This window comes from Orbicella faveolata, unplaced genomic scaffold, assembly GCF_042242905.1.
Source record: "Orbicella faveolata isolate gen_17 unplaced genomic scaffold, um_ofav_v1 contig_46, whole genome shotgun sequence".
Classification (NCBI taxonomy): domain Eukaryota; kingdom Metazoa; phylum Cnidaria; class Anthozoa; order Scleractinia; family Merulinidae; genus Orbicella; species Orbicella faveolata.
In genome coordinates, this window is record NW_028301576.1 from 31,008,218 (window position 1) to 31,078,981 (window position 70,764).

A 70,764-nucleotide genomic window follows, 5' to 3' on the forward strand; every position below is an offset into this window, starting at 1 on the left:
GTGCACCGGTGGTAAGAGAAGTAAAGATCGCGTGACAGTCCTTGTGGCCTGCAACCAGGATGGCACAGAGAAGCTACCCCTACTTGTGATAGGGAAATATGCCAGACCCAGGTGTTTTAGGAACAGTAACATGAACTTGCTCCCCGTGACCTATGAGTCTCAAAGAAAAGCCTGGATGGACAGCGTTTTGTTTGAAACATGGGTCCGTCAAATTGACCGACGAATGAGAGTAGCAAACCGCCATATTCTGTTATTTTTAGATAACTGTACTTCACATGTTATTGTCAATGGCCTGACAAACACAAAGCTCATCTTCTTTCCACCTAACTGCACAAGCAAGCTTCAACCGGCAGACCAAGGCGTAATCCAGAACCTTAAGGTAAATTATCGCAAGACAATGATCAGGCGGATGTTACAGTGTTTAGATGACAATAAACCTGTCAAAGAAATCGACCTCAAGGATGCTGTCTTTATGATGGCCAAAGCCTGGGACAATGTAAGCACCACGACAATCAAAAACTGCTGGAAAAAAGCAGGATTCCCAGGTGAAGTAGCAGAGCCCTCACACGATCCTTTTGAGTCAGACGAGGAAGACGAAGATACCAATGAAACTGGTGTCGGTCTATGGAGAAACATTACCCACCATTTTCCCTCTCTTGCAGAGATATCATTCAGTCACTTTGTATCCCTTGATAACAATGTTGTAACCGAAAGCCAACCGACGGAGGAAGATGTAACACGGGAAGCCCTGAAGGCAGTCCAAAACGTGGAATCGATGAGTCATGAGGAAGAAGAAGATGAAGGAGATTCAGATGCAGACATCTCTATAGTGGAGCCAAAACCACTTAGTCTGGTCGAAGCTAGCGAGACTGTGACAGGGCTTCGCAATTTGAATTTGTCATTCGACAAGACAAGTGCAAAAGAAAAGGAATTTCTGCGCTCCCTTTCTTCTATGGAAGATACATTCCTACGAATGGCAACAAAACCACAGAGACAATCTTCACTAAAAGAATTTTTTGATTAAGAGTCCTAATTGGACTAGAACAGTGTTAAAATTGTTACCGTTTTGTTTAATACCATGTTCATTTTTCTTAAACGGAGGATGCATTTTTTACTGATGGCAAAAAACCTCCATTGGAAGTAATCTTTTATTAGCGTCTCAATATAGATGTGTATTTATGTTTTTTTTATATGTAGTTTTAAGCAGTTTTGTTTGCCTGTGCAATTTCTAAGTGCCGTAGCTATGTACATATCTGTACAGTACATAGCTACATAGACATTAAAGAAAGAGTGCTTATTAGTAATTGTTCAGATCCAGAAATACTGGGTAGTGCTACGTAACACCGATGAAAATTAATTATTAACTAACCTCGATATAACGAACATTTTGGTTGTTTTTCCGAAAATTCGTTAAATCGAGGTTTTCGATTTAACGAACCCTCGATATAACGAACAAATTTCCCCAGTCCCTTGGCACTTCGTTAAATCGAGGTTCCACTGTAGTTTCGCAGTTTGTAGGGACAAAATTTTCGCGGGAAAAATTGTAAATATGGCGGTCCTTCATGAATTGTCATAGTTTTAAAAACTTTTCATCAGAAATTCGCCTTTGGAGGTAGAAAACCCTATGTAAAAGTTAAGAAAATACACATACCTGCTTTCAAGTTGTTGGTCATGCAGAAAGAAATTCAAGAAATATGGAGAAAAGTGCAGAGTTTGACAAGGAAAATTGCATGAAGTGGTTGGCAGATATCGGAGCCTCTACATCTGGTTCAAAACAAGAACTAACAATGAGGATAAATCGATTATCGAGATATCCAGGACTAGTCCAGAAACTCAAGGCAAATCAGAAAAAGCTTAAGTATTTCCCTGTAGTCTTGATTCCCCGGATATTCCACCGGCCACAGCCAAGTGGAGGGCAGCCAACAATTTGCCTAAGATCAAAAATAAAATGTTTACTCAGTATGTTTCCATGAAAAAGGAAGGTAGTGCTGGTCAGCAGAAGAAAGCGTGACAAATGTTTACAAGTAGAAAAATTGTCAATGTCAAAACTCTTGTCAACAAGTGAGTAGTTTACGTGAAGGCTATGATAAAAAAGTCTTCCAGGTCCATGCAACACCCCACAGTTATGTTTGAAAATGTAATACTAACCAAAGCTCATTGTAGTTGTCCAGTAGGACTAAGTGGAATCTGTTACCATGTGTTAGCATTGCTTCTCTTCTTGAAACACTATCATGAAACTGGAGAGAAAATACAAGCCTTAACATGCACAGAACAACTTCAGAAATGGCATAGGTCCTCACACAAGAGTTCTATACCAATGGTACCACTGAGGGAGTTAAAAGTTAAATCTGCTGTAAGAGTTGAAGATTACTTACTTTTCGTTTGGCAGGCTTTGTTGCTTTTCTCTCTAGTTGAGCTTTTGCCTGTTTAAGCTTTTTTTCCAGTGTCACTAATTGAGAGGCTGGGGCAGGGATGTCAGGAAAATCAGCACTCGCGTTCTCTCTATATCCACGGCTCCAATGTATATGGCCAGAATGCCAGTGAAACTGCAATAAGCGTAAAAACTCTCTTGGCCTTTAATAAACAACTCCACAAATCAAAACGGCGTGGTACAAAGAGTGTGCATACAAGCGGCGTAGATGCAAATAGCGTGGATACAAACAGCGTGGGTTGAAACTAAAACAGTAAAAGAGCAAAAGTTACAAGTTGTGACTAAGCTAAATTTGAATAAAGAAATAACAAAACTGCAAAACGAGGACTGTGAATTACACTTACATTGTTTCGGCCAGAGAAAACTGTTGTGAAACAGACTGCGAATAACGCAAAGAGACTAGCACGAAAACTAAATAGAACTGCGCTAAGCGCGGACCAAAATGAACTGCCCCAAAACTGTACTGCAAAGCTATGATATGGAAAATACGCTAGGACATGCAGAAAATAAAACTATAGAAACTTAGAAAGGCACTAATGAAGATGAAACAGCAAAGAAACGCTAACGAGGGCGCGAAAACTGATAGAAGGGAATAAACACCTAAATTGACGCAAAAAACAAGACTAAACAAAAGGACGAAAAGAAGTATAAACTAATTTGCGTACGCAAAGGAAAAACAAATTATGCAAGAATGAATAATAGAAAAAATGTTACACTTGGATCTCACAGCCAGGTTACTTCCGTCGTTTGAAGAATCCTGGTATAGGCAGCTTGAACCTGAGGGTCACGGGGCAAACGATAAAACTTGTTGGTACAGAATGCTGAACAACAAAACCACTTCACTGTTCCTTCTTGTCACACTGCCGCCATATTTGTTGTTGTCCCTACAAACCACGAGACTAGTACCCAGGCTTCCCGGTATGAAAGTCCCTAATGTCACCTTCTTGCACATCACTTTTGCAGGTACAGTGTTTCACATCAGCATACAACTTTCCTTTCTTCTTGGCTTCACTGTCTCTATCACGTACTTCTTGGTCATCCACTGGGGATTCTTCAATCCCTGGTATACAAGTTTGCAGCTTTCTGTGGAATAGAAGTTCTGCAGGGCTTACTCCAGTTGTGCTGTGTGGAGTTGTTCTGTACATTATTAGGAAAAAACCAAGTTCTCCTTTCCAAGTTCTCTTTTCTTTTTTTGTGCAATCTTTATCCTCTTCAGTGGGGAGCGGTTCTCGCTTTCTATTTCTCTGTTTACCTGAGGCCAGAGCAGAGTCTTTCGTCTGTCTTCAATGTGTTCTTCTTCAACAAATTTACAGAATTCTTCACTTATGAAATGCGGTCCATTGTCAATAGTGATATTAACAGGCAGTTCATGGGTAAGGAATATCTTCCTCAGACTTGCAATGACCTTGTCAGCAGTTGTAGACCTCAAGACTTCTACTTCCATGTAGTGACTGTGGTAGTCAACAACTACAAGGAGATGGTCTCCTGATGGCCAAGATGGTGTCACAAGGTCTGCTGAAATGGGTTGCCATGGACCTGAGGGCAGTTCGGTCCTCTTGAGGGGTTCTGGTGGCTTAGGCATACTGACCATCTGGCAGGGACGACAGGTCTTATAAAACATTTCTTCATCCTTGTCACACCCCGACCACCACACTTTGGTACAGTCTGCACCTCATGGACACTATTCCTGGATGGCCCTTGTGTGCAAGATGCAGGACTTGATTGCATAAACTAGAAGGGATGATGATCCATGTTCTCTGCAATAGTAATTTTTGTACAATGGAAAGTTCATTCCTGATGAGCAGATATTGCTTGTTCTCAAGTTTGTGCCACTGTTCGGTTTGCATACATTTTATTATGAGTAGTATACGACGTTAATAGGGGCCGTAACCAATCAGAAGGCGATGCATATCATTAAAATGGGCTCTCGACCAATCAGATGGCAGTATTTTCGATTTGCATAAACAAGATGGCGACCATTTTTCGCACATACCCAAATAAGGGCAACATGTCCAAATAAGGAGAAATATGAAATCGAGGTTGTGACGTGCATGTCCAAATAAGGCGATAGCCAATCCATGAGATCGAGGCTGTCACGTGCATGAAATCGAGGTTCGCATGGGAATAAAAGGGTTTGCGTGAGTGTCGAGTGAGTATTGTTGTTTTGAGCTAGGCGACTAGAAGATGTCTTCAGAGGAGAGCGAGACGAAGGTGAATAGTGTTTCTGAAGAGGAGAAGATAGAAGAACTTGCCGCGAGGGTGATGGATGCTGTTCATGACGGTATTCTTGGAAAGATAATGAAATGCACCGTTTCTCACGCTATGGATGTCGTTCTGAGGAAAGAGGTGGTGAAGCTGGCGGATGAGGTGATGAGGTTCAGAAGAATGCTGTCTGAGAAGATGTTTGATGACCAGTCCATCTCGTTTAAAGACCCTGTGTGTTTGGAGAAGTTGTCGGATGGATTTGAGGACGGATGGGAAGCGTGGAAGAGCAGTTGGGAGGACCGAGACGAGTTGGCGTACCGAGCATTTATCAAACAAATTGTAAAAACACCAGAATCAGAGGAGTGAAAAAACATTTTTATTCATGCCTGTAACACTAATAAAGATCCTTTAACGAGAGAATGTACATGGTTTGTTGCGTGATTTTTTCGTCGGGGTGGGGTTTGTCCAAACGGATTTTACAGGCCAGGGGTCTCTAAAAAGAAAAAAGAAAAAATTTAATGCCCCGACCAGGAATCGAACCTGGGTCTTTGAGACCACAACTCAACGTCTTAACCATTAGACCATCGAAGCGCTTACCTCTTTAGGACTTGGTTTTGGGATTGTCATCGGGAGGCAGTCCGAAATTCACGGCTTTGCAATGAGGGCAGAGTCTTTCGGAGGGTTTCAACCGCTCAGTGTGGAGGGCTTTACAGGTTCCGTGAAAGAATTGGTCGCAACAGGGTGTCAGGAAGTAGTTTCTGATACTGTGTTTGAAAGTGTATCCTTGCACCATAGACATTGAGGGTTAGGAAATCGAGACATGGAGTCTGAAAATAGAACAAAAACAACTTTTTATTGGTCATTCCACTTATTACAGGGTGGGACGTGTGCACGGTCCTATTGACCGGCGCCCTCTTTTTCTTCGGGATATCAATCAATCAATAAACGATTATTATAGTACTTTCAACCATTGTGATCAAGTAACGATGCGAGCCATGATCGACGCGAACGATAGATTACCAAACGTGTAAAAAGAAATGTGAATTAAAAATGGGCGGGGCGAGGTTTCGATCCTCGGACCTCTGGGTTATGAGCCCAACGCGCTTCCACTGCGCCACCCTGCCTTTATTAGAAATAAAAAAAATCGGAGTGTTTTTTACAAAAAACTGTCTTTTTCTTAGTTTGGGGCCTGTCCATTAATCAGTATGGCTTCGGCGACTCCTCGTGGGTATTCATCGATCCATTGAAAGAACTTGCAGGTACGCTTGGGACACTTGAGATAGAGCCTGTCTGGGTTGGACTGGGAGTGGGAGGTGGCTAAGACCAGGGACTTGCTGCATAGACATCGGAAACGAGCCGGGTCGATGTTCCTGTAGCAGGGGTGGGTCTGTTCTTCGACGCGTCTCAGGTAAGTGCCCACCTCTTTGACGCCACAGGTCACATAACACTTGGTGTAGAATCTGGAAGAGGGGCATCGGTAATATTCCCAGGTACCACCGTCTGGGGTTCGCACGCTTCCGTATGTCAGGGGTACCATGCAACGTGGGCAGATGGAATCTTGGGGTTTCAGTTGGTTCAGGAACTGATCGGGGTCGAATTCCTCCAACACTTGGACTTCGGTGAATTCTCCTCGGTCATCCACTTCAGGTGATACTTCTACGAGGTCGTCTTTCTTGAATTTGTCGAGTCCCATGGCTTCCAGGACTTGCACGGTTCGAGGAGGTGAGTCTCTGATCACGGTCATGCATCCGCCTTGAATGGCAGGTAGCTTTGAGTCTGTGAAGATAGAGATTGAGTTAGTATCCCAACAAGGTGTTTTCACGTCGCATGGTTTCTAGGATGTGGGTGGTTTTTCGCACGTTCTTGGGGGTCGGTCTTTGCCTTCGCTTGTCATGGTTACTTTTCATTTGGCTTTTGACTTCTTGGCGTTGGATCGAAAAGGCGCTCCAGGGTCGCGAGAAGCCTTTGAGAGGGACGGTGGTCCAACTGACCGAGTCCGGGGTGATTTCTTTGAAGAGGACGCGTTCGTTGAAACGGAGTCTGGCACAAGGTTTTTTGAATAACCATCTATCTAAAGTGGATTGTAGTTGTTTACCTCCTACTTCTCCTTCCACTCTCTTGGGTAAGAGCAGTTCCAGTTTCTTTTTGGACGATTTTTTCTTTTTCCTGACGGGTTCGACGTGTGAATCCATGACAACTTCTGCTGAAAAGTGACTCGTGATGGAATGCGTGGTTCGACTTTATGGACGTTTTTGACGACCAATCAGTGATGTGTGGTGTGATGGGATCATGTGACGGTCTTCGTTCTGATTGGCGGGATCTGAAGTGGGCACGTGATCCGGGAAAGTACGGAGTGAAAGTGGATCCACGGCGCGGGTATAAAAGGAGCCCGTTGGACGCAGCGAATCATTCTCGACTTGCTGTTGACGCGGTGATGACCTGTAGGATTTTGGATGAGAGAGACGTGCAAGAGATCCTTGAAGATCTGAGACAGCAGTTGAATCGAGCTTCTGACGTTTTGGATACAATCGAAAAAGAAGGCGAAAGACCGTTACACGCGAGGATAATTGAATTGGAGTTACGTCTTGTCTCTCCTTTGTACTATAGGCTCCAGAGGCACTTGATTGACTGGGGTGTGCGTAGTTGCTATCCTCATTTGTCGGGCTTGGAGATCACGAAGCGAGCGGATCGAGAAGGAAAGAAGTTTAACGAGTTTGTCTGAGGGTGTCAAGATGACTTACTATAGCAACTCGAACCAGATTCGGGACCTCGTGGAACAGATCGTGGATCTGAAGGTACACACTTTAAGAGATCTCGACGCCATTCCGGATGCCAAGGTGGACCTGTACATTTTTGACAATCTCTTCGAACCGTCAGGTCGAGTACCCGATAGTCTGTGGTCTTTTCAGCTCTTGATGAGACGTCGTCCTGACTGGGGTGGTACGATTTTGGAGATGATGAAGAAGAACAAACACGTGTTTTTGTTTTTCGGTGAGTGGTGTCGCGTGATGTACCGAAGTGGTAGCGGTCAATTCAAATTCATTCATTGTAGTGATCCCACCCTGGACGCCGAGCGGGCCTGTTTGATCGCCACGGATAACCTCATGTACATGATGACTGATGCCATCCGTGATCTGTTTGAGCCCTTGCGTTTCTCTCGTGACCTATCACGACGGGTGTTGGAGGCAGACGAGAGTCCCATGGTGAAGTCGTTACTGACTTTCAGCAAGGGAGATTACAAGGAAACGTGTCTGAAGTTGGAAGAGTTGATCTACGATATCATGCATCAACGTGATCTGTGGAAGGATCGGTTTTTCTTTCGTGCCATGGACACTGATCGGGAGGACCTGTGTGGTGAGTGTAAAGAGAGTATGCGACAAGCATTCTATGCGAAGGGGGACGAGCAGGAAGCCCTGAAGTGGAGACCCGGTAAAGGGGAATGTTGTTGGAGAAATTGTAAATATTATGCCATGGATACCTACGAGGAAGACTGTGATGATGAGTATGGACGAGATCTTAAGAACATGGAACATGTTGATTACTTTACAGATTCGGACTAAGTCTTTTTTGCCTTCTTTTTTGTTTAGCCAATCAGAGGTGTTGTTTTTCGTAAGAACCAATCAGGCACGACGTTTTTGTACATATAAGAAAGTGTGAATAAAGAATTGGGTTCAAATCATTGTCTCATGCTTTGAGTTGGTTGATCTCGAGAATGTGTACGACCATAGCCGATCGATGGTGTTGGACGACCTTGTGTTCCAAGTGCACTAGTGTCTACGAGCGATACGGTCAGGGTGAACCCATCCCCGACCATTTCAGCGATTCGCCCTTGGAGGTGTTTGACTATACCGACGTCAAACCCAACGTGATGCGTTTTGTCGTTTATATCTTGTGGTTGAAACGGCAACCCGATTCATTTAAGAAGTATCTCGAGGTACGGGAGCAACGTTTCGAGTTGTGGAGACAGTGCGTGTACAAACTTTATCGACTATGAAGAAAGGTCAAAAGAAGAAGCAAAAGCCGCTTTCGACCGGAAGGTTACTGGGACGGTATCGGGATCCTTCCAGACCCGGTAGTCTGGGCGGTCTGACGCGATTCGCCCAGGCCAATAAGATCTCGGTACGACGCGCTCGCGAGGTCCTGCAACGGGATTTGGGGTACATGTTGCACAAACCCAGACGGCGTCGTTTTCCCACGGTCCCGGTGGTGGTGTTCGGCATCGACGAGCAGTGGACGGCCGACCTGATCGAGGTGATCAATATTTCGAGGTACAATCGAGGGTATCGTTATCTCTTGACGGTAGTGGACGTGTTTTCCAAACACACCTGGGTCCAGCCCTTGAAGAGCAAGACGGGTAAAGCGGTGACGGAAGCCATGGCAAAGATCCTGAAAGGAGGTAGAAAACCCATCAATCTCCAGATGGACGACGGGAAGGAATTCTACAACAAGACGTTTCAGGATTTGATGAAGCAGAAAGGCATTCATCATTTTTCGACGTGCGGGGATACGAAATCCAGTGTGGTGGAACGGTTCAATCGGACCCTGAAGGAACGTATGTACCGGTACTTCACCGTGAAGAATACGATGACGTATGTGCCCGTGTTACAAGATCTGGTCCAAGGGTACAATCGATCGTATCATCGCAGTATCAAGATGGCTCCCGATCAAGTGACTTTAGCCAATAGCGAGGACGTGTGGGAGACTCTTTACGGAAAAAAGAAAAAGGGAAAAACATCGAGACGACCTCCACTCAAAGTCGGGGATCGTGTGAGACTGAACAAGAAGTTCCGTCAGTTCAAGAAAGGGTATTTACCCGCTTGGACCGAAGAGGTGTTTGTGATACGCCGAGTGCGTCCTGGGAAGGTCACCACGTACAAGGTGGAAGAATGGGACGGCACGGCGGTCGAGGGCACGTTTTACGCGCAAGATTTGCAAAAGGTGGACGTGAAAGACGACGATCTGTTCCGCATCGACAAGATCGTCAAACGAAAAGGGGATAAAGTCTTGGTGCGATGGAAAGGTTGGCCAGTCAAGTACGACAGTTGGGTGGATAAAAAAGGCTTGTACGTGACCAAGAAGCCAAAGACGAAAAAATGAAAGACTTTTACGTGCAGTTGCTGAGCAATGCCAGCACGAGCGAGTTCACGGACAACAAGGCCAACAGTTTCAAGAACCGTCTGCCGTATCCGCTCCTGTTTGAATCCGACAAGGAATGGAAAGTGGGCTTGGCGAGCGTGTCTTACCCGATTCCTCCGTCACGACCGCATCAAGTACCGGTCCCTCAAGCGCACGACTTTGACGACGGCGATTATTTGTTCGGTATGGAGTGGACCATTGAAACGTTCAGGTTGCTAGACGACGGGATTACGTGGCGTCCATCTCGTTACCCCGTGACATTTGACGTCTACGGGAAGGAACTGAACAGTGTCCGACACAAGGTGACGAGTGGTAAATCTCTCATGCAATACCTCATCAATCGTTTTCACGAACGCCTGTATCATTACATGGATCATGCGGGTGAAAGTCTACGAGCGCCGGACGGGAAAAAATACTACCCCGTGTTCCGATGGGAGGGGAACGATTTGATTATCGACAACACCGACACGTTCCTCGACGAGTCCGGAGACAGACATCGTCCCAGAGTGTATTTTGGTTCTAAACTGGTCAAGAGGTTGGGTTTGATTCGCGAGGAATCGTATTACTCCGTTCACTTGGACGTGAATATGATCAAGATCTTTCCCAACGACACCGTCCCGTCTGATTTCAAGAAAGACTGGACCGACCATAGCGACAATCGATCTCGCGAATTTTGGAGTTTGCTCACCACCGGTACGTTACAGCTCAGTCCCTATTGCAACTGGCGCTTCAGTTACTTGGACGAGGAATACGCCAAGACCTACAATCGCGGAGTCGTCGTTCATCCGGACCTCCCCCCGCCTCGCAGTCCCATGTACCTGTATTCGAATGTGGGTCGTAGCACCATCACGGGGAATCGAGTCACGGACCTCTTGAGAGAAGTCCCCCACGACCCGCTCAAGACGACGTACGAACCGACTCAGATTCAATATAAACCCGTGCGCAGCATCTTGGATATAGTGGAGGTGCAATTGGCCGAGAACGACGGACGATTGGTGGACTTTACCTCGGGCGTGACGTCGGTGACATTACACTTCAAGTATGAATGAGTCTGTCGACGACTTTTACGTGCGACTGATGAGCAATGCTAGCACGAGCGAGTTCCCGGACAACAAGGCCCACAGTTTCAAGAACCGTCTGCCGAACCCGTTGCAGTTGAGAGAGTCGGGCTGGAAAGTGGGTATCAGCGACCTCTCGTTTCCGTCCGCGACGCGTAAGATGGACTTGAAAGATTCTCTTCTGTTTGAAATCTGGTGGATCGACATGGTGAACGCCTCCATAAACCTATACAGTCGGGTCTCTTCGGTGACGCGAGAGGGCGATTTGGAATTCACACCGCGGACCGGTACCGACTTAATGAACGCGATACGAGATCGATACCTGCGTAGGATGAGAGATTGAACGGATGCCGACGTGACGATGTACAAGAAAAAGAGCAAACCCGACGATCCCACCGAATTGCTGTACACGGTCATGCATCGGGCCGAGCATGGAGAATGCGTCCTGGACAATTCGAGAACGTGCCTCAGCCTCCTGATCAATGGTAAACGCATCTACCCGCAAATGAACATCGGCATTGAATTGGCCAAGAAGATGAAATGGGTCAAGATGGGAAGATTACAGAACGGACAACCGGGTTACGTCTTGGGACCCCACCTGAGGAAAGAATTTCCCAAGGAAGTCGTACCCACGGCCACGGACTTGATCATAGCTCAGAATGACGGGGACGAGACATTTTACAAGATCGACCCGGACACCTTACGTTTGAGTTGTTTCATCAATTGGGTGTTCACGGACCTGGATCGCAGTTACGAGGAAGCGTTCGGTCACGAGCGTCGTTCCTTGTTCGTGTATTCGAATGTGGGACAGAGTATGGTAACGGGGAATCAAGTCACGGACATGTTGAAACAAGTGCGTTACGATCCGGACGTGATCGACCTTCAACCGAGACACATCCTATATCTACCGGTGCGCACGACCTTTTTGGACATTGTCGAGACGCAGGTATCTGAGAACGACGGACGACTGGTGGACTTTGCGTCGGGCGTGACCACGATCACGTTGCATTTCAAGAAAGGATGAGTGATTTTTACGTCAGCTTACCCAGTCACAGCAGTAAGAACGAGTTCCCGGACAACAAGTCGAACCATTTCAAGATCAGGTTACCACACCCCTTACGCCTGAATGGAGACGGAGGATGGAGAGTGGGAATGAGTAGCATCTCTCTACCTGACGCGAGAGTGACGATCTCATCCCTGTCGAATGAAGAAGGTGAAGCTAAGGTTGTATTGGCTTTCACATTATGGCGACGAGTTGATCAACCTACTTCGAACATCTATACGGTGGGAAGAGCCTCATTCGACACTGAAGACCTCAAGGAGGTATTTTACAACGTGAGTGGTGTTGGATTCATGAAATCCATGATCGCTTATTTCGAGCGACAACGTATCTACGCGAATAATGGTCCTAAATTGGGATCCCAATACTTCAACAGTGATGGTAAAAGAACCTACGTCAAGTTCAAGTGGGAAGGCGAAGACCTTGTTACAGACAATAAGGACATCTTAAGACCCTACAGTGACCAGCCGGCCTTGTGGTTCAACGTCGCTTTGGCTGAGAAATTGGGATGGATCAAGAAGGATGGAGATAATTACAGTCTGGGACCTAACTTACAGATTGAATTTTTTGAAGATAAAATTCCTGATATTGGCGTCGTCTGACTTACATGACGATGATGGCTTTCCTGTGTTTTGGTCTGTCTCATTACCTATTAAGGGTCAAAAATATTTGAAACTCAGCATCTATTGCAATTGGCGTTTTCTGAACCTGAACAAGGCTTTCGAGGTCTTGGTGGGAAGCAGTTTGCGTTCCTTGTTCGTCTACTCGGACGTGGCTAGAAGTGGCGTGGTGGGAAATCAAGTCACGGATTTACTGAGAGAGGTCAACTTGATTCGAAGAGGTGCGGGTGTCCAGTATTTCGAGCCTTACCACATTCAATATATTCCCGTGCACAAAGACCTCATTGACATAATAGAGGTGCAAGTGGCTGAGACAACTGGAGAACTGACGACCTTTGGACCTGGCAATACGATCGTGACGTTACACTTTAAGAAAGAATGATCGGTGGAACGTTGGTACGATTTCATCCCGATAAAATGAGGCAATCCGGAGACGGATTCGGCATGGCTTGGAGAGGTGTCAAGAAACGAGGTCCCGGCATTCTCCGAGACTTTATCACCGAGGCGGCCACGGAAGGTCTGAAAGGTTTAAATTCGGGCAGCAAGGGAGGAAAGCCCAATTGGAGAGGTGGACTTGCCGGGGTCAAGAGAGGAGCGACACGGGCCGTGAAACGTAAAGCGACGCAAGAGATCAAACGGGCGTTGGCGAAAAAAGTGAGAAAAGACCTCTTTGGAGTATGAATCCCATTTACTCGAGGTGCGTGAGACTTATCCCGATACGACGAACGTATAAAGGCGGATCGATCTTCCCGTCCCGATCAAAACGCCCGAACTATCATTGGGTGCAGTCGGCCCTGAGAAGGAGACGAAGACGACGACGTAGACGATGACGGACCTCGTGGCTCATGCCCGTTCGGCGGGGGTTCGTAACCCTCGTCTGAACATGTTCAGTACCCCTCCCACGGATGTCAGCATGTCGTCTCGACGGTTGGTGAGAATCAACCCGTTCAATACGGGGATCAACCCCGTGACCTTCCAAGTCGATCTGCAAGAAGACTTTATCGACTTGAACGAGAGTTTCTTCGAAGTGGAATTGACCGTTAAGAAAAGTGACGCGACGAATCTGTTGACAGCGGATGTCATGGGACTCGCCAACAATCTGGCCCACACCCTCTTCAAACAGATCAATGTGAGATTGAATGGGACTCTCATCAGCCCCCAGACGGATACTTACCACCTCAAAGCCTACATCGAGACCCTGTTGAACCACGACCGAGACGATGGTGAATCGATCCTAACACCCAGCGGATGGTACAACTGTCTCGGTGTACCCGACGACGGAGATGGCGATGAATTGACAGCCAATGCGTTGGATTTTGGTACTCCTCACGCTGAATATACTGCTTTAACCCAAGATCTCAAGAATTTGGTCCAGGGACGATCCCAGTTTCTGGACGGAGAAGCCGTGACTTTGAGGTTCAAACCTTTCCTGGAAGTGTTTCATCTCAGCAAATTACTGTTACCTGGCGTGCAGATCCAGATCGACATGTACTTCAATACCCCAGCCCTGTGGACCATCCGATGGCATGGTGCTAGTACTCTGAGACTGACTGAAGCCGACGTGAAAGTGAGATTGTTCCTGTCTCAAGTGAGAGTGACTCCCTCGGTGTACCGAGAGATCATGACCAGCCTGAAAGGAGGAAGAGTGGCCACTTACCCCACGGTGAGAGGTGAAATTCGCACTTACTCGCATCCCAACGACAATCGTCATTTCGAGTGCAGCAATCCTTTCCACAGTAAACTACCTAATCGGTTAGTGGTGTTGTTGTTGAAACAAGCGGCCTTCAACGGAACCATCACCGAGAGTCCGTTCAATTTCGGAAAATTCAATCTGGCTTCCATCAAACAATTGGTGAGAGGTGAAGAGTACCCCTACGAGACCTTGGAGCTCGATCACGATGGGGACAGTAAAGATCAGAGAGGTTACTACAGATTCCTCCAAGCCTCAGGAGCGTTGTGCAGGGGAAAAGGAAACATGGTCCGAAAAGTGGACTGGGGGGACGGCAAGAGATGCAACATGTTTGTATTTGACAACACGGCCAATGGATGTTTGGACAGTCCAGTGTTGAACCCCAAGCAAGAAGGTGAACTGCGTCTGGTGATCGATTTTGGAGCCAATCCTGGAGAAAACCTGACTATCTTGTTGTACGGCGAATTCGAGAATTTGCTGGAGATCAACGAGAACCGAGTCGTCATCTACGACGTGTACCAATGAGAAGAAAAAATGGAGAAAGTAGCCTTGAATAATATACAATTGGATCATTTGGCCTGGACGAATCCGTCCCTACGCTGTGTCTTTTACGGCACGGTCCCTTGCGATCGGCTTCCCAGGACAGTCCCTCAAGAAGGACCGACCGCTTACATCATGAACACGGACCCTCACGACAAACCGGCGTGCATTGGATCGCTTTGTGGGCCGACAAGAACAAGTGCAAGATCCTGGACAGTTACGGTCTACCGTTGGACGCGTACGGAACCGCCGAACTGATCCAAGAATGGTTGGATCGTCATTTCAAGTACCAGATTCACAACGGCAAGAGTCTGCAGTCCCTGTTCAGCCAGAGTTGCGGCGGTTACGCCCTGATGTTCCTGATCGACCGAGCCAAAGGTCGGGACATGAACGAGTTCTTGAATCATTTTAAGAAAAACAAGTTTGTGGAGAACGATCGTAAAGTAGGACACATGGTAGAACGTCTGATCGTGGACGAGTTGGCCTGGCGCAAGATTTGTAAAACCCTGTGTCACCAGGACACGAGCAGTTCCTCCCGAGGAGTGCGTCATTTGTTATAAAGTAAGCTGTTCGAATAAAAAGTGTTCATTTTTGAGAAAAGGATGTTGCGTAGTGAAGGCAGATGGTTCCAGCGATTCCTAGAACTGTGTCGAAAAGAGAGTACGAAATTGTCCTCGGACAATCCTCTTCGACAGGTCATGGAACGCATTTTGGATTGCGACAGTTACCGTCGAGTCCGATTCATACTGTACCTGGAAAAAGATGATTGGCTTCGATACGTTCTGTTCCACTTGCGCATGAAAGCCAGACTTCAAACGAACGCTAGTCGAGATTACAAGTGTTACCCTTATTGGCACGTGCTTCGCTACGGCAATAAGGCCTTACGCCATCACTTTGCGAGTGCATAAAAAGGTGCGACGGAAAATGAAATGGTTCATTATGGATTTACTGACAAAACAAGACACATCATGGCTCTTCAGTTTCAAGGGCATAGACATTTGGACGACGTGATAGCCAGGTTAGAAAAACGCTATGGAAAAGCGGGCGGAAAGACGCCTCAACCCAGTGAGGCTCATTTCAAGAAAAACCAACCGCCAAAACGACAGCTCAATCTGAAAATACTTCAACCCGCCAAAAGACAAGTGTCTTTTCAACCGCCATCCGTCCTGGACACCGGTGCATTACCGGCGACGGTGACCACGCGTAGGAAACGCAAGAGAGCCGCCCCTGCCATGCCGAAGCTTTCCGAGAAGGAAGATAGGAAAAGAAGAATGAAAAAGAGGCATTGGTACGAGGGCAAGTTCGGAGATTTGAGAAAATTCGCCAAGAAAAAACCTCGAAAAAAGAGATCGGCGCCTGCCAAGAAAAAAGGACGTCCCAAGAGAGCCGCTGCCAAGAGGGCCATGGCCAAGATCAGGAGTAGGGCCAAGAAAAAACCCATCTGTTTCAATCGTAAGGTCACCCTATTGGGTCTGTTGAAACGCATCCCGGCCGTCAAGACCCCATTGGCCAAGTTGTTCAGATAAAAACGGAACGTCTCGAGACCCTGGACCATTTCATGATCATGGAACGACGCAAAGCGTTTCAATTTCACACGCCGTCGAGTTTGTTGATAGCGGGTCCGTCGGGGTGCGGCAAGACGGTGTTCACGACCAAACTGCTCTTGGAGAACGGCGACTTGTTCCAACAGACACCGAAGAGTATTCATTACTGCTACGGATCGTGGCAAGACGGTTTCCAAAAGCTCAAGAAGGGTGGAGTCAAGTTTTACGAAGGCATCCCCGACAGCGAACAGTTACCCCGATGGTTTCCCGGAGGGGGTGTGTTGGTCTTGGACGATCTGATGGACGAGGGTGGTAACGACAAGCGCGTGTGGATCTCTTCACCAAACATTCGCATCATCGGAACATCACGGTGATCTACCTGTGTCAGGATCTATTCCCCAACGGAAAATTCGCCAAGACCATTTCCAGAAACGCGCATTACATCGCAGCCTTCAAGAACCCTCGGGATCAGTTGGGGATACGAAATTTACTTCTGCAATCGTTTCCCACGCAATGGCAGGAGGTGTTGGACACGTTTCGCAAGGTCACCGATCGACCTTACGGTTACATGCTATTGGATCTTCATCCAGCCAGTCAGGACGATCAACGTGTCCTCAGCCATGTGTTAAAAGACGAAGGATTCGTCCGATGCCATCAGTTTGCAACCCCATCATGTTGAGGAGCGAGGTCGAGTGGTTTCCGCTATTCATTCACCTGTGTAAAAACAGGCTCAAATACATCATGAACCCCCACGAGCTGGACTACGAACCGATGAGACAGGTCACGGAATGCGAGAGTTACCGTCAAGTACGGTCCATCATCAACGCATATAACGGTGAAGGTTTCGATTATTTGGTTCATAAACAACGAGAACTCGCCGAGAAGAAGATAGAAAGAGAAAGGTACATGGATAAAAATGAGCTCTTATGGTAGTGACGATTTCAACTTCTCGGCTCTGGAAGATTATTCGCCTTGGGGGACACCGACTCGGACGAGTACTCCGATTCCGCCTGCCGCGGGTGTGGGTACGAGTCTGAACACTCCTCCTTCACCGCGATCGTCACTGGCAACACCGCCCCTGCCCAATGTCTCGCCCGTCGGAGTGGGCACCGCTGGCTCGGGTGCACCGCAGACCAACGTCACGGTGGGTGTCGGCAGTGCTGGATCGGTGTCGCGCGCCAATGTCACGGCAGGTGTCGGGGCACCACGAATAACAATGTCCACCCCTTTGGCACGAGCCGTTTGAGGAGGGAAACGACTGAGACGCGTCCCACGTCAAAACACACCAACGTCCTCCAGTGATTCCGGAAGCCGCAGACGAAGTAGCGCTAGTGGTAGCGGTGGTGGAAGAGGCAGAGGCAGAGGTGGAGGCGGAGGTGGAGGCGGAGGCGGAGGTGGAGGTGGAGGAGGCGGAAGTGACTCCACTCCGCCTTCGTCGATTCGATCGGGTCAAGGAGGAGGAAGAAGAAGGAGGCGAGGAGACCGTGTTCTCGACCAAGCCCAGATGCAACAACAATTGGAAGAGATTTTACGCCAACAACAACAGACGGCCGCAGGTCGTCGCATTGCGGGCATCACGACCACCTATAAAAACGGACAACGTCCTACCGTCACATGCAATTCGACCAGTGTACGTAACTGAGAACAACAACCATGAGAAGACGCCGTCGTCGACCGAAAAGGAGAAAGCAATGGGGCGGTGCTCTTGCGAATGCCCTGTCTGCGATGTTACCCATTGGTAAAGGGGCTGCCTTGGGATTGGCCAAAGCGTTGGGTGGCCGCGCCGTGAAAACAGGCATCCGAGCTGGAACGACCGCTGCCATTGGTGGTGTGGGAGTGGGCGTGGGTCGAGGGATCCGAAGACTCGTGAGACTTAAGAAAAGACGACCCCCTCGTCGATGAAAAACCATTCGAATCAAGATGTTGAGGAGTGAAGTCGAGTGGTTCCCCTACTTTTTGCATCTATGTCGATGCTCTCGCTCTTACTGGGATGCGACCAGCATGGATCACGAAGACATGAAACGGATCGCGGACGAGTGCGACAGTTACCGAGAGGTCCAGGACATCCTGAACCAATCCGTAGAAACCGCCTTCAAGGACGAGATCTGGGAATACAAGCAACAAGCTAAAAGGATCGAACGTCCCGACAGAAAGTCAGACTACGTTTGGCACTGGTTAGAGAAGAGTCATGAGTACTTCTGTCTGTTTATTGGATGAACCTTTCAACACCGTGGTGGATTTGGATTCCCTGAAACGTTTGGACGTCTTGTACGCTTTCTACCACAAGTATTGGTGGTGTCGAAGGCAGATGTTCGGTTACTACAAGTTGTGTAACGCCATTCTCAACGGACTGGCCTTACTGACGGTGGCCGTGAGTATCGTCTTGGGATCCGTGTGGAAAGATGGGTACACGGTGGTAGGAATGACGGCTTTCGCCACCTTACTGAAAGGATGGAACGATTTCAAGAAGTATTCGTTCAAGATGGACATGGCCCAATTCGCTTACACGACGTACGAAAAGACGCTGACAGAACTCAGGAACTACGCTCTGGGTGGCATGGAGGAATTGGATGGGTTTTTGACCAAGATGCAAACGTTGGACAACGTGGTGACAGATTTCACATCTCCCACGTACGACCGATACGTTCGAGACTATGCCAAACGATTTCGTCACGTGCCGCTATAAAAAATGACATCGCGGCCAACCTCTTCATTCAGAACCAACATACCCAAGAGGTCAAGGAGAAAGAAAGCGTCTTCGAGAAGGCGTAAAACCGCTAAAACCACTAAAAGAAGACGGTACCAAAGGGGAGAAGGGATCGGCACTGTGGTGGCGGGTTTACCCAAGGCGGCTTGGGGTATCACCAAAGGCATAGAAAGCCTGAGAGCCAAACAAGAACGGGCGCATACCAAAAGGATGCAGGAACGAATGAGACGAGGTGAAAAAATCCCACACAAGGGCAAAGAGTTCCGATGCTCCATCATGTGAAAATAAAAGGACGAGACTAGCCGTCGTACACCTCACTCGTCACCATGACAGCACGTAGGAGGAGGAGACGAAGAAGGAGACAGAAAGGGGGTGATTTGGCGAGTATGATGAGAGCAGCAGGTTTGGGTTCTTTGGCTGGACCCTTCGGTTTAATGGACAAACATATCCATAAGAACAGGGGAAAGATCGAAGGAGTCTTACGCAGGATACCATTTCAAACGGCCTTCAGGCATCGAGGAAAGCGATAAAAAGAGTACACCAATCCGCTCGTACGCATAAGTCCACGATGAAGCGGTTACGACGACAACGTCCTTTCCTGACGTGCGTCCTGAAAGAAGCCAATCGGAACAAACGTCAACGGATGTTACAAATTGCCGACAAAGATCAGATCAACGCCATCAGCGAGATGGTTCTCAATTTGCTGAAAAAGAGGATCCCCATCAACGCAATGACTTATGGGAAACTGAAAAGACATAAAAGGGTTCTGCGCGAAGTGGGTAGACGCAAAAACTCTCTCAAGCGTCGAAGAGAACATCTCACCCAAAACGGAGCGGGGTTCTGGAGCGGTTTGCACGGTTGTTTCAAAGCATGTTGTGTACGGTGAAAGGACGCAGTGAGGACGGTTACCCGCTGGAGGGGATCGACGTCATACCCAATTTCCCGCCGAGAGAAGACGAGTCCAACAATACCATTCCTAAACTCGTGCAGTTGTTGCAAGACGCCAATCGTCGCGAAGCCCGATGGAAAGACTCGTACGAGTTCTTGAACAAGAGGTACCACGACCTGTATCAAGAATACATGGCTTTAAAGTTCGGTGACTTCTGCCAAACCTGTCAAACGAAACAAGATACCACGCCGCCCGGTGGGTGCATCGAGTTGTGCAGGGAGTGCGGTAAAGGCAAGCGAACCGTTCGAAGTCTCGAACTCGAGTTGGAAAAGAAAGACGAATCCATACGGTACTGGCAAGACTGTTACGAGACGGCCTTGAGAGAATTGTCCGAGTTTCCTGACACAACCTTGAGTCAGAAGGTATGAACGAAGTCATGATGGTGCCCGTTCAAGAATTCAATCGTCTGCAAGATTATTACAAGGGGAAGATCAGCCAGAATGCCTTGTTGAACAAAGCCGGACGTCTGGCCGCCGAAGAACATCTCATCCTGAACGACAAACGCATCCCCGACAGCATGGCCGTCAAGATGACCAAACCCATCGCCTCCGAGGAAGGGAAACTGGTGAAACGTATACGGACGGGTAAAAGCGGTCCCATCTCGTACCAGGGAACGACAGAACCCGAAGGCATGGTCGATGCACCCGTCGAAACTCTGTTGAAACAGATCCTCAAGGGAGTCAACCAACCAGCCGCAGCCCCCGTGATCATCCCGCCACAACCCCTTTCTGCGACAGGACTGAAAAAGGAGCTGAAAACCCCCATACCCTCCACGTCAGGTTTTAAAAAGGAGAAGAAAACCCCCAAACCCTTCAGTCCATTCGAACAGGTCACGCTAGGTAAAACTCCCCTATCGTCCAAGAAAAAAGCACCCATCTCCGATAGAGCCAGACGTGTACTGAAATCACTCGGTATCGACTACGACGACGGTGGTTACAGTCCCAAAGGCAAGTCAAAGAAGTACAAGAAGGCCAAACCGTCAGCCGCAGAAAAGTTACAAGCAGGGTGGGAAGATTTCGAAGACCCCTGGAGAAGGGGACTGGACTATGACTCGGATTAAGAAGAGGAAAAAGGCACCTCCACCCCCGAGGAGAAGTACCCGACGTCGACGTCAACGAGGGTATGGGATCGACATCCAAAAATGGTTGGCCAAGACTGGGATCGAGTTTCATTGGCCCGGTTATCAGTACATGGGACCTGGTACCAAACTGAAGAAACGTCTGGCGCGTGGAGACCCCGGGATCAACCGTCTGGACCGACTGGCCAAACAACACGACATTGACTATTCCAGGGCCAAGAACTTACAGGACAAATGGGATGCCGACACCAAGATGATCCAGGCCATCGACAAATTACCCGGACGTAAAACCATGACAGAACGCATTGTTAAGAAAATCATGCAAACCAAGAAACGTTGGAAATTGTAAAACCTTTTATTGTTGTTGTAATTAAAGTTACACACGCTTTGTTGTTTTTCAAAAAAGAGTCTCTTTTTTCTTTAAGACGAAAATAAATAATGTTCCAATTGATCCATAAGTTCGACGGTGACTGGGAAATGGCAAGGGTTCTGTTCTACTGTATCCTCGCGTTCAAACTGCGCGAACGAGCGTCCCATGTCGTGAAGCATGGATGACATCTCGTCAAGCTCACTAGCTATTCCCACGATCATCTTTTCCATTTCTTGTTCTTTTCGTACTCGTTTCACTCGGTTTTCTTCTGCGACTCTCCTGTTTTTCCTGATTTCCGAAAGTCTCCGTTTTACAGGGTCTTCTGGTTCCGCTAACGCGCGTTCCTCCTCTGACTCTGACTCTGAGCCTGATGAAGGGTTGGAGGCAGAGGAGGAGGAGGAATAAGACAACCGCCTCCCACGGCGTTGCGGTGGAGGGTCTTCTGGTTCCGCTAACGCGCGTTCCAACTCTGCCACCAACCCTTCATCAGGCTCAGAGTCAGAGTCAGAGGAGGAGGAGGAATAAGACAACCGCCTCCCACGGCGTTGCGGTGGGGGTGATGCTGGTAGTGTTGCAGTAGTGGTGTTTGTGCTCTTATAGGCGGCGGTTGTGGTGTTGGTGGATGACGGTAGTGCTCTTTGTGGTGGTGGTGATCTTAGTGTTACTGCTCTTAGTGGAAATGGTGGTGGTAGTGATGCAGTAGTGGTGCTTGTGCTCTTATCGGCGGCGGTCGTGGTGGAGGCGTAGGTGATGGCGCTTTCATTAGAAGTGGCCGTGGTGATGGATGATGATGATGATGTTATCGAGCAACCCAGAAACAAACCTCTAAGAATTTCCTCCGGATCATACATATCCTCATTCCTCTCCTCACACCTCTTGGCTCTGCATCGGGCACGATACCTTGTTCTATGTTCTCGAACTTTCTCGGGGTTTTTCTTCCTCCACTCTCGGTTGTACTCTCTGTTGTACTCTCGGATTTTTGCGGGACGCCCGAAATCAGTTAACACAATACAGGCTCTAAACAGCTTCCGAAGAATTTTCTCTTGATTGTACTTAGCCCCATTCTTCCTTTCTAATGATTTTATAGCATCGTGCGCAATGTCATTGAACCGTACCTCGTCCTTGCGTCGAGCACGATATCGTCTCTTCTGCTCGCGAACTTTCTCGGGATTCTTCTTTTTCCACTCTCTTACAATCTCTCTTCTCCGTTCTAATGAGCGGGCAGGCATGGTCTTTCGTAATGGACGGTCAATACAAGTTCTAAAAATGGGCGTGGAAAAGGTCATAAGGTTATTCATTAATATCTCAGCAAATATTTACAGGAGAATAATCTACTATATCTCATTTAAGAGCATAAAAAATACTCTCTAGAAAAAAAGTTTTCCTTCATGGAAGCTAGTAGTAATTTTTAAACAATTTAAATAAATTAAACTTCACAAAAAAAAAAAAAATCAAAAAAAATCAAAAAAAATCAAAAAAAAAAAAATCTCGCATTTCCGTCACCATGGCAACAGCCAGTTGAATATTAACTCGAATCGAGTTACGCGTCTTTTCGAAAAGTGTGTTTACTCAACAAAACGAAGCTTTTTTCCAAAGTTCCTGAGCTCTACGATCCCAAAAACAATTCAAGACACATAATTCAAGAATTATTTGAGATTGCAAACGGAAAAACGGCGGTCCGAAGGGAATTTGAATTTGAATTTGAATTTGAGTAGCACATGGCGAAGGTCATGCAAGCTCACTTACCTAAAATTTTCGCTTCTAATTTCTTGCTAACCGTAAAATTACATTCGTATTTACTTCAAATACCTTTAGGAATGTTGTCCGCTTCCGAAAAATGAAAATCAATGAATGATACACATCGCTCGCTCGCTCAACAAAACGCCGCCAGTTTGACTTGAGTGATTTTGCAATGTCGTCATGTAAGCCACATTGAAGCATTCCACGTGAAGATCCACGTGAAGATCCACGTGAAGTCATGTGAAGATCGGGGACGGCGCGGATTCGCCTTATGAAGATCTGTCCAACCAATCACAGATCGAGACCAAGTCACGTGTTAACCAGACCCAGGGGATAGGGGGGTATACCCCCCTACTCGGTCGGAGACTGGGGGCGGGTCGAGTGGGGGTTACCCCCTATACCTCTCTCAGTCGGAGACTGGGGGCGGGTCGAGTGGGGGTTACCCCCTATACCTCTCTCAGTCGGAGACTGGGGGCAGGTCGAGTGGGGGTTACCCCTATACCTCTCTCAGTCGGAGACTGGGGGCGGGTCGAGGGGGGTTACCCCCTATCCCTCTCTCAGTCGGAGACTGGGGGCGGGTCGAGTGGGGGTTACCCCCTATCCCTCTCTCAGTCGGAGACTGGGGGCGGGTCGAGTGGGGGTTACCCCCCTATCCCTCTCTCAGTCGGAGACTGGACCCCGTTTCACCGTAGGTATAAAAAAGATCGGTTCGAACCGTTCAAGTCACTCTGAGTTTTTGACTTGTATCGAGCGCTGGAAAAAAATCATGGCACAAGAGCTGACCGACGAGGAGATGAACCAACAGATGGATCAACATGAATCAGTGACCGATGAAGAGATGAACCAACTTATGGATCAATATGAAGCAGTGAGTATGATGTGTACCCCATGTAAGAAAGTCATCTTTAGAACTTTAACCCTAATCTTTTTCATAGAGTTACTGGGATTGGTTACCGGAAGAACTAAAGCGTTACGTACTTGACTTAGCAACTTGGCAACACATACGCGATAGAAGGAAAAATTATCGACTGAGAAACCTTCACAGAGAAATCTCGAAATATGGCCACCTGAAAAGACAATGGTTTTACGGACACATAGAACTACGACCGTCTAAATGCCGCACAAACTTCTGTAATTGTTACGCGGATTCTGAAATATATGGATATTGGGACGCGGATTATGAAATACATGGACATTGTATGGCGGATTATGAAATATATGGACATTGTACCAACAAGCGTGGCGAGAAAAGGAGTTTCTATATGGGAAATAGTTTCAGGAACGCGTTAGACAACTTAGAAAAAACAACCCGCGAAGTTGCCCGCTACTTTTCGGAGACCCGACAATAAAAACTGACTAATTAAAAAACGTTGTGTTTGTTGTCTTTTACAGAACAGACGGACCTACGACGAAGCCTTCCCCTTCGACGACCGAGTGATGATCCAAACCGGAGGTGGTAGCAATACAAGACCCCTCCTAGACTTCGACTTAAGACCCGTAGGCGCTCGACGTCACTGGAGAAACGTCCTCAACAAACAACGGTACGAAGCCACGCTCAGACAACACAGAGACGTGACTCGCGAGGACAATCTAGGCCAAGAATTGACTCAGGCCCTTCAACGATCCATCGAGCAACAAATCGCTCAGGATCCTACCCTGACACCCAACTCCACGGTCCATTTCACCATGTATTCCCATGCCTTCACGCACGCCTTTCAGTCCACCACCTTCACCGTGCGCGAATTCGAAGAAGGGAGTGAAAGATTAAACACTTATCTCCAGTCTCTCGCAGCCAAACTCAACTCCAACGAAGAATTCACCCCCGACGACACGTTTACCATGGAAACCACTTTCATACGTACCCCAGGTCGTGGCAGCGGAAAAAAAACAATACAAACCGAGTTGCGCCGCCGTGCGGAACATCGTCAAACGGTCGCGCGTGACCATCCAAAACAAAGACAATCTCTGCTGCGCCCGAGCCATCGTCACCATGAAAGCCTGGGTAGACGCGAACGAGAATTCGCGTGACCAAGATTACCACAATCTCAAACAGGGACGACCCGTCCAAGAGCGATTGGCCCAAGACCTCCACCGTCGAGCCAACATTCCCGAAGGACCCTGCGGCATTCCCGAACTGCAAAAGTTTCAGGCCGTGTTACCTGGCTACCAGCTCAAAGTCATGTCCATCGACCCACCCCACATGATCATCTACGCGGGACCCGAACCCTCGACCAAGATCATTCGTCTCGTCAAAGAAGGCGATCACTACGACGGATGCAATTCGTTCAAGGGATTCCTCAGCAAATCCTACTTCTGCGACGAATGCAATCGAGGCTACGATCACGACGACTTCGAACATCATCCCTGCCTCGGTCAATGGTGTCCCGCCTGCAAACGAAAGGACTGTCCCGATTTCATCGAGAAAAAACGACCCCTAGCGCCAGGCAAGTTTCCCGAACCCACCGAGATCTGCCGATTGTGTCACAGACAATTCTTCGGTGACCAATGCTACAACGACCACTTGCAACGGCGGAGTCTCAGCATCCCCTCCATCTGCGACACTTACAAAAAGTGTGAGAAGTGTTGCCACGTCTACGAATGTAAACGCAGGACAGGACGAGGAGGTGGTCGTCGTTCCCCCGATCACAAGTGCGAATGGGGCGAATGCAGCATCTGCGAAAAACAAGTCCATCTGCCGACGCACCGTTGTTACATCCAACGCATCCCCGAAGACGAAGACGAGCCCAAAAAGAAACGCGTCCCCCGCGACAAAGTCAACGGTCAACCCTTCGAAGAATCCAGTCCAGACGATCCAGACACGATCGTCTTGGTAGACAGAGATCCCCCCCTTCAAGTGTACTGCGACTTCGAAGCCATCACCGACGCCGAAGGGAATCAGACACCCATTCTACTCTGCCTGGAGGACGACGAAAATGAGATATGCTACTCCTTCTACGGCCCTGACTGCACCGCCGACATGTTCGACCAACTCGAAGACCTCGCCGTCGACCAGGACAATGACGAACGGAACGTCATCGTCCTCTTTCACAATCTCAAAGGCTACGACGGGATGTTCATCCTGCAACACTGTTACGCCACCCATCGAGAAGTCACCGGCCAAATCACCGTCGGCACCAAGATACTGTCCCTAAAATCCGACAGACTGACTTTCAAAGATTCCCTCTGCTTTCTCCCGTTCCCGCTGGCCAACTTTCCCGCCACCTTCGGAATCCAGGAACTGCACAAAGGATTCTTCCCGCACAAATTCAACACCCTAGAAAACCAAGCGTACGAAGGTCCCATGCCACCGCGAGACATGTATGATCCCGACGGCATGTCCGCCAAAAAGAAAGCCGAGTTCGAACAGTGGTACCAAGAGAAAGTCGACAACGACTACCATTTCATCTTACGGGAAGAAATGGAAGCCTACTGCGAGTCGGACGTCAAACTCCTCAAAGCGGGCTGTCAAAAGTTCCGGCAAGAATTCAAACAAAAAGCCGACTTTGACCCCATGGAGAAATGCGTCACCATCGCCTCCGCCTGCAACCGATTCTGGCGCAAGAAACTCATCCCGATCAACACCATCGCCTCCAGACCCCCGCGAGGATGGCACGGTGCCCGATCCAATCAGTCCGTCGAAGCCCTGAAATGGCTAGCCTGGCAAGAACACTCGTTGCAACGCACGGGTCAAGGCGATCGTATCCTTACGGTGCGAAACGGGGGTGAAGTCCGACTAGCTGGTCATCTCGTGGACGGATACGATCCGACCACTCGAACCGTCTACGAATTCCACGGATGTCTATGGCACGGATGTCCTCGCTGTTTCCCGACCAATCGAGACCGATATCCCATCTGTCACGCCGATCGCACTATGCAGGAAGTCTACGAGGCCACACTCCGCAAACACGACCTTCTCAGTCGCCAAGGTTACCAGCTCTGCGTCAAGTGGGAATGCGACTGGAACCTAGAAGTCAAAACCGACCCTGATCTCAGCCAGTTTCTAGACACATTCGAAATCGTCAAACCGCTCGAACCCAGAGAAGCTTTCTTCGGAGGGCGCACGAACGCCGTCAAACTACATCACATGGCCGATGTGGCTCAAGGAGAGAAAATCAAGTACATCGACGTGACGTCGCTCTACCCCTGGGTCAACAAGGGAAGCGAATACCCCGTAGGACACCCACAAATCATCGTCAACCCCGACGATCAAGACATCCATCACTACTTCGGTATGGCCAAAGTGGACATACTACCACCTCACGAACTTTACCATCCCGTTCTACCTTTCAAGCACGAGAAAAAACTCACCTTCCCACTCTGCCGATCGTGCGTGGAAGACGAAATGAGCAAACCCCTCCTTGAGAAATCGCATCGTTGCCCTCACACGGCCGAGCAATGCACGCTACGAGGGACCTGGTGCACACCCGAAATCCAGAAAGCCGTTGCCATGGGATACACGCTCATCAAGATCTACGAAGTCTACCATTTCTCACCCAGACAACGCCGTACAGGACTCTTTGCCAATTACGTGAACACCTGGCTAAAAATCAAACAGGAATCTGCTGGCTACCCGAGCTGGTGTCACACCCCCCAAGACAAGACACGGTACGTGCAACAATACCGCCAGAAAGAAGGCATCGCTCTCAATCCGGCCATGATCCAGAAAAATCCCGGACGCAAAGCCACCGCCAAACTCATGCTCAACTCCTTCTGGGGCAAGTTCGGCGAAAACCTACACAAACCCACTACCGAAGTTGTCTACACCGCAGCGCAACTCTTCGCCCTCGTTTCCAATCACTTCAACGACATAAAACAAGTCAGAATCACCAACGACGAAGCCCTAGAGGTCGTCCACGCCGAACTCAAAGACAATCAACCCGACAACGGACGAATCAACATCTTCGTCGCCGTTTTCACCACCTGCTGGGCTCGGCTCAAATTATACAGCTACCTGGAACTGTTAAAGCAACAAGTTCTCTACTTTGACACCGATTCCGTCATCTACTCGCACAAACCAGGTCAAGCCGACGTTCCGCTAGGCGATTACCTCGGAGAGATGACCAACGAACTCGACGAGGGCGACTTCATCGTCGATTTCACTGCCGCTGGACCCAAAAATTACGGATACAGAACACACCAAGGCAAAGTCTGCTGCAAAGTAAGAGGCTTCTCACTCAATGTACAAGGATCCAGGCAACTCAACTATGACGTCATGCGACAAAATCTACTCGACGAACTCACACAACCTCTCGAGAATGAACGACGCAACATCAACGTCGTCAACCCCAACTTCTTCTGGAGAAACCCAGCCACCAAACATCTCAAGGTCATCACACGAACCAAACGCTACGGACTCGTCTTCGACAAACGCGTCGTAGACACGAACACTTTCAAATCGTTTCCATACGGATACACACCAATGTAATTTTTTACTTCCTGCAAAAATCAATAAAAATCAATTGTTAAAACTCACTTCCTGTCTATCGCCTTATTTGGACATGCGCGTCACAACCTCGATTTCATATTTCTCCTTATTTGGACATGTTGCCCTTATTTGGGTATGTGCGAAAAATGGTCACCATCTTGTTTATGCAAATCGAAAATACTGCCATCTGATTGGTCGAGAGCCCATTTTAATGATATGCATCGCCTTCTGATTGGTTACGGCCCCTATTAACGTCGTATACTACTATTATGTTTGACAGTTCTTCGTCTGAATCTGAGGCATGCTCAATCTCTTGAGTAGACAATGCTTGTGGAGTTGAGTTTTCTCCAACAAATATGACATACTCATCTGCCTCAGAACTGAGATCTGCACTTGCTTTGCTTCTTGTAAGTCGTGATGGGGAATCTGCAATGTTTTCTTTTCCAGGTATGTGTCTGACAGTGAAAGAATAGGGTTAGAGTGTTAACACCCAACAATTAACCCTTGCAAGCCAGGGGCTTGTGATCTGTTAAAATTCCGAAATCACTCCCATACAAGTACATGGGCAGCCTTTTACATGTCCTCATGATCCCCAGAGCCTCTTTCTTGGTCTGTGAATAACATTTCTCAACATCTGTTAAGCCCCAGCTGGCATAGCAAATCACTCGCTCGTCACCATTCTGTTCTTGTACTACGATAACACCAAGGCCAACTGGGCTGGTGTCAGTTATGAGACGGGTTTTTGCAGCACTGTCAAAGTAACCCAAGGTTTCTGTTTTGGGCAACTTCTTCTCTAGCTCTTTGAACACTATTTCTTGTTCTTTTCCCCAGGGGAAATGAACATCTTTTCTTGTGAGTTTTCCAAGAGGCTCTAATACTGTTGCGAGATCAGGGATAAACCTTGCACAGAAGTTCACTAGGCCTAATGAGCTACACACTTCTGCTGCTGACTCTGGTTGTCTCGCTTCTGTGACCATTTCAACTTTCACCTTGGTTGGTCCAATCCCTCGTGTGGAAAGCATGTGACTCACAAACTCAAGCTCAGACATTTGAAATTTACACTTCTCTAAGTTCAGCATTAGGCTTCTGTTCTGGATTCTCTCCATAGCCTTTATGAGTCTCCTGTTATGCTCATCTGTTGTTTAGCCATGAACAATAAGGTCAACATATATATTTCTTACACCACAGCCTTCTAAGAGTTGTTGAATTACTCTCTGATACATTTCAGGTGCACAGCTGACTCCAAACAATCTTTTGCACCCGAAAATTCCTTTGTGAGTCGCAAACATGGTAATCAGTGTGGAAGCCACACTCAATTTCACTTGATAAATGCCCACTTGCTGTTAAGTTTACAAAAAACAGTACTACCATTTACGTCATGAAGGACTTTATCGACTGTCAGAATTGGGTGTCGTTCCTGTACAATAGCACTATTTGCCTGTCTCGTGTCAACAAAGAGACGGATGTTCCCATTTCATATAGAAACAAAAACTACAAGTGAGATCCAGGGCGACAGACCCTCTGCTCTCTCGATTACATTGAGATCTACAAGCTCATTAAGTTTCCGTTCTAGCTTGTCCCTTAAACTGAATGGCACATGACGTGTAGGTTGGGCAACAGGCTTAATATTCTGATCTATGGGAATATCGAGCCAAAAATTCTTCAATTTTCCAAGGCCCTCAAAACATTATTTGTACTTGTCAAAGGTATGTTCCTGTTTCAAAACAATAACTCCAACTTCCTTACTAAGGCACAAGACAATTAGCTGTGTAGCTGTCTCTCCTCCTGGTAATGCTTGTCCTTTTTCCTTTTTCCAGACATTTCCTACAGTTACTGTTGCAACAACAACAACAAGCTTTATTACCAAGTAGAAAAAAGTTAAACTTTACAATATAATATATTAATACAAAAAAGGAGGTAATGTTTACTCAGGATAACTATAAAGCTAATCAAGCTGAGTAAAACTAAGTAATGTTTAAGTACAGGAGGTAGGTTGGCACTAAAGCTCGGTGAAAGCAATTAATTAGTCAATAAAAAAGAGATGAAAAGAAGAAATAAATAAATAGATAAATAAAAATAAATAAATAAAATAAAATAAATAAACAAATACCAGTTGAAAACTCATGAACAGTAAGACTGTAAGATGTTTAGCTTGACTTTGTTTTTAAACGTTTTAAGGGGGAGGTGCATAGATTTGTTTTAACAAGAAAATGTTTTGAGGTTACCTGACTGTGCTGCAAACTTTAGATTATGCTTTCACAAACTGTACAAAACCAAATACAATGTTGTAAAAGTCAAATCAAAATCTGATGCTTTAAAATATGCTAAGGGTAAGCAGCTTGCAAAGAAGTACATGTTTGATAGCCCAGGGCTAGTGAATTTTGCACTCAGGCTAGTGGATTTGATCTGTCACTTGCCGTACAATCAATGCAATCAAAAGTTTTCTGTTAAATTCTTTAAGAAAAAAAATCGTGCTTCTAAGGTTTTTTTGCTATTTGAAATGACTCTGGGCTAGTACAACTATGTCCTGACTACAGCTTGCCCAAAGTACTACCTGGAAAAATTCAATTTCTTTGCACCCTGCCAGTAGCAGTTTTGTTTATTCATACACTTGCTTTGTTATTACATTTGAAAACAGCTTCTGGTTGAGAAATTGATGAAGAATTAGGAGTTTGGTCCATTGCAGTGTAACTGCATGTCCTGAATATGAGCTTACAGTACTCTACCTTCCGCTTTTAAAATAACTTAGTGGTTTATTCTCAAAAAATGATGCATGTAGCTGTATTAATTAATAATTATTATTAATTGTAATTTGCAGTCTTTGAGTCCTTACAAAGCATCAATATTCTTCAAGTAGCACCAGGCTACTGTAGTTTATGACAAACAGGAACCTATTTTAAATCTTAACTATTTTTTAAATTTCCAAGAAACAGCAAATAACAATTACTACAAGATGTAATCAGCCATCTTACTTCATCTTACCGTCGAACAAATGTATGTTTGTTTAGCAAGTAAATGATCTAAAAGAACAGGGCTAGAAAAGAAATTATTGAAAAAAACGTGGTTTCTGTTGAAAAACGGACGGACCATATGCATCACAACATCATATCCCAGCCCGTGTCGCCTTCGAATCTCTCCTTTGCTTCCTAAATAAACAGAAAAATTTACAACGTAACTGTTTGAGGAATCAGCCGCCATCCACACTTTTATTCCGTATTTTGTCGGTTTAGCCAGTAAATATTGGCGAAATGATAGTCTTCCTTTAAACACTATCATTCCCTCGTCGACAGAAATGTTTTTTGTTGGCAAATAACAGCGCTGAACATTTCTCAAAACGGCAGTCAAAGCAGGGCGGCATTTGTAAAGCCTGTCAAAATTTGCTTCTCCAGGCGCGGGTTCCCAACTTGTATCATTTAGATGCAAAAATTGGCTAATTTCTTCGAATCTGTTCTTTGCCATGACTCGCTTTATTCCCTCGTTGCCCATAAAAATGTCTACCGACCAGTAATCAGCAACTTTGGGAAGAATATTCATCCCCATGATAACGCACATTCCAAAGTAAGCTTTCACTTCGGCTTCGGTTACGTCGCGCCATCGACCAAGACGTTGTTCGTTGTCGGCTAACATTTGGCGAGCATAGCGGTTTGTCTCCTCCACAATTTTGTTGAAAAGATCCTCACCAAACATGAATGTAAAAAAATCATCAGCCTTAGGGTCGCTTCCAACGTCTACAACAATTCCTGATCGTGCTGAAAATTCATCAACAGCGATGTTACTGAGGTCATCCGTCCATTCTTCTTCTTCTTTGTCACTCTCAGCGGCTTCTTCATCGCCATTTTCTTCATCGATTTCCTCGCCATCTTCATCGATGCCTTCGAAATCAATATCAGAACTATCTCCATCAATATCTCCAGTGTCTTCTTCATCGGAATCTCTGAAAATTGCCCTGTATTCATCGAAACTAACATCTAAAAGATCTACTCGCCTCGCCATTTTCCCACTTAGGTTGTTATCAATTTGGAGTTGATAGAGCGAATTCCTTCCACAGAGGAAGTGTCTTTGCTTTTATCAACTCCAGGTTGATAATAAACTATGTGGTTTTCGCACATGAACAACAATGTTCTCACATTTCTTTAACAGAAATTGTTTTTCACTGTCGCCATGTTTGCGCGCTTTGTTTGTCATGGAAGACAAAATTTGCATCCCTCTATCTCTTCCTAGGGAGGCCTTTGTTATGCGCAGTAACTGCAATATGATTGGTCAATATCTCAATAACAATAGAAAAATATTTGGTGAGCATATATTCTTTATTAGGGGAGGGGAGAGAAGCCGTAAACAATGACGCTTTTTTGGCCGGTTCAGGAATAGTAGCGTGTTTCCGGCCGGCCGGTTTTGGCCGGTTGAGGGGTGAAAGGTTTAAGATGCTTTTTTTTCTTGGCAACTTCGGCTTCTTGTTGCTCAATGCTTCGCTTCCGGCATTCTTTTGCTCTTTCAGCTCTTTCCCTGCAGCCTTCTGTTGTTGTTCTTTCCGTTCGGATTCCTTGTATTCTTTTTTACCGAGGTTTAAAGTGGGAACCCAGTCAATATTGTGCTTGTCCCAGGAAGGTGCAGGCTTCCCTGAAACAAAATGACGACCACAAACACACTCGCTTTCAAGGACATTCTTCGCTTCGGTGTCACCTCAACTCACCGCAGAAATCCATCGATTTCTTCTCTCCCTCGTTAATTCTTCCCATTCCTTGCCTTGATTTGTCACAATCTTTGGTATTTTGCTAAAATTTATCTTGTGCTTGCCACTTTTGCTCTCACAACCAACTACAATACAGTGGACCATCTCGAACTATCACATTCACGTCTCTTTGCTTCTTAGATTGTTTACACTCGAGGGACACAAAGATGGCGGATAGCAACCGTTGCTATGGCCAGTGTCACATGAGTGAAAACCAAGAATAAATTTTCCTTAGCAACGGCTCAAAAAGATCGGTTAATGGGCCCTTAAACTGAACTCTCGACTAAGTAAAACATATTACGGAATTTCGTTCCCCTGAGTAAGTTGCACTATAACAGTATTTAATTATTAAAATTACCTAAATCGATACAGCAGGGAATCACCCAGACCACAAGACTGAATAAAAACAATCTTGCTTTAGAACCTCTCAAAAGTTAAAGACGGCAAATAAATAGCATAATGGGTGCCCTGGATATGAATATTTCATGAGAGACTTATGGATGAATACATCGTTTGTGTAAACTTCTGACCTCTCTCCATCTTTTGCTTACTGCTTACTTGTACGTTCGGTTACTCTGCGAAAAACTTGTTTCATTCTTACTATTGAGCCTGTCAAGAGGTTCCTGTTTGGTGTTTTCTGGGAGATGGAACGATAAAACTAAAAAATCCGAACAAATTTATCTCTGGCCCACCCTGACTAACGTAAAGTTACTCGCACTAGAAACCTCTATGCACTCAACAACCGCCATATTTTAGACCGCAGTGCGACTCGCGCCAGTGTACAAGTGTTAAGATTGGCTAATACGCTCGATCCATTTGCCCTAGTGGGTACTTCTTGGCAAGTTTTTTCCATCAATGTTGACACTTCGTAAAACATAATTCCTATTTTTCTTCTCCTAAAATATGGAAAAATCTAATAATTCTTCCAGAGACGAGGAATATTATTCCTGTGAGCTACCAAATTTCGAGCTTAAGTTTTTTGCCGGGCCTCGAATTTAAGCGAGCAGGAGTTGAATCAGCTGGTTAAACAAAGGCACTCGGCACTCGGAAACGGACCCAAAAAACAACAAACTGGTCTGTATCAAAAATGAATGCGTTCCCAGAGAGACTGCATAGCAACGAAAAAGAGTTTCTCATGGAGTTACTACACCCCGACCAAATGGAACACGAACTGCGTGTTAACCACAAATTCCCATGCTTTTGAATAAATTTAAGGCCCATGTGAAGTTTCTGTGGGAAAATATTCATTGGCACTTGTATGTAGCCTATCTTGCCATCAAGGAGCAGAGATGTCCTTTGTAAACGTCTGCAGGGTAATGCTTAAGCACAAAAGAGGAGCTAAATGTCCACTTCTAGTTAAATTTTTGTCTTCTAGTGTGGAGCAAAACCCGGGTAACTTTGTGTCCACGGCCGAGATTTTCGAGGCCTACAAAAGCGTGGTTAGAGTGTGGACGGACAACGACAGTGTTAGCGGCCAAACAAAGTTTTTAATGAAGAGAAACAGTTTTAACGGAGTAAGTATTTTGCAGTGATCATTGCTTTAAAATTTGCTTCGTTGATAGGTCTGTGATTCTATGTTTCAAACAAGAGTGATGAGAATGAAATAGATATTTTTTTGAACGAATGAATGAATGAATCACGTCAAAGATCAGAGTATTTCGCTATAGAAAGAAACTAATTGGGGACACTATTTGCACATTTAACGTGTTTTTTTTACAGCAACTGAAACACGCCATTTCAACTCATAATCATCTTAAGGGATGGCAAGTGAGGACAGACATAAGCAACCACGTTCGCAGATACCGAGGACTTAAACTCCGCTGTGCTCGTCGAAGTCGCCCAGGATATGAATTTGGTGGGCGTGACACCCAACAACGGGTTCAAAATTACATAGCCGCAAATCCTCCACCATTACCCCCGATAGAGGTGAGTTTTATTTTACCAACCACACTAAAGTATTTTTCAAGGTTTTTTTTAACAGCGATAGCTATTTATTACATGTACCATACAAACCAAGGAGTCAATACCATGTATAATTTACTTGCGAATGATATGAGATCACTTTTCCAACATAATCCGAAGTATTCCGAAGATGAATAACAACCACTGGAAGGCTTCCGAATATCACGGGAGGCCATCCTATTTATTTCAACAAAGATTGGCCAAGTTTGCCTGAACTCAACCGAAAATTTAGAATATTTCCCAAGGTTACCGAGAAACATCCAAAGGATATAGAAAGTCATAAAAGCTATTCCGAAGATTTCTAAACGAAGCTAAGGCTGTATACGAAGTTTCCTGAGTCAAACAAGGTTTTTTTAATGTTTTTACTAACGTGTTTTGTAATCTTCCGAATATTTATCCATTCTTTCATTTTACAGATCCATGATGTTCCCAGTGACCCCAGAGGGGCAGGTCGCTGTGCATTTGCAAACCGCAACATCGAGAGGGGTGAAATAGTGGTAGAATATCAAGGGGAACATGTTTCCTTGGTAGAAGCGGCCATGCGTGAGGAGAAATATGCCAGGGAGGGCAAAATTTGCATCCTGATGGTCATTGAAAGCGGAGGCCGCCAAATTGTGTAAGTACCTTGTTTGACGTAAGATCTTCAAAAGGCGTTTCATTAACAGAGCTATCTCAACAACCATTGCAACCCTTAGTATAATTAATGGTAACTTGAAAAATGAAACGAGTTTGATCAATTTGTCTATATGAGTCAAGACTAATTAAACCTATAGCACGGCTGAGATACAAGTATACACGATTTAATAATGTGCATTATTTGTTTTATTTTTTGTTTTTAGGATCGATCCCTACCAAGGCAACGAAGAAACCGGGCCAACTTGGGGGGCACTGATCAACCACTCTCAAAACCATGCAAATTTCAGACCCTTCGTAGCGTTAAAAAATTCAGGAAGACCGAGAGCGTTTTTGGTTGCCTTGCATATTCCCGAAACTGTAGAGTTCCTATGGAACTACAACGATATGGATTAGGAATGTCATGCAGACAGTCAAACTATTCCCTCTCAAGCCCTTTAAGGCCTGGATCAAGAATTTAACGGGAAACAGCAGAACCTGAGTAGTCACGCGAGTTATGGTTATCCTGAATTGTTTTACTAAGCTGAAATGTATATTTTCTTCTGCTAGAAACTAAATTGGAGTCCTTTCTTACATGTCGGTGAAATCGAATTGGCATAGACTTCCACTCTTCTTGGTCAATAACGCAGGTTTTTTTTTAATTATCTACCTTTGCTACATTTAGAATGGAGTGTACTTGATTTCGTATTAAAGAGTGGTGTAGGTTTTTGGGGGAAATTAGTGACCTTCGACCATCTCAAAACGAGGCATACGCTTATTCCAAACGTTACAGGACCGAAATGGTTGACCTGCTTCTTTGTCAACCACCACCAATTCCTCAAATGTTGGGTACACTTGAAAATGTTGACGACATTAAGTAGACAGAACTGCTAAATTTTGTTCCACTGACATTTTCATGAATCAACTATTTGCTATGATCCAGACCTTAATGTGCTTGAACTCTAATTAACAATTACATTATGAGCTCGAGATTTCTACGAGTTGATAGTTAATGAGGCCGTAGGCCGAATCAAATATCGCCTCTTAGTATAAATCTACTAGCATTCTATCACGAATGCCGTTCTCTGATTGGCTACGCTTCTCACAACATACCACAATTTCCTATCGGGAAACAAAGAACTTGAATTTAGATGAGCTTCTACAATCACTAGAACGTATCCCTTGGGACACTGCATTCATATTTGAAGACATTGACAATATTTTGAATGCTCTTGAGAGTATGCTCAATGAGGTTCTCGATCAGCATTTGCCCTGGAAAAACAGGCGAGTAAAGAGGTAAAACCAGCCCCCTTGGATGAATGATGAAATTATGGAATTGATACGTGAAAGAGATAATCTGCTGAAAACAGCCCGTCATACAAACCTTTCGTTCGACTGGTCTTTGTACACTCATGCAAAATGCAAAACATCAAATTTGATAAAATATGCAAAACGATGTTTCTTCCAGGAAACAATAGATAAGAACAAAGGGAACCCCAAAGGAATCTGGAGGGCGCTAAAGGCTTTAAGCGGTGTTAAGAAAGACCCGATCTCTATCAGACAATTAATTACGGAGCATGGCGCCATAACAGATAAACAAGAAATTGCTGAAAATATGAATGACGCTTTTATCAACATTGCTTCGCAGATTACCCCTGATAGTCAGCACGTTGCAGATTTAGATTTTCATGATGTGGCTCTCTATGAATTTGTAAAGTCAAAGTCAGGAAACCAATCCTTTGAAATACCACCTATTACTGAGGCGCAGATGCTTGATCTCATTACCAAGATCCCTTCAAGTAAGGCGATTGGATGTGACGGCCTTAGTGCGAAGGTTCTTAAGTTAGCGGCTTCTGTTCTGGTCCACCCCCTTTGTCGCCTTATGAATCTTTCCATCTCTACTGGATGTTTTCCATCGACATGGAAAACCGCTCAAGTCACTCCCTTGTTTAAAAATGGCTCTCGTGAAGACACAAGCAACTATTGACCAATTTCTGTATTACCTGTTCTTTCGAAGATACTTGAACGACACGTTGCAACATCTCTCTGCAAACACCTACACAGCTGTGATTTGCTATACAACCTCCAGTCAGCTTTTCGACCAAATCATTCCACGGAAACGGCACTGATTAAATTAACTGACGAACTGCTCTTTAATATGGATAATGATATGGTTACTGGCTTAGCTTTTGTCGATTTTAGAAAGGCTTTCGATGTAATAAATCACAAGCTTTTACTTAAGAAGCTATCTATTTATGGGGCCAACGATTTATCATTAAAGTGGTTTGGGTCATATCTCACTGGAAGAAAACAATATGTGCGTATAAATGGCTGCTGTTCCACCAGTAAACAGTTGTTACAAGGAGTGCCTCAAGGATCAATCTTAGGACCCATTCTCTTCTTATTGTTTGTAAATGACATGCCTTTAAGTATACGTGATTCAACACTGGATGTTTATGCTGATGATACAACTCTATCAAAATGCTCTAGCTGGGAAAATGTTCCTCATCTGACACAGGCTCACAATCAAGATCTCAAACGTTTAGATGAGTGGTCGGCACGAAACAAAATGTTTATTAACTCTCAGAAAACGAAGTCCATGCTGGTAACAGGCAAACGTTTGCGGAACCTTGTCGCCTCTACCTCAGTAGATATTAACTTGAATGGAAGTAACATTGAACATGTTACTGATTTCAAACTTCTTGGGGTAAGATTAGATCAGGATCTTTCATTTAATCGCCAGATTGAGGAGTTATGCAAAAAGTTGGCGAAACGTATTGGACTCCTTCGTCACATAAGTCCTTATTTGAAACGCAATCAACGAGACATATACTACTCTACGATCATTAAACCTGAAATGCTTTACGGTAGCACGATTTGGACTTCTTGCAGTAAAGAAAATCTTATGAAAGTCCTGCGTCTTCAAAAACGTGCGGCTAGAATTATCCTTGATGCCGAAAGAACAGCACCTTCTGTCGGCTTATTTAACACCTTAAAGTGGGTTCCCTTTTATGCTGAATCATATATAAATCGATGCGCTCTAACCTACAAAAGACTGAATGGCAATACCCCAGAATATATAAATGATTTACTTATCAGAAACTCTGACACTCATAATAGATCAACCCGTTTTTGTCATATAAACTTAATGTGCCCGCGATTTAAGAGAATTACTGAAGGGGGTCGAGCGTTTGCTGTGCGAGCCATGAAAGAATGGAACAAATTAAGTGTGGACATCAAACAGAGTACCAGTGTAAAAAATTTTAAGCGCTCCCTTTTTAAAATAATTTTAGATAACCAAATTCTTAGCAAACTATTCCTGTAAATTTTTTTAAAATTTGTAAATCACATTTTATAAATATTTTACGATGTATGTAGGCTTAATTATTTTATTTTAATTATTTTTAATATTGTTACGATTGTACCATTTCTTTCTTTTTCTAAAATTGTAATTTTTGAGGGCCATTAGGTTATCAGTTTTAATACTGTCAAATGTTACCCTCGTAAAATAGTCTTACCTACCTACCTACTAGCTACTTTGTGATCGATAGATAATGAGTGGCGTAGTAGTGTGCCCTTGTTAACAAATTGACGGCCACTTCTTTCGAAGTGTCTGCGAGGAGGATTTCGATAAGAGATTTTTTGAAATCTCGAGCTCGTAATCTAATTGTTAAATAGAAATCGAGGGCGAGTAATCTAATTATGTTAGTAAAATTTTAACTGAAATTTCTTTCAAGTAACGGTTCTAATTATTTCTGGTCTTAGTGTTAAACTTCACACTTTAGGGATTTCGTGCGGACTGAATTAATTGTCAGTTTGACATTTGCAGTTGTGTACATGCGCTTATCAGTTTCTTCCAAACATTTCGACCTTTTTTAATTCAAGAAACTGCACGTAAATGCCCTCCATTTAGTCTTCTCAGGAATTTTGTTTATCCATTTGTTTCTGAATGCTCTTTGAAAACTTCGTAGAATCGAGGAAACGTTGCAATGTTGTCGACCACACCAAGCTACTGCACACTAATGCATGATAGTGTGTAGTGGCTCAGCCGATCAGATTACAGCATTTTCATTAGTATAGTAGTAGAATTCTACTAAAGAATCTTAGGGTATGACTTGAACCAGAGTATTGGACTAATTTGTGACCCTTATCTAGACCGTAATTTATAGGCCTGGTTCATGCCTTAATTTTCGTGAGTAAAAATTGTCCTTACCCCCTTCAAACAAAGTGTAACTTTATACACATTTATATGGAAACGTTTCATTGCATCTCACTAATTAGCAAGTGTACAAATGCATTTTCCAGATTCTGATGTAATGCCTCTCATCCTGAACTGCATCCCTTTCAATTTCTTACGAATTATTTAAATACTTAGCCACCTTCTAATAGCAAAAACGAAGTTACTGTTACATAGTTGTATACTGTTTTCTATACTGTTTCATATAGATAATGGTGAACAGAGCATTGTCAGGAAAAGAGTTAAACTAATTAGTAGATATTTTTTTTAAAATACACGTGATAATAAACCTTGCATTTGGCTTGACTGATTTTTTTCTGACTGATCATGGCCTACAGTGGGCCAGCTAAAACCACTAACCCAAAATGAGTTATTCGTGAGCAAGAGTTATGTTTCTCTTGTCTCAAAACTTTTGACACAGAGGCAATCTCGTTCCCAAGGTCTTCGTTCCCCTCGACCAGCAGTTGGAAAATGAGAGCTCTGGAAGCAACCATTTTGAAATAACCAAATTCTGCCCATCCCTTTTTACTGCGCAGTCTGCATCTATGGCACAGGCCTGAAATGGTTGCTCCCAGAGCTCTCATTTTCCAATCGCTGGTCAAGGGGATGACCAAGACTCTGGGAACGAGATTGACACAGAGGCTAAATACCTATCATTGTTACTTATTTCACCAGGTCCTATTTACTCGAAAGCGGAATCGAGTAGGTAAATTTCGCGAGTCTGAAAAATTATCCATTTGTTATAAAAAAAAGTCGTCAGTGTTTATAGCTAACTAGATATTTTTGAAAATTTCAACAAATGGCAATCTGTATTGGCAAACAGGTACTCAGAATTGTAGGCAATCGCGAAAACTGCTCAAATTTAACCCAGCGAAAGGAAGAAACAGTACTGAAGGTGTCGACATTATAGATAAATGATAAATCCTTCTAAAAAAAATGGAATTCAATTGGAAATCATCTTCAATAAGAAAGACCATCTTCAGCAGAAAGACCATCAACGAACTCAGAAAACAGGACGGAGTAGAGATAAGAGAAGAAAAGGAAATCTTGAAAGCCATCTGGGAATTTTATGAGGACCTGTACTCCTCTGAAATATCCATGTCACAAGAACAATTTGACCTCTTTATCAGAAATCTAATCTTTCCAAAACTCTCGGATGAAGACAGAGAAGAAATAGAAGGCCCCCTGACACTCGATGAATGCAAAAGAGTACTAGAATCATTTCAGGAAAACAAATTGCCAGGTGAGGATGGCTTCACTGTAGAATTTTATAAATACTTTTTCGATTCAGTAGGGAGTTATCTATTGGAAAGCCTAAATACGGCTTATGAAGTTGGGAAATTGTCTATCTCACAACGGCGTGGAGTAATTACTCTTATTCCCAAGGTTGATTCGGATCTGTTAGACCTTCAGAATTGGAGACCAATAACACTGTTAAATACAGATTATAAAATTGCATCGAAAGCCATAGCTAGACTGATTGAGACAATTCTTCCAAAACTTGTACACCCAGATCAGACAGGCTTCATGAAAGAGCGATATGTAGGTGAGAATTTAAGACTCATCAGCGATGTTCTCGAATACACTAAGAATGAGCATTTAATGGGTGTCTTGGTTTCTCTTGACTTCAGAAAAGCATTTGACACTTTGGAATGGCCATTCATAAAAAGTGTGTTAAATCTTTTTAATTTCGGAGAAAGCGTAAAGCAGTGGACTAGCATCTTTTACACTGATGTTGAAAGTGCAGTTCTTAACAACGGGTTTGCGACAAATTGGTTTAAGCCAACAAGGGGTGTCAGACAAGGCTGCCCCCTGTCACCATATCTTTTCATTTTGGGTGCAGAAATACTATCCAATAAAATCCGTGAGAATAAGCTGGTTAAAGGAATAAACATTTATGGCAATGAAGTTAAAGTGACCCAATTTGCAGATGATACTAACCTCTTTTGCAAAGATATTACCTCTGTTGACAATGCCCTCTGTTTAGTTAATGACTTTGCGCCTGTTTCTGGTTTAAAACTCAATGTCAAAAAGACCAAGGCACTTTGGTTGGGTAAATGGAGCAATAACAGAACGACACCGTTGCAACTGTCATGGCCACGCGATCCTGTTAAAATTCTGGGAATATACTTCTCTTACGACGACAAAAACAATGATCACTACAATTTCAACTTAAAAATTCAAAAACTCCAAACCCACCTCGATATGTGGAGCTCAAGGAGTCTCACCTTATTTGGGAAAGTTTTGATTATTAAATCTTTAGGATTATCACAAATTCTGTATTCAGCCTCTAACACCAATGTGCCAAAAGATACTATCACAAATGTTAAAAGGAAACTCTTTAGTTTCCTTTGGAACAAGAAAAAGGACAAAATTAAAAGAGAAGGCCTTTACCAAGATTACGATAAAGGTGGTATTTGTATGACTGATGTAGGTCTAATGTTAAAGGCCATGCGTTTGGCATGGATACCTCGTCTGCTGAAACATGCAAACTTCAATTGGAATTCAGTACCCGATTTTTTCCTGAGAAGGCTAGGTGGCTTAAACTTTCTACTGCGCTGTAATTATGATGTGACTTTCCTTAATTCGAAATTACCTACCTTTTATAAGGACATGGTCTCCTTTGATGATCTTAAAACTCTGTATAATTATAATCTGGGCCAAACAGTTTTATTTAATAACTGGGAAATACTAATAGACGGCAAGCCGTTTTTTATCCAAGAGTGGTTTTCAAAAGGAATTATTTTGATAAGTGACCTGTTAGATGAACAAGGTCAGCTACTTTCATACCAAGCCTTTAAAGCGAAATATAAATGTAAAACTAACTTCTTGAATTACTATCAAGTTAGAAGTGCTATTCCGGACAGCTTACTGGCCAAGACAAAGAACAATAACTTGGAACCGCTCTCCAAGAGCATCTTTCTACAAAACCACTCAATTTTCAATCTTGATAGTTCAACGAAGGTAAACTTTGAAACTGCGAAGGTAAAGGATTTCTACTGGTTATTGAACAAACAAGTCAATAATAGTCCACATACTGGACCAACTAAATGGAGTAAATCTATGCCGATATGTGCAAAACAATGGGAAAAATTTTTTATATCGATTAAACAGGTTTCCAGAGAAAATAGGCTGAGGGAATTTCACTTCAAATTTCTCCACCGAATCGTTGTAACTAAAAAAGAGCTCTGTAGATTTGGCATCAAAAACGACAGTGATTGCCCATATTGTGGAGAACAAGATTCGATAGATCATACCTTTTCAGACTGTCTTTTTACTAAAGATTTCTTGTCGAAAGTGGTGCAATGGTTCAACAACTGTAATAACTCTTCGTTCAAACCGTCAAATCAAGAATATTTATTTGGGATTTTTTCCAATCCTGCCAATAAAGAACTACTGAAAAAATTTAATTACACCATGCTTTTTGCTCGCTACTTTATCTATACTAATAAGTTACACAATAATTCTCTTCACATCACAGATTTTGTCAGCAAAATCTCCTCTAGGTACAGGCTAGAAGATTTAGATTAAAATTTACATGCAATGATGCTCCAGATTTGGTCTACTCTGGTTAAGTCATTATGATTATTATTAAATCTCTCTTTATTTTTATTTACTATAGCTTATAAATGTATTAATTTTGCAACTGTTAAAATTGTAGTTTATTGCATTGTACTGTATATAGGTTTATGTGTATCAATAAAGAATGTATTTTCACAAAAAAAGAAAATCTTCAATAACCAATAACCAAAAACGCAATTTTTTACCCGCCATTACCGTGAAAGCTTTTGTCACTTTAACTGAAGCCAGAGGACTTCACATTTGTGATGTGCAATCCAATTGTGTTTGGTTTTGCTGGTAGTGTGTTAAAAGTTTAATTTAAAACTCACAATTTGGAATGATACTACTTTTCTTTGGATCTGAATTTCTAAGTTAGCACCCTACGGACATTATATGACCAAGAAAATTACTTCATTGTGATTGGCTAAGAGCAGGCTAATTTGTCATTAATTCTTAATTTGCACTGCAGTACAAAACAATGCGCGGGAGTTCGCAGTTTTCTCAGTCATATAATAAATAAGTAATTGTATGAGAGCTTGAGCAATTAAGGACTTACACTACTCCTGATATTGGAAAATTCTTTCAAATCGCACTCGCCTAAAGGCTTGTGCAATTTTGAGAGAATTTTCAAATATAAGGAGTAGTGTAAATCGTATGAATGCACTCGCATTCATACGATTACCTATACTAACACTAACAACATTCTTCTGGGGTAAATGTTTCAGTCGTCATCGTCATCAATGTCTTGATCAGAGCCTGCTGGTAATGAGGCGTAGAAACGTTTTGCAGTTTCAGATAAATATTTCTGAGCTAGCTTTATACAGTCTTGCTTAACATCATCGCGAATGGGTTTCTTTTCTGGTCTCACTGGAACCAAATGTTCAGCCACATTCAATTCCACGCCTTGCTTTTTCTTCAGAAACGAGACAATTCTCGGCTTTTCTTTCGTATCCATTGTAAACCTTATAAATGGGGTTTCCAGGTGCCAGCTTAGTTGTAAGTTCTCCTCCTGATCGGTTATTTCTCCAGAACCAAAATTGATAAACGTGATCTTCCTTACTTCGAATTTCTCGCGTTCAATGTCCTCGCTTCTAGCAACGTACTTCATTCTTAGAAAGCTTTTATAGTTCATAATCCAATCCAAATTCACCCAGTAACTTTTAACGTTATTTAAGCAGCTGTTTCGTAGTGTCGTTTCCCACTCCTGTGGAGTTTCAATTTTTTCTTTGGTGTTAAAGAATTGCTGAATACAGCCAAACCACCTGTCACAAATTGAAAATGACTGTCCCTCCAGCAGGAATTTAAGGTCCACTCTTCGAAACTATCCTTTTCTAACAATATGATCTGGGTAAAAAAATAAGTAGGATTCTTTAAACTGAGCCGGTGAGTTATCTGCCCACAGTATAAGGTCATGGAATTTACCGTATTTTTCCTGAAGGCTTTTCAGAAGATAGTTCAGCAGAGATATTACCTCGTTTGGACCGCTTCCTCCAATAGATTCATCATAGAAGAAACAATGAATGGCACAATAGATCCGGAAAAGGTTAGTCCGTAGCTTCCTTGCGTAAAAGCCATCCTGAGAAGAAACTTTTGGTGTCCATAAGCACTTATGGTAATCCATTTGGAGAGTTAACACCCTCGGTAACATATTTCAGGCAGGATTTATTATTTATCTTGTTGATTTGTTCGGTTGGCCTTACACACGACAATTCGCGTGCTACGCAAAACGCATAACTGAAAGAGCCCGCACGCGATGTTGCGCACGTAATAACTTCGAGCATAAACTTTAGTAGCTTTTGTCGACGGTAAGTCCGCTCGGTCGGATATAGAGATTAGCTCAACCATATACCCAACTTGTATGCTTAGAGGACAAAGGGCAAAGCTATTTAGCAACGCTGGTTATGCCACAAAATTGCAGAAAAATGCTTTGAAATCTTACTTTCATGTACTTTTGCATCAGACCAAATAAAGGAAGTGAGCAACAAAATTTTCTTTTTTGATTTCTTTGGAGCAACTTTGAGAAACATTTATAGAAATTGCGGGAAGCTTTTTGGGAAATCTTGAGCAACTTGTGGAAAGCCCTAGCTACGCTATACAAAATGTATAACTGTAAGAGCGCGCGCAACAGTGTGTGTGTAATAACTTCGGGCGTAAACGCGACTTCAGTAGCTTTTGTCGACGTAAAGTCCATTCGGTCAGGTAGAGATCAGCTCAATCATATACCTGACTTGTGTGCTTAGACAGACCTTAGAGTGCCTATAGATTGATTTTTAACATGTTGCGTCGTACTCATCAAGTAAATGCAGAGCGCAGAGGTACAGATGATATTGATTTCCACCTACTAGTCTACAAATTTGATGCGGCAAAACCATGGCAACATTTTAAGGAAGGTCATCCCATTGCAAGTTCAGTGGAAAGAGGGAGAAGAAAATTGAACTCTAACAAGTTAAAGAGTCTACCTGCCAAAGAAAAAAGCGTGGACAAGACATAAAAATGGAGCTTTTAAAGACTTGTACCAGTTAGAATTCACATGCTGCGACAGTGGTTGTCTCCTAAAAGAAGGCTTATACAATATTAAAAGCATTGCACGACAGCAAAGAAACTTGCTATACCAGAAATGTTATAATGAACAGAACTACCTTTTGTCAAAGCTCATGGAATTGAAACTGACATTCAGTGGTGTACGGAAAATTTCCTATCATGTACCATCACTCGGAAAAGTTTGCAAGACTGCGTTCCGGAAAGTATACGGCGTTTCTAAAAGCAAAATTGAAGTTTTGCTTAAAAAGATTGACCGAGATGGGTTGTTCATAGAGCCAGACAAAAGGGGACAGAAGACTCCTCAGAAACTTCTACCCGAAGCGAGAGATGCTGTCATGGACTTCATATTATCTTACGAGGCTACAGAATCACACTAACGGAGAGCAAGAAGTCGGTGCAAGAAATATTTTGATTCTAACATTTCGATGCGCCAAATGTGGTCTGAATTCGTCCATGAACACCCTAATTTAACGACAACCAGCTTAAAAAACAAAAATAGTGGACCTGTAATTAGTTTTTCAACTTTTCGAAATATATTTAACAGGGAACTGAAAGACGTTGTAAGGTTTAGAAAGTTTAGGGTTGATACTTGTCAAGAGTGTGACAAATGTAAGAAGAGGCTTGACAACCTACGATCGTTGAACAATCGATCTAGCAAGCAAGACAACGAAATTCGTGACCTGATAAGTCGTCGGAGCCTACACCTTCGAGAAAGTGAGGTCAGATTTGCGTCCTTGAGATATGATGTCACAGTTCTAGCTGAAAAAGTGTATTGAATGTAGTGAGATAGCTCGGATGAGGAGTTTATCGGAGTTCACAAAATAAACAGGAACAAAAAAAATGTAGATTGTTGTATTGTTAAGTTTTTTCCCAAAAATAACCAGAAACTGAAAATGTTTGAAATTTATTACAAAACTGATCGGATCTCGGAGAAAAACGGGTAAGGGCTCTTTTTGACTGGATATGTCGTATACAAGCACACTGACAAGACTCAACATCTGAAGACGTCAGATGTGATACTGTCAAACAAACCGCAACTCTTTAAACAATGTGTGGCCATAAATTTACTTTGACTTTTATCCACAATGCCCGGGGGGTAATGGGGCAGACGTCCATAAATTACTTACAAGTAATTAGTCAACAAGAATTGCAAGCTTGGTTAAGAGGGGATTTATTACGCAACTGAAAATGTTCAGAAAAATGCCACGATCACAAACTGGGGAGACATTGCAAACTTCAAACGCGCAATTCTGACCGGAAGCCGACTAGTCGCATACTCGCGCCTGATGTTAAACAAAACAGAAGGGAAAGAGAGTTGGAAACAAAACAAAAGGAGTGTCTTGTGTGATCAAAGCAAGTTCTTTCAGAAACGCCATTAACACTAACAAAAATCTTTAACAGTAATCGTGTGGGATCATCCTGGACACTGCCCGGTCCAATACTTAAAGAATATTGTGCCAGCAATGAAGCAATCTGATTGGTTGATTTGACTTCCTAGCCCTCTAAATAAACTTGGGGGTGAAATATAAACTAGCCATATAACGCTTTCTCTTGGTATACATTGGAATATCCCACTTGTATTCACTTGGTTTATATACCAAGAAAATACAAGTGGCAATAGAGAAAGCACTGCATAAGCATTGCGTGGGAAAGGATACCCCTTATTCCCTCCCCATTTACACCTGGTATGCAGGATATGAATGAATGAATGAATGCTTTATTTAACGTGGATATACGCCTAGCTTGAGAGCTAGTTTACAGGTGTTCCACCTAATAACTAATGAGAACCTAACAACTAAACAACGATAATATCACAATTCATCAGCTGAAAATCACAAATTAAACACTGATTAAAACTATTCAAAACTATTATTACAATATTACCGCCGCAGTCAAAATACTATTAAAACTAATGTCACAAATTTACTAATCCCCGAAATTTAGCGATCTAATTGTGTTCACTATTTCATTGGTGCCTACTTTAATTCTAATGTCATTTGATAGTTCATTCCATTTCTTGGCTCCAAAATATCTCAATGACTTGAGTCCATATATGGTAGTGTTAACTTTAGGTAAAGATAAAACATATTTTTGGCACCTGAGATTGTACTTGAATGAGCGTAAATTAATAAGGTTCCTAATTGCCCGTGGTGCTTTGTTTGATATGCTATTATGTATTGTCAATGACGTCTTGAATTCTTCGAGATTCCATGGAGGGTAGTCTTATCCTGTCCAAGAGATGCTGATAGGATGCATGTTTATCATTATAGACATATCTCAACGCCCTTTCGTTGACTTTTTCAATTTTTGTAGTGTTCCTTTTCCCGCAATGGTGCCAAACTTGGTGGCAGTAATAAAAATTAGGTAGTATGAACGAACGATATAACGATTCCTTGGTTTTAAGTGGTAAAATGTTTTTCAGTCTATTAAGGGCATTTATTTGCGCACTCACTTAAGTAAGGCAAATACTCGATACAAGATCGTCAAATTTTAGCTTACTGTCAAGTACAACCCCCAAGAGGTTAGTCGTTTCTGTGGTCCTAATACCAATATTCCCGATTTAAGGAGTAGCTGTTCTTCTGTTCTATATATATGCATGGCTTATTGTTATAAGAATATTGAAAATACTAGTACAGCAGAAAAATAATGTTTTCAGTGACACTGCAGCAAAAGCAACAAAAAAGAAATACCACAATGTACAGAAAACAAAAATTAATTTTTATACCTAAAACATTCCAAAGCAAACAAAGTATGGTATTATTATCCAAAAAACTGGAAACACATCCATGTCTACAATAAGAAAAAGAATAGAAGCAATGTCAATAATAACGACTAATAAATGGCTTATAGCACTATCTAGCACAACGAAAAGGCCAAAAACAGCCCAATACTTCTCATAAACACTACTGTTAATCTACACTTAGCCAAGTCTTGCCATAATCTTAAATATTCCTCTTTTTTATTGAAAGGTCATATTTTACCATGTGAAACAGCCTTTCGGTAATCGATCGAGAGCTTATTACAAGCAATTTCTGCTCTAGCCACAGATACATTGACGATAATTATCTCTTGTGAAAATTCACCAACTCTTTTCAGTGTGAAAGTCATGCCTCTGCAACTTATTATCATTCTGGGTTTGCCTCTTTTTTCACTAAAAGGTCATATTTTGCCATGCAAACCAGCATCTTGGTAATCGATCGAGAGCTTATTACCAGCTGTTTCTGCTCTATCTTGTGGAAATTCACTGATTCTTTTCAGTGTAAACGTCATGCCTCTGCAACCTATCATCACTCTGGTTTTTCCTCATTCTTCATTAAAAGGTCATATTTTAGCATGCGAAACAGCCTCTTGGTAATCGATCAAGAGCTTAGTACAAGCAATTTCTGCTCTAGCCACTGATACATTGACGATATATACCTGATGTTTTGAAAACCAGGTCCGAACAGCCCAATAACAGCTGGTGCCTAATAGAGTCATGTAAGCAGTGCTTACCAAGTTCTGCACTCCACACTTCATCTAGTGCAAAAAGGAAATGACAATAGAATCTCTGGGCCACCTGTGGATGAATTCAGGCTTAGCTGTCATCATATCAGATAAAAGCTCTTTGCAAGCATAACCTAATGACAGCAAACTAAAGTGCCTTGAAATCTCCCCCTCCCCCCCGGGGGTCAGGTACCACTCCGCACATATCAGTACAAATTGATATATCAAAAAAATGTTCAAAAAAATATCGAGTGTTTAGAGTTCAAGAGTGATTGTCGTCACTGTAAATTTTTCTGGAATAACAGAGATGAGAAACTTTTATTAATTTACCTTGTTAAGGGCCCATTAACCGATTCATGCGCGCGCTTGCGTGCTTTGCTAAGGAGGTGAAATTTCACTTGCGGTTACTTATGTCAGCCTGAGCGCGGAAAATAACAACTCAAAAACTTGCAAATTCGCTTACATTTTAGAAGTTTTTGTTTGTGTTTCATAAAATACAAAGCAAAAAAAAGTACAAGCAAAGACAAAATAAGAGAAAGAGAGATAAACAAGAGCAACAGAAAGAGAAAAACTAACTCCGTGTGGCTTTGTTTGATCTTACCGAAGTGCACTGGTAGTGTAAATTGTGCATGCGCTGATAGGGTAACTTCCAATGTCTATTGGGTGCAATTCCGGTTTCTTTAAATGCTAAAGGAAACACAGTTTTTCATTAAATCCAGCCTTTTTCGACGAATTTCGATTAAAGCCAATGTTGGAAACATAGCTATGCATTCCTTTTTCGAAATCATGCTTTTTTCAGAGATTTACGAAATGCTTTCAAAATCTGACCTTTTTGAAATGAAACAAAAGCGATGCATAGCGTAATGAGGATTTAAATTAAAATATTAAATCAATGAAAAAAATCCCGATAAAGTAATTTGCCTGGGAGCCTTTGCATTTTTTCTGTATTAGTCACAGGACCATGGGCGTGACCTGATGACGTCATCACTAGTGTCACTGATCATGAACAAGTTAAAACACATGAAATAACTCTGAACTAACTAAAAATGATGAGGTTATATGAGAATTCTTGGTTTTCACGTGACGTCACAAGATTTTCCAAATATCGATGTTGGCCATATTTGTGCCCCTCCAGAGTGTGAAATTTATGATAATAGCAAGCCAGCACTGTATAGTTCTTGCGTTCTTTGGTCTCTTCTGTGAATTCAGCATGGATTCAGCCCTGAAAAGTGAGGAAAATGAAATCGAAAAGCTTAGTGGAAAGGTTCCTGCGCTTTCTGATTACGCTGCATCATTGGAAAGCCACGTAAAGCGCCGATACCTTCAGAAGATTTCCGTAGCTGGTGTCAACCCAGCGAATATTCCTTTCGATCAGTTTGGTCCTGAATGTTTGCGGCCCATCGAGCAGTCTGATTTATTCAGCTACCTAGTTCTACAGACAAGTTTCTACACGAATGATCAGTTTAAAAATTACAAAAGCCTGGAAGCATACAATCAAGTAGTGTCGGGGTTTGTGGCTTCGGTACAAGGAAAAGTGATTTCCGGCAAGTATGTGGTTGTTGCTAAAGTTCGTCATTCGCAGCGTATGAATGATCCTCTGGTAAATGTATGGATTATTGCTGATACCGATGGAACAATTCTCTCAGCTCACTGTTTAGGATGTAAAGCTGGGCACGTGTCAATGGGAAGATGGCATGCATGCAAGTGAAGTGTGCGTGGCTCTTGCCAACTTATGTGAGCAAAGTTTCCTACGAAAGGGTGAGGAATATTGATTTTAGCTCCGCTAAAAAGCTCAAGGAAAACCTTGACACTCAAATTGATTCACTAAATACAGTGATGAGTTGCCACGAAGGTCAACAGGGCAATGTTACAACAAGTACTGCCATTCCATCACATCCGATTTCTGAAGCGGAAATGGACAGCTTCTACGAAGAGCCAAACAAGTGTGAGACAAAGGCTTCAGTTCTTAGCTTAATAGATCTGTATGCCGAGCAGTTTGTAGCAAAAAGCCGAAACGTGCCTGTTATTTCAGATCTTTATGACCCCAGCAACTTAGATCTTGATTATGCAGAACTGCTGGAGAAGTGCAAGGAACCTAATATGATGAGAGCTTCTCTAGCTAGGCATATTGGTGCCAAGGTGACTAAAAGCTCCAAGACCGCTTTACAGGCTGATGGTCGTACTCCGTTAACCATTGTCGGTGAGACCCGCCTTCCTCTGATTTGTCACGGCAGATCTCTCACTCTGGGAGCTCTCGTTGGCAAGGACCTCAATGTTGGTACACTGGCTGGAACACCCTTCATGACTTCAAAAGACATCACAGTCTGCCCCACTAAATGTGAGATCATCATCACTGGATGCGAATGGTATCCTATGGTTGTTCCCAAAGTCCTCAGATGCACTACACTGTCAGAGCTTGCCACCTCCTTCGTGCCCTGAACATTAACACCACTGTTTGGCCTGGTGAGTTCCTTAAAACTGATGCTCCCGTGGAGCTGCCTCAAGATTCTTCACTTGCCATCAACCCATGTATGGATTTAGTCTCTTCTAGTCACCTCAAACCTACTCACATCTGGCCTCAACCTGACATCGTCCAATGCATTGGCGGTAAACTGAGACTTCTTAACAATACTGACAAGCCCTTGCTTGTCCATAAGAACGACCATTTATGCCATGCATGTCTAACTGTTCTGGAATCCCCCAGAGAGCCCTCCTCAATCCAAGCTGCCATGCCGTCTGGCTGGTTGCCTAGATTCCTGCTCCTCCCTATTCTCCTGTTGAGTCCATAGACGTGGACCCTCTTTTAAAGGTTTTGGTAGAATATTTGAATCCGTTCTTCCTAGTGAGGAAGAGGAATGGCGCCTTCCACTTGGTCATAGCCTTTACTGACATGGGCCGCTATAGCAAGCCTCAGCCCTCACTAATGCCGGATGTGGACTCCACCCTTCTGAAGATTGCTTGCTGGAAGTACATCATAGTCTCTTATTTGTCCCAGGCATTCTACCAAATCCCCCCTGCAAAGAATTCTATGAAGTATTGTGGCGTGGTTACACCCTTCAAATGTGTTTCTGTCTACACGCACTGTGCCATGAGAATCTCCAGTTCTGAGATGACCCTTGAGGAGCTAATGTGTGGTGTCCTGGATGATCTTATTCATGAGGGTTGTGTTGCTAAGATTGCTGATGACTTGTATTGCGGTGGTAACACTCATCAGGAGCTCCTTACAAACTGGTGAAAAGTGCTCTCGGCTCTGGATCGCTGCAACCTTTGCCTCTCACCTGCAAAAACCATAATCTGCCTGGCTTTGACCACCATTCTTGGTTGGATTTTGTCCCAAGGTTCAATGCATGCATCTCCCCACCATCTAGCTGCTCTGGCTTCTTGTGAGCCACCCAAGAACATCTGTGGTCTCTGTGCTTTTGTTGGTTTGTACAAGATGCTTGGCCGGGTCCTTAATGGAGCTGCTAAACTCCTCGTTCCTCTCAAGTCCCTTATGGCTGGTTCTCAATCTCAGAATACAATCTCCTGGACTGATGGGCTTGTGGTGTGTTTCTGCTCCTGTCAAGAAGCGCTCACATCTAACAGATCCATCACTCTTCCCAAGCCTGATGATCAGCTCTTGATCGCAACCGATGGCTGTGTTGAGATGAATGGCCTTGATGCCACTCTTTATGTACTTCGTGACCAGAAGCTGCACCTCACCGGCTATTTCAGTGTCAAGTTTAAAAAACATCAACCTTCCTGGTTGTCATGTGAAATAGAGGCATTATCTATTGCGGCCACTGTCAAGCATTACGCCCCTTGTATAATTCAATCAAAGTCTAAGACTTATGTACTGACTGACAGCAAGTTGTGTGTCCAGTTGTCTTCCAGTCCTTGAGTTACTTCATTCCTATCATCTGTTACCTGTTACAGTGTCACACTGCTCCATCTGACCAGTTCCATAAACCTGCTTTCTGATTTCACTAGCCGTAATGCACCAGCTTGCGACAACCCTTGCTGCCAAGTCTGTTCATTTGTATCCAAAGCTGAAGACCTGGCTGTACGTCCCATATCTGTTCATGATGTGTTATCGGGGAGGAAGTCCCTCCCTTTCACAAGCTGTTCCGCCTGGCTCCAATCGCAGCTAGAGTGCCCGGACTTGAGGACTCCCATCTTAAGCAGGGCACTTGCCTGTCAAAGATGCTGAGAAACATTAAAGATGTCAAGCGTTACCTGTGATGGGCTGCTCGTTGTAAAATGTGACAAACCTTTCGCTGCATCCCGCAAATGTATAGTCATCCCGCACTCTGTCATTGGTGGCTTCATTGCTCCCTGCTCGTGAGGCTGGACCACCATTCCCATCACCAAATGAAACTGGTTTTGCAGCGTTACTTCTTTGCCTTAGATCTGTACAAAGCCCTGGATCAGTGCTCGCAGTGTTGCCACCTGTGCTCTTCTCTGAAGAAAGTTCCGTCCAGTCTTGTTGAACAGTCAACTTCTGATCCTCCTGATCTGACGGCTTTGGTATTTCCTTCACTGCAGACATCATAAAGTGCAACCGTAAGCTAGTACTTGTCGTCTGTTAGACTTCCATGTCCTTCACTGCTTCCTGCTTGCTGGATGACAAATGTCGTGAATCCATTTGCTTCAGTCTCCTCCAATTGTGCCTTGAGCTGTGCCCTCTGTCTGGCCCCCTTTCCATCATAAGGGTAGACCCCGCTCCTGGCTTCGCTTCTCTGTGCAATGATGAAATCCTTTGGCAGTATGGCTTTGCTGTGGAAGTCGGTTGAGTCAAAAACCCAAACAAGAATCCTGTGGCAGAGAGGGTGGTACAATCACTCCTCTCACCTTGGCTCTGGCAACAGCCAATCTCAACACCTGTATCCGTAACAGAGGATTGTCTGCCTGCGAGATGTGGCTTCAATGTGGCCAATTTACCAATGCACAGATCCCTTTTTCTGACCTCCAAGTTGTTCAACAACAGCACTCCTTGTGGCTCTGTAACCATCCCACTAGTGAGAGATCCAAAGTCCCTGACCACTGTCCTTGTCCTGCCATGCCCATTCAGGTCGGTGATTTGGTTTACATCACTTCTGATGGCTCCAAGACACATGCCCACAATCGGTATCTTGTAGTCTCCATAGACGGTCTGTGGTGCAATGTATGTAGGTTCACTGGTTCACAGTTGTTCTTAACCTCCTATCGCGTCAAACTGTCTGAATGTTATGGCATTCCTGACCTAACAGAGGTCATATCTAACCTTTCTTGCCGTTACAGCACTGATTCCTACCCTAAATATATCGACAAAGAGCCTCTTCTGGGTACGTTGACAAGGAAGCCGCTCGCGTTCCTACCCTTCAGAGCACTCTGAATCATACCCCTGCTTTAGTCCCTTGCGAACTCGCTACTCCACCAGATCCTCAGACTGACAATCCTCCTGTGCCTGAGTCTTCTCCTCCCCCAGACGGAAGCGTGTCTGACGACATTGATGCCCCAATCTTGGAGTCTGCCTCCTCATCTGGTCCATGCTGGTCTAGCCATCCAACTCACCGCCTGGCTTACCTCAAGGACTGTTACTTAGCTGTTGCCGTGAACACTGTGAATGACTCTCCACTGGTACTCATCTATGTTGTAATACTTAATTTATGCATTGACCTCTAACTCTTTGTAACTGCATGTTTACTACCAATCTGCAGCCTAGCTTTGCTTTATGTTTATTGTTCATCTACTAAGGCGAGCGGAAGAAAGAAGTCACGCCATATTTTGCATTGTTGTTTAGTTCCCGCCATTAGCTAGCATAGCACGACACATATTGCATGCAGTCGTTTAGTTTGCTCCATTGTTTCACTTAGGATGCACACTGTTGTTTAGTTTGCCTCATTGTCTCACGGTTCGTGCATAATTAGCTTGGTACCTGTTACCGCTTTTGCCTGCTTCGTTTGTATTCTATTTGCCTCTAGTCTTCAGTTAATAAATGTGTTCTCTCTTGCTCGGAGTCTCGGCTCAACTCAGTAGTGTTGGCCTCTTGATTAAACCATTCTGTGAGGCCCTAATGGCAATATACAGTGGGGAATCTGACCAAAGTTTTCACGAAAGTCAAATGCTGAGGAAATAACTGTGCATAGATTTGATTGATACATTGATGTGTGATGTGTATTTTATTCATCAGGTAGCTCTTTTCTCTCACCTTATAAGCTTATGATTTCCATCAGTGTGCCATAGAGCTGGGGGTCCAAGAACCCAGTACTTATGGCAGCGAATCGAATCTCTCCACCTTTGATGTACGCCTGTAGGGTCAGTCCTAAGAAGTGACTGACACACTCTTTCCCACTGTATTCTTAAAGCGTTACTTCTCAGATATCTCTTCAGCATCCTTATACCAATTCCTGGGTGTTCTCTTTTGGCCTTCTGGTAATTCTGTTTAAATCATTATCACTGATGTCACGTATGGACCTCATTTAATAAACACAATAGATATTGATGAGCATGTTAACCTGAAGTCTAAATCCTAGTTGGAGCAGGTAAAAGCATAATATATTTATGTGATATCAATGTTTTAATGACCTAACAGTTTGGAGTGAGTATTTGAAAAGTTTGTCATAGTCCTCACAATGTCTATGACACTGGACACTTAATTGGATTACAAATTCTGATATGTAAGGTTTCCATGTTTCTGGTTGACAGTTTAACTTTTTGGACAGTTCACACTGAGTAGTGAGGTGTCAGGCATTAGTTACTGTTGTTTGTTGACCTTCATGTATACACAGTCTTATGACTGTATTATAGCAATACAATTTCAGGGTTTACCTCAGTGTAAAAGCCTGTGAACTTTTTCTTTGTTTTGTAGCTTTTGTTTGGGTTATGGTCTATGATGTTGACTTCTTTGTTTTCTTTGTTTTACTTCACTGGTGGATAACAGCAAAGCGTACATCTATGGGAGGCTTCTGACCGAAGTATGCTGAGATGGATCAGCAATTAGCCGACTGGTTCAGCGATCAGCGAAGTCAAGGTAAGCATTGTTGAGTTTATTTTTCCATTTTCAGTAATCTGGAGTAATGTGCTTGTCACTGATGATCCATAAATCTGTTTATGTTCATTGTATTTGATCAAGGAACTGACATTTTATTTTAATTGTTGTTGCAGGTCTGTCAGTTAGCGGCATGATGCTTTGAATCAAGGCAAAAGAACTCAGCACCGACCCTGAATTTAAAGTATCCGATGGCTGGTACACAGACTGGAAACGTCGCCACTCCATCTCCACGAGAGCGAAGACTACTCTTGCTCAACAACTCCCAGCCGACATGGAAGACAAGGTCATGCAATTTCATTGATTCGTCCTGAGATCTGACCAGCGTTGGGGGTATGATTTAAGTTGTATCCTTGATATGGACAAAACGCCAATGCGGTTTGAGCTGCCAGCCACCAGAACCTTGGAATTCACCAGGAATAGAACAGTTCCAGTGTTGTCATGCGGTGCCGACAAGCAGAGTTTCACACTTGCACTAACGGTGAAAGCGAACGGCGAGAAACTTCCCCCGAAGGTCATATTCAAAGGAGTTTGACAGCTGAAAATCAACGTGCCACCAAGGATGTAGGTCTCCATTCACAAGAAAGGCTGGATGAATGGAGAAGGTAAGCTAAAACACTGTTTATTCTGAGTAGCATCTTTTCGACAAGTGAGTGAGAAGAGTAAACTTCTTGTTTCTCAGAAACGAGATTCGAATTTCATTGTTGATGTATCGTGTTACCTAGCATGTGCTGTTTCGCACATACGTGCATATGCAAATTTCAGTGTGTTAGCTTTTCTCGTGCAGTTGTTTAACACAATGTGGCCTTGATAATAAAGCTTTCTAGCATTCTAAGACTATTTCTTATAAATTTCTAGGAGTAATGGAGTGGATTCGACGCAATCTTCGGTACACCCCAGACCAAAGAGCTCTCCTCGTGTGGGATTCGTTGCGTGGGCATTTGAAAAACGCCGTGAAAGATCTTCTGGCGAGGCGAAACGTAGAAGTCGCACTTATTCCTGGTGGATTTGCGCCCGTGTTGCAGCCCCTGGACAAGTGTATCAAGAAACCTTTTAAGACCAAGGTGTGATCCCAATACCAGACTTGGATGGTGAACGTTCTGTTTACTTACACTCTGTTGGGAAAGAAGCGTGCGCCGAGCAAAGAACTGGTTTTGTAGTGGATCCAAAAGGCATGGCAAGAGATACCCGCTGATTTGATCGCAAACTCATTCAAGTGCTGTGGAATATCAAATGCTCTGGACAGCACCGAGGACGAAGCTGTGTGGGACAAAGAAGAAGCTGGAGAGGAGGAAGCAGATGATGAACTGGAGAATGAGTTTGACGCAGACAGTGAGGAGGAAGACTAGACATCAAAAAATTTCAGAACAATAACAACGGCTCTTTTCAGAGCCACCCGGTTCTTTTCAGAACCACCAAATCTTAAAAAAGTCAATGACCAATGTTTAGTGTCTTTTATATGTCTAGTTTTAACTGTAAGTTCCGGTAAAATTACTGTTGTTAGATTTTTTGCGCAAACATATTCAGCTATAAGGTGCACCCCAATTTTGGCAAAAACTTCCCAAGAAAAAACAGATTTTCCTCGAAAAAACCGTGCACCTTATAACCGAGAAACTACGGTACTGTATGGCACAAACAATCAATTGCGAGTCCACTTCACAGAGATGGCGGCTGGTCTCCCTCAAAAGTTGAACAATCTCATCTGTCAGTGTACAGTTGCCATCAAGGTTCACTAATATGCGAGTTAGGTAGTCTATTCTTAGATGTAATCTCTGAATTGTCTAGCATTTCAATCATCTGCTGGGCGATGTCATATGCTCACCTGAAAGCCACCATCTTGACAGCACCAGTCAAAGGACCCTGGGAACGAGTGTGATAGTGGTTGTCCAGCAACCCACCATCCCAAGGTCAAGTCACTCAAGCGTGAAGTTTAATGTCCAAAGAAGATCGCGTAGCAGGCATATTGCACGCTGCACCGCAACATACACACTGGGTATCAACATTGCATTGAAAGACATGAATGTCGGGTGTTAAACAGAGAAATTTGAAAGCAAAATATGGATATTGATTGGGAATGCAGAAAACAAGGATGTTAGATTGCATTGCAAGCATATCGCATTTTATACTGTACAAACACATTGAACATTGAATAAGATTGTCACATGTTCTAACCACGTTGCATTTGAAATATGGACATTGAATTGTGAATGGGCAATGTTGAATTGTAGATGTTGAATATTCGAATGTGAAAACGAGCAATAATTCAAAGCAACAATGTTCCTTATCTGATCGCTTTTCACCATCAATTGTTATGCATGTGCTTCTTCTTGCAGATGACAAGGCAACTGACCGAGCAGAAAAACATCAGCACTTGTCACAAAGTTTTGCGGCTAACCCAGCAAGCACGGGAAAACCACTCGCCGCCATATTGTTTTGAGCCCGCAAGAGTACAGTGGGCTTCTGTTGAAAAAAATCATTCCTGCATGTTGGAAGTTAAAATGTGAATCTCACATAAAATCAACAACCTCGCACAACATAAGCAAAATCGCATAAAATGAACAACCTCACATGAAAGGAACAAGTTCGCATAATATGAACAACCTCTTACGAAATGAACTAGTTCACATGTTGGATTATAGGCATTGAAATGAAAATGTGAAAACGAGATTGTCGTGTGGAAAAAAATTGTCACACAGGGCAGATTTCAAAGTCGCATTGTAGAACTTTAATGTTGCATCTTGAACCTTGAATGTCACATTGTAAAACTCCAGTGTTGCATCGTGAAACATCAAGGTTGCACTGCGAAGCTATAATGTCGAACTGCCGAAAACTAAAATAAAATGTGAAGTTAGCATTGAAAGCAAAAGTCGAAGTTTGGCAGGGATATAACACCATACCAAGCAAATAAACAGAAGATTTGGTATGAAAGACAGAGTTACCGACTTTCTTGTAGATCCTCGTCTAGCAGTTACTATTCAAATATGGGACGATTTCATTCCACAAGGACAAGACGGTGGCACATACACATTCAAGAACTCAAGAGTACACAAGAACTGGGAAAATGGAACACTCTTTGTTGCAATACCTAATGGCTGCCAGTGTACCACTTGCATGGATGACGCAAAGGTGAGCCTGCTTGCAGGCTATATCCACTGAGCTATAAGAACTCATGGAGGGCAAGGCCATTTCATGTATGACAAGTGTCCTGCATACTGCTAGGATCAACACTGCTGATCCTAGCAGTGGCAAAAGAGAGACTGGTCACAGGCTAGGCTGAGGAGGTCTTCTCCCATCTTTAAATTAATAATTAATTGGAGGATAACAACCCATTTTCTGGAGCATAATACTATCCAAAAATTCTCAAGCTTTGATCAAATGACCTTGAAAGTGCACGACTTGAAACTCTTAGTACAGTATGGTTGTCAACACTGGCGCATTCTCTTTGACTCCAATGTACGCTCATCTAGTTTAAAAGTGTTCAAATTTTATCCCCATACTTTTATTTTATTCCCATATTTTTATTCCCCAGATTTTTGTGAGAACAGAGTCTCTCTCCCTTTCATCTGTCATCTCTCGTGATCTCCCATGAGCACTTACTCCCATCATCAAGATTAGACGTGTTCAAAACCATAACAAGAGCTAGTTGGAAGTACACTTGCAATGAAGACCTGATTAGCTGATTGGGCTCTGCTTTTGGGAACTGGACACAAAACCACGTAGGTTAGGCTGGCTCTGCTCGCCAATTTTGTTTCCCCTCTTCTCCACAACAGACAGGCCTGTTTCTCGAAAGTCCTGGTAAGTCAACGGACCCAAAGCTGTATTTCAAAGTCAAATTTCAAGAATAGTGGAGCACTTTCTAGCACCATATTCAGTTGATATTAATTCTACAACTCATATTTAACTGATTTTTTTATTGTACAATTTTCAAAACTATTAAAAACTCAAAGAAAATAAACAATATAAGCAGCAGAAAACAGCTCTCGAGACCAGCTAATTTCCAGGACTTTGAGAATTAGTAAACAAAATGGTGGCCATTTTTGTGTGAAAATCCATATTCTGTAATGAACACCTCCTCTGCCACCCTTGCCCCCATATTCTGTTTATGTTATATACAACTGTTTGTTTTATGGGCAAGTGAGGTATACTGCGATCAGCCGTAATATTTTTTCACAAAGATAGCCTAGTGAGTGTGATACAAGGACGGGGCAATTCTTCAGGATGTTCACCACTAGTAAGAGAAAAAGATAAGAACAGAAAGAGACTTGAGGGTGGGGACAAATGCAAAGCAAATGAGGTGAAATTGCCATTCAACATATAAGCAATGAAAGCAACACAGTCATTCTCTTCCTTCCCCCTGCCTAACTCTTCGTCCTTGGTGGAAGGCAAGTCCTCACCACTGTGCTATCTTTGTCCTCAAAGAAATTGTTATCAGACAAGTCACTAAACCAATCACAATTAAAGATCCCATTTAATCAACATGGCAAAAACGACAAGTAAAACTCCTTAACTGGAATTTTTGCAAAGTGGAGGATTCTCCAAATTTGTTGTCTTTCAACAATTACTGTTAAAGACGTGTTAACTTTGCTTTCCCTTCGGCAGATAACGACGATGTCATGATTATTTTTCAAATACGAGACCAGCTCCTATTGCCACTCATCAGCTTGACATTTTTCCTAATTATCCTATACATTTTTTTCTGTAATGCGGTTAATAAGGCAAAAACATAACTTTTTGGAGAGCAAACTCTCTGCCATGTTCCTTTTAGCTGTAGCATGTTCTAGCATGCTAGCTCACACACTAAGCGTGTTACAGTTAGCACGCTAATCAAAACAAAAGGTTTAGCAGGTTAACATTTTTGAAATAAATCGTTGTGTGTCCTTCATTGTGCTATGAATTAAATGTGCTTATAAAGCGTGTCTTAGGACACACTAATTGTGTTGTGTTAGCATGTTGTGAGCGTGCTATCACTTTTATCTCTGTTTTCCCGTGGAGGGTCACATTTTAGAAAAAGCTGACTTGGAGAACATTAAATTCATTTGAATATATACACTGTATTCACCAAGAGTGAGTAAGAATATTTCATTCTTCTATCATGAGACATGTTCATGTGGTACAGTAAAACCCTGAGGCCAAAGTAAAGAGCTATATATGCACCCGTGCAGCACTGCAATTTTTATCTGTGCTTTTCGTCTGTGCAAACTGAAGCGACTTACTACATGTGTCTCGTTTGTATTATTGTTACACATATGTTCACACAGCTATATCTGTACATGTATATGTAACAGGGCTTCTGATAGGTTGTGGAAAACAGTCAAATTTTGTGGAATTTCCAGAGACAAATTCACGAAAAAAACAGCCAATTTCGCGGACATTTGTGGGCATTTTGGGGCAAATTTTGCTGAAAAACGATCAGTAAAAAATGACCAATTTCGTGGGAGTTTTCTGGGGAAATTTTGCTGGAGAGCAATTGGTTTTGCACTGATTTGACAAACGTTTGTAGCTAAAAAAAAGACAGCAATTTTGCCATTTTTTTCAGAAAATGATGAGCTTTAGCCTATGCAATAACAACAGCAACAGAAACACATACCACGTATAAGTTTTGCTTTTGTAAAACCGGCGATTTTCCAGGAAAATTTGAGCGACTCGTTTGGACTATAGTACATGTTTGTATTTGTTTGACGAGAGGTTCTTTTTAACAGAAATCATCATTTGCTCTTTTAACAACGTTGCGCTCAAGAAATGCACCAATGGTAAAGCTTTTTACATCGTGGCCACAGTGAGTGCCCGGTAGTTTTTGGATGTTGTTTACTTGTTGCAGTGACGAAGTTTCACTATAAATTTGCAAGTTTACGGCAACTAAACAGCCCCAACAGCCAATATAAGTTTCAAATATGTTGCAACCATGTGTGTTTGGTACGATTTTCAGTGAATTTGTGGTATTTTGCGTGTTTTAGTGAATTTCGTGGGATTTTGCAGATTTACTTGAAATTTGCGGCTCTGTGACTGCGCGAAATATCAGAAGCCCTGATGTAAAAATGTTTGTTTTGTTCAATTCCTGTGATATGTAATGGAAAGTATAAAAGCTGAAGCATTTTTTTTTACCATCAATCAAACACGCACGCATTAAGAAAAAAATTGTTTTCCATGTTTACTGGTTTGTTGTTCATGTTTTCCAGTGTTTATAGAACAACCCTCTTCAGAGACCGTTTCCACTTTTGGAAAATTTCTGTTTTACACTTGTGGAGTAGGAAAACACTTAAATATCTTGCCTATTTTCCGGTCAAAAATGTGAAAGTTGAAACCACATGGTGCGACCTCCAAACTTTTGAGCATTTCGTCTCAGTTTACGTTGGCATGGCTTGTTGGCATATACATTTGAATAAGGTAAACCTCCTTCGAGAAATTTTTGATTTCCCTTAGTTTTAACTTATTTGATAGAAGCTTAACTTCTGTACAATAATAATCTTAACTTTTTAGATCCAAGTAGACCAAGTGCACATGTTCTTGCCCATATTTTATTTCTTGCTTGTACTTACCTGACCTAAGGTCGATGTAGGCTTACTAAAAGTAAAAATGTACACCTTTTAAGCTTTTATTCTGTTTTATAGCTTGTGTCTACGAGATTGAGCTTTTTGAAACGCTTTTTTAAAAAATATATTACTTTTTGTTTTTCTCTACTAGTTCATAAGTTGAACTAGTGTTTGCTTGCCTCCTGTTACAGAGAAAGCATTCTGAAGTGTCAAATTATGAATTGCGAGTTGCATAATACAAAAGTGGGAGTGCATTTTCCTCTGAAGATTTTCAAACAGTTTTCATGATTTTGTTTCCTGGGAGCAATTCTAGGTGTTCCAGATGTGATCTACCCTGCAAGTTTTGCTGAGCTCTTTCACTGGAAACTTGTGATTTGAAAAAGATGTACCCTGTATGTTTGCACATCACACTTTTATGTACATTTCTTTGTTTTTGCCTAAGCTATGAACACACAGGTTGTTTGCTTAAGTTTGTTGATAATCTACACTGTGTCATTCATGTTAATTTCTCTATATTGAAATTGGAAATCAAAAAGTAATAGTGATAGGAGCTTACATACACACAACTTATGACAGTTTTTTATATTCTCTTTTTGTTATAAACATCACTGTGTGCCATGCAAGCATGTCTTGTTCTCAGTTGATAGTGACAAGTTATGGGGAATGATGAGGCTTTGTTGAACAATAATTTGTTTGCACGTGGTTTGCATTTAATTACTCGTTAAGCTGACTCTGGAGAATCACTCAAGGGTGTACAACATCTTTCAGTAAAAAACTGTTTCTTCAAGTGACATGAAATAGCTGTATACTATATTTTCCTGCCATTCCTTTGTTAACAAGCTTCAAACCTACATCAAACAAGGTAATCTGTTAATAGTTTTTGAAAAGAATCCTCTTTTCCATTCCATCTTTGTGTGGTCTCGCTGTTCAACAAAGGAGAAATAAGTTTTTATAACAAAATCATTGAGTATGTTACTTGGACATATATTTGTAAGGTGGTATTGCTCTCTTAATTTGTGAAATGTAATGGTGGTGGGAATATTTTATAAGTTGTATGCAATGTACATTAGCTACTAACTCTTGGTCATCATACCTTCATTCCTTTTTATAACTGACATTATTTTTATATTTTGCTTCCATTTTCTTTTTTATACAGTGCTGTTTTCAGTCTAGCGACAAGCTAACTGTTTTAACAAACTTATTGATCTGAGAAATAAAAACTATATTAAGTGGTCAAGAAAGATGACCATTTGATTTCTCTTGGCAACTGCTGCTGGTCTAGGCACTGGAAAGTGGAATTCAGATTGGTCATCATCACCATCACCATTATCACCCAGATCAAGGAATTCTTCAATGCTTTCTTCATCGGCAATCAGGCAAAAATTGTGTAAAACACATGCCACAGAAATGACTGATGGGACCTCCTGGACATTTTCCATCTCGATGTACTTGAGCCTTTGTCACCTGCCCTTCAGTAACCCAAATGCTCTTTCAATCAGTTGGCATGTTCTGGTGTGCTTTTCTTTGTAACAAATCTGTGCCCTTGTTCAATGACCATTATCTCAGAATGGTAACAGCAACCACCTGTCAGAAAAAATTAATGATACTGTGATATAGCAATCATGGTTTGTGAGCTAAATTGCAAGTATTGTTTTTGAGTTGTGTATATTGTAACATAGCACCATATCTGTGTTAAAAGGAAAATGCCTTGTTATTCATTATTACCTATTGTAAATACAATAGCAATAAATATGCAATAAGGAATACTTTTATCAACAAAGACAACTAACACAAAATCCACTGGAATTATGTACTGGTAGATAAATGTGCACCTTTGAAGTGGATATGCTGAATCCCCAAGAAGACGGGTGTCACCTTGAAATAATTCATGCTCAGCTGACTGATACAGTGGCAAATTTCTGAACACCCTAGCATCGTGCACTGACCCAGGCCACCCCACACATATCTGTGAAACAGAGGGTGTGATCCCATGTCCCCTAAAATTAAGAGGTTATCGGTTTTAATACAGTACAGAAAACTGTCTATGTTAAGGACACTATCACTCAAGTCTATGATGATGCTTTGAAGAAACAAATGCACGAAACCTTTTTTATGTGATTCAACTTAGTGGTGTGTAGAAAAATTGAGACAACTCATGCTGATTTAACTGCTACTGTAAGCCATATTGACAGCTGATTAAATAGATGTTGGCTGTTAGAACAGTTGCAAAGTAGCCTGGAAAAATTGTGGGCATTAATATCATTCATGACCACTGCACCCAGATGGTTGTTAGTACTCCCTTATGCAAGCTATGAAGGTATGTGCAGCATCAATGGATTTCTGAAATGTTTTGGTCTGAAATAGCAAAATGATTTGGACCACTTTCTTCTGAACTAGGGTATGGTTTGTGCACTCTGGTCACCAACAATTTTCATGATGTAAAATGTTTGAAAGAACTTTTTGTTGTGATTATTATTATTATTTATCATAGCCATACCTTTGGACTTTGGCGGGCAGTGATCTTCTTGCCTGAAAAATTTATGCGATGCCTGAATACAAGAGTGTTGAAATTGGGATGCAAACGCACTCAAACTGCATGAAAAACAAAAATGTTCACAATTACCACATCTAATGAAACTGCTATAATTCCAAAACTAGTTATATTCAAAGGTCACATAATCAATCAATCATACTCTATCAACAGTCTTGATCAAAGTAAACTCTAAAACTTATTAAAAGAAAAAATTTAGCTTGTATGCCCATGCTATTTATCCCTTGACAAGAGCAATTTAGGATTTTGGGAGTCAATTATCTGAAACCCTTGTCTACCTGGTCAAATGATCACACAGAATTATCTAAAGCAGTTCCTGGGCACAATCTGGTATGAATTTGGGTACAGATCATGGCATCAGATTAGTAGCAAATTATAAAAAGAGAAATCAAAATATTCCACCTTCTGTGAAACAACAGCCTCCAATTTTAGAATATCAACCAATGAACAAATTAGAGCAAAAATGATAAATACCTTATTAGAGTTTTTAATGTATTTAGCTGTTATATTGAGTGAAGTCATCCACACAGCACAAAAACAGACATTTCTGGTAGCCATGAAATTAACTTGATACTACTATCCATGATAAATTTTTCATTGTAGTACTATAACTTTCATTATTCTATTAATTTACCTGAAGGATAATTGACAGGGTTCGTACGCTTTTTTGGACTAAAAATTCAAGGACTTTTCAAGGACTTTCAAGGAGATATTTTCCATTTTTCAAGGACTCCACGCAATAATTTAATAATTTAATAAACGCACTGCAAAATCAAAGAATGTTGAGCTTCTCATAGTAGCGATTGTGCCGAGCTAACAGACAGGTAAAAGTCTATGTCTTCTTGAGTTCATCCACAACATTTGCAATTTTGTCCTCAATGTCTTTGCGAGTCATCTCCTTTTCTTTTGCAGTTCTCCTCAAACTATTTGACTTTGTAATCCACACAAGTTTCCCAGTATCCTCTGCTTTCTGTGCAAACTCATCTGCTGATTTAACAATACCGTCAACATCAGTTTCTAAATGCCTTCTTTTCTTTTTAAGCTCATCAAGTTCGTTGACTGGCTCCTTTCGCTTCAGTTCTACACCCTCAGAGGTTTTCTTCCTCTTTTGTTCATCAAGATACGATGAATACTTCTGCCTAGCTCCTGCAACTGACAAGAGCAGAGGTTTGTTGATTGAAACAGCAAGGACACCTCCCACAGATTTTTCATGGTCTTGTACCAACCTTTGAGAAATGAAGGAGTGCTCTTGAAGGTTCTCAACCTCCAGTTGCTTATTGACTGAGAATCCTCTTTCGACACTGGCTTGGCCATGTGATAATATCAGTAGGTCTGCGACTACTTTCCACAATGATTGGTAGGATCGCTTCTGTCCCATGTGAAGATACAGAAAGGAATCAAGTCTGTCATTGTTAGGATCATAGTCTTTGAACTCTGACGGAGAATAAGAGGGGACTTCCATAATAAATTCTCTAAATAGTTCCGAAAGGGAATCATAGTCACCTTCCAGAACTTTCTTGGCATTTTCAAGGGTAGTCAATACTTTCTTGAATTTTGTGATGGAAACATCATGGTCACTCATCATGTTCTTCTTCCTGGGCGACTCACCTCCTTCAATTCTGAAGATTCTAGTGAGCGTATAAATAAAAAACTTCCTGGGATCCTTGGATCCTAATGTTCCTTGGATCTAAGCAACTTACATTCCTTACAAGGGAATACTGAATTGGTGCTTTGGCAATCAGTTTGCAAACTACTTTCACAAGGAACTCCCTGCATTCCATCTGAAACTGAAGCCTGTTTTCTCTGAAACTGTGGACTTTGCAATCAACTCCTTGATCTTCTTGTCAGCTGTAAACCCCAGGTCAATCTTGGAATGAGAGGCATGAATGCTGGAGTCAGCAGGGTCAAGTTTTATAAGCTTCAATGGGGTTTTGGCTTCTCTGATAACAGTGGTCTTAATAAATCTTCTCATTAATCCCCCAAGCATGCTGTACAGGTCTGTAGCCAGGAAAGGAAGCATTGGTTTGTCAGTTTGATACAGTGTCAAAAAAGGTGTCACTTGCTTGGCTACTGATAGGAACAAAGCCACTTTTGCAGTCATAAAGGGATCTGCAACAAACTCTTGTACAGTTTGAAAGGATTTATTCTGTGGCTGTGGACCTTTCCCTGCCATTGCACTCTGAACATACTTGACAACACTGTCCCACATACTCTGCGTACGTTCTGCAACCAAGACATTCTCCAACCACCTGTGTTTGCAGAACTTCAAAGCAAACAGTGAGCTCCCTGTTACTTTGGTATAGTCCTCTCTCCTTGCCAGACTGTCCTGAAAAAGCCAATGAAGGTTAGAGAACAACCTGTCTAATTGCCATCCTGAGGCTACAGCACCATCCTTGAATGCTCCGTGAAGAATGTGTAAACCACAGCTGCCAATGTTCAACGTGTGACTATTATGTTCCTTTTTTACCTCATCAGTCAGCATACTGTAAAATTTCCAGTTAATGTTGGGTCCATCCATTGACAGCTAGTATGAGAGAAAACGTTTCTTGTAATATTGAAAAGGTAACAGATTACTTAATTCATTACTTGCATTATGCCCCAGACTTTGTGTCATGGTCCACCCAGACACGAAATAAGCAAGTCATGGATGCATTGGAAACGTGAAGATCTGCAATGAAAGAGGGTTGATTATTTAGACCTTAAAGGGCAGAAAACCAAGTAAGGTGTTTTATTTCTATTTAATACAATTCCCAGTGAAAATTTATCTCATTTGGGAACATTGGCTAGATTGTGAACATAAAATATATCACATGCAATAAATTAGATTAAGTAATCAACAATCATCTTTCACCCTTCTACTGCAAAATAATAGACATTGAAAGATTTTCCTGGCAATATTTTAATACAAAATAACGGCATTACACAAAACATTTGCATCTTTTTTGTAAGTAACGGTGGTTTGCACCACACTACATGTATTTACGAAACCTATGAGGTAACTCATCAGCGAAGAGATGACCATGTTTATCTTTCGTTTGTTATGTTTATTTAAATAACCCAAACATATCAAGAGTAGCATCCTACCTGATAAACTTTTTTGAGAGGAATTCCTTCTATGCCTGAACAAAAATGAGAAAGCATGTCGTCTGCTGTGCCATGACCCATAAACACTGAGGTATAATAGCAACTTTCAACCTTGTGTTTGTCCTGATTCCATGAATGAATGTGAATATCCATTTGCTTTGACTGGCACACGCTATCAAGGCTCTCGTCAAACATTAGTACATAAACCTCTTCTTTTTTCACAATGTCCTTCACAAGTTGTTTGAAGTGTGGAGTGAGCCCAAAACAGATCAAGTATGCACATTTCTTTTCTCCACATGAAAACTGACTTGCAATCCTACTGTCAGGAAACATTGCTTGAAACAATTTGCTCATACCTTTGCATGATTTATAGGAGTAATGAGACATTATCGCTTTCAATGCCCACAAAATTTCTGCCTTCAACGTCTCATCACTAGTGACACTTTTTTCCATCACTGATGAACCAGATGAACTCACAGTGATAGACTTTGTGGGGTTAAGCTTATTGTGTTTGCCACTTTCAGATGAAGCAGATTTTGAAATTACTTTGGCATATCACTTGTAGTTGCTGGTTGTTGAGAAGAAATGCCAAAAAAATCTGAAACGCTTGCTAATGACCTTTTCTGGAATGTCAGTGTTTGATGTTTTTTCCCTTTCAAGTGACTTGTGAGCGCCGACTCTCCCATGCTCGAAATGTCAACATCCTTCATGCACACGATGCATCATGCCTTGTGTTTGGCACCCTTGACTTCTCATAGCCACTCTTTATACAGTGATTTCTGAAGCCACAAGTTGCTGAAAACACACTTGCCCATTGTTTTAAATCTTTCACTCGTGAAACAACACACAAACAATCAACACCAACCCAAATAAGGAAGCACTTGAAGCACATAGCTTTTCGCAGAAAGAGCGAATAGTACAAAACATTTCATTGGCCCTTAACATTCCAGACATGCAAACAATCATAGCGGAGTGGTATTAATCATTTTTATTTGTTTTTTTACTATTACGTGTTGCTATGTTTCTGCCAGTAGCATATATTTTCATATAAGGCACTCTAGAATCTAAGTTGGATGAAATTAGCTACAAATTTCAAGGACTTTCTGGCACTGACTCCAATTTTCAAGGACTTTCAAGGCCTTGAATTTTTATTTTGAGATTCAAGGACTTTCAAGGTGCGTGAACCCTGAATTGAATGACTTTTCAGTCGATTAAGATATGATTCCGGATGCTGGGAAGGCATCTTGCTTTGGATGTGGCAGCCATCAATAGCACCCTACAACTCGTGGAAAACCACTCAAATGTTCAAAAGCCTCTGCTACCTCTACAGCTTTAGCACCTTATTCAAAAGAGAAAAAGACTTACAAATTGACCGCAACCAAAAAGTGTTTAAACTAGGTTTATACACTAAGAATTATGGCCATGCCAAAAGCTGTACACGCTTGTATTTGTTACATTATAGCATGATTTTTATAAGGCTTGAACTAAAATACTTTGGAATTAACAATTTGTTTCAGATTGACATTTTGTTTGGTCTCATTTTGTACTTCTATGTTGACATATTTTTAAATCGTGACTGTGTACAGAAAACCAGTTGCATGCACACAAAATGTCACAATTTCATTAAATATTAATTAGCGTAATCTCGACATACATTCATTTTAGATCATCTATGGTTTTTTCATAGCATAAAAACCAATATTACAATGTTACCTCTTGGCCACTGACTAAGGTCTCTGGGAACATCCACAAGAGCTCTTCAAATAAGCATCAAATAATTTGTGTCGCGCAGCAAAAAGGCTGAAATTGATTTACACAGCGAAAGAAAATCAAACTGTGGAATAAAGACGAAGACAAAAACAAGCCAAATTTTTCATTAGATTTATAGGATTTTTTTTCTTGTGGCAAATTG

General features: G+C 42.8%; 7 protein-coding genes, 1 non-coding gene and 5 pseudogenes across 8 annotated transcripts; 9 read left to right on the forward strand and 4 right to left on the reverse strand.

Moving 5' to 3' along the window:
• Positions 1-5,688: 5,688 nt before the first annotated feature.
• On the reverse strand, positions 5,689-5,760 carry Trnam-cau (transfer RNA methionine (anticodon CAU)). The gene has a single exon. It is a non-coding gene; the product is annotated as a tRNA-Met (tRNA).
• Positions 5,761-7,368: 1,608 nt separating this feature from the next.
• LOC149099678 (uncharacterized) lies at positions 7,369-8,655 on the forward strand. Its single transcript, XM_089278036.1, has one exon. It carries the CDS (start codon positions 7,369-7,371, stop codon positions 8,194-8,196), a length of 828 nt encoding a protein of 275 aa, XP_089134162.1. The 3' UTR covers positions 8,197-8,655.
• Positions 8,656-12,500: 3,845 nt separating this feature from the next.
• LOC149099679 (uncharacterized protein F54H12.2-like) lies at positions 12,501-14,773 on the forward strand. Its single transcript, XM_089278332.1, has one exon. The coding sequence runs from the start codon at positions 13,337-13,339 to the stop codon at positions 14,723-14,725; it is 1,389 nt and encodes a 462-aa protein (XP_089134458.1). The 5' UTR covers positions 12,501-13,336; the 3' UTR covers positions 14,726-14,773.
• Positions 14,774-16,797: 2,024 nt separating this feature from the next.
• LOC149099680 (uncharacterized) lies at positions 16,798-17,926 on the forward strand (annotated as a pseudogene).
• A 546-nt stretch (positions 17,927-18,472) lies between these two features.
• On the forward strand, positions 18,473-21,423 carry LOC149099681 (uncharacterized). Its single transcript, XM_089277855.1, has one exon. The coding sequence runs from the start codon at positions 18,473-18,475 to the stop codon at positions 18,968-18,970; it is 498 nt and encodes a 165-aa protein (XP_089133981.1). The 3' UTR covers positions 18,971-21,423.
• On the reverse strand, positions 21,360-25,820 carry LOC149099682 (uncharacterized). The gene is made up of 3 exons (XM_089276889.1): positions 25,592-25,820; positions 25,288-25,516; positions 21,360-22,648 (listed from the first exon to the last, which is right to left on the reverse strand). Exons 1-3 carry the CDS (start codon positions 25,818-25,820, stop codon positions 21,439-21,441), a joined length of 1,668 nt encoding a protein of 555 aa, XP_089133015.1. The 3' UTR covers positions 21,360-21,438.
• An 8,751-nt stretch (positions 25,821-34,571) lies between these two features.
• LOC149099683 (uncharacterized) lies at positions 34,572-36,002 on the forward strand. The gene is made up of 3 exons (XM_089276890.1): positions 34,572-34,796; positions 34,930-35,208; positions 35,661-36,002. Exons 1-3 carry the CDS (start codon positions 34,572-34,574, stop codon positions 35,862-35,864), a joined length of 708 nt encoding a protein of 235 aa, XP_089133016.1. The 3' UTR covers positions 35,865-36,002.
• Positions 36,003-37,171: 1,169 nt separating this feature from the next.
• LOC149099684 (uncharacterized) lies at positions 37,172-37,843 on the forward strand. The gene has a single exon (XM_089276891.1). It carries the CDS (start codon positions 37,172-37,174, stop codon positions 37,841-37,843), a length of 672 nt encoding a protein of 223 aa, XP_089133017.1.
• A 6,532-nt stretch (positions 37,844-44,375) lies between these two features.
• Positions 44,376-45,302, reverse strand: LOC110046489 (uncharacterized; annotated as a pseudogene).
• Positions 45,303-45,611: 309 nt separating this feature from the next.
• LOC149099685 (uncharacterized) lies at positions 45,612-47,021 on the forward strand (annotated as a pseudogene).
• Positions 47,022-50,755: 3,734 nt separating this feature from the next.
• Positions 50,756-52,117, forward strand: LOC149099686 (uncharacterized; annotated as a pseudogene).
• A 4,364-nt stretch (positions 52,118-56,481) lies between these two features.
• LOC149099687 (uncharacterized) lies at positions 56,482-58,130 on the forward strand. The gene is made up of 2 exons (XM_089277809.1): positions 56,482-57,292; positions 57,546-58,130. The coding sequence occupies exons 1-2, from the start codon at positions 57,129-57,131 to the stop codon at positions 57,742-57,744; spliced, it is 363 nt and encodes a 120-aa protein (XP_089133935.1). The 5' UTR covers positions 56,482-57,128; the 3' UTR covers positions 57,745-58,130.
• Positions 58,131-66,431: 8,301 nt separating this feature from the next.
• Positions 66,432-69,410, reverse strand: LOC149099688 (uncharacterized; annotated as a pseudogene).
• Between the last annotated feature and the right edge of the window lie 1,354 nt (positions 69,411-70,764).

Coding starts and splice junctions, on each gene's coding strand:
- LOC149099678 (XM_089278036.1), top strand. CDS start 7,369: ATGACTTACTATAGCAACTCGAACCAGATTCGGGACCTCGTGGAACAG.
- LOC149099679 (XM_089278332.1), top strand. CDS start 13,337: ATGACGGACCTCGTGGCTCATGCCCGTTCGGCGGGGGTTCGTAACCCT.
- LOC149099681 (XM_089277855.1), top strand. CDS start 18,473: ATGAGTACTTCTGTCTGTTTATTGGATGAACCTTTCAACACCGTGGTG.
- LOC149099682 (XM_089276889.1), bottom strand. CDS start 25,820: ATGGACTTGTTTTTCGCAGATGCTGCATTCGCCCCATTCGCACTTGTG. Junction 25,517..25,591: donor GACACAATCGGCAGATCTCG/GTGGGTTCGGGA, acceptor TTTCGTTTGCAG/GCGGGACACCATTGACCGAG. Junction 22,649..25,287: donor GACTTTGAGCTGGTAGCCAG/GTAACACGGCCT, acceptor GCCCATTTTTAG/AACTTGTATTGACCGTCCAT.
- LOC149099683 (XM_089276890.1), top strand. CDS start 34,572: ATGTCCTTTGTAAACGTCTGCAGGGTAATGCTTAAGCACAAAAGAGGA. Junction 34,797..34,929: donor AGAGAAACAGTTTTAACGGA/GTAAGTATTTTG, acceptor ATCACGTCAAAG/ATCAGAGTATTTCGCTATAG. Junction 35,209..35,660: donor CACCATTACCCCCGATAGAG/GTGAGTTTTATT, acceptor TTCATTTTACAG/ATCCATGATGTTCCCAGTGA.
- LOC149099684 (XM_089276891.1), top strand. CDS start 37,172: ATGAATGATGAAATTATGGAATTGATACGTGAAAGAGATAATCTGCTG.
- LOC149099687 (XM_089277809.1), top strand. CDS start 57,129: ATGCGGTGCCGACAAGCAGAGTTTCACACTTGCACTAACGGTGAAAGC. Junction 57,293..57,545: donor AGGCTGGATGAATGGAGAAG/GTAAGCTAAAAC, acceptor ATAAATTTCTAG/GAGTAATGGAGTGGATTCGA.